Below are 72089 nucleotides of genomic sequence, written 5' to 3'. Positions count from 1 at the left end.
TATTCCTTATAGTTTACAAATTTTTTACATTTTTAAGTGAATATTTGCTTTCTATATTTATAGTTTATCACTATTATTTTCTAATGAAAGAATTGCATATAATTGTACATATGTGTCCAGTTGTACCTTGTTTATTTCCATCCAGAAAGTATTCTCTGCCAAAAATGAAATTCTCTAGATTAGATTGACTTACCTAAGTGTCACTATCCATCAAAATAACATGTGCACTTATGTGCGCCGTCAATTTTTGTACATAGTTGTACCTAATTGTACTAGTTGTCCTCCTCTGCAGATTTGGAGATGAACTCAGATATAATTATACTTTACCTAAGAATCACTACGATTCAACGACTATATTTAAGAAAGTATTCATGCAAATACCTAATCGTCATATAAAACTAGGTTACCAACCCGATTTTCAATTATAATAAAAGAATTTTCAATCAACAATTATTTAAGTTGTCTTAGTTATACCTATTTGTACCAGTTGTCCTCTATCTCATAGTTGTACCAGTTGTACTAGTAGTCCTCTTATCTCTTAGTTGTACCATTCGTACCAGTTGTCCTCTTCTGCAGATTTGGTGATGAACTCGGATTTTCTACCTAAGAGTCACTACGATTCAACAACTATATTTGATAAATTATCTATGCAAAGACCTAATCATCACATAAACTAGGTTACCAACCCGATTTACATACCAAACAAGCAATTTTGACAAATTCAATCCCTAAATTCTAAAATCCCCAAATTTCCAAACAAAAACCTAAATGGGTTTGAAACTTCAACAATGGTGGTGGAGAGAAGAGATAAAAACAATAAAGTGATTACAGAGGATGAAGAAGAGGAGGAGAGGCGAGGGTTTGACGGCGAGAATGAGATTTGGTGGTTTTCAGAATCCATCGACAAAAAGGTGACGAAGAAGAAGAAACAGAAAAAAAAAATCTGAAATTATTTTTGAAATTAATTTCGTTTTAAATTATTAATTTCAATTTAAATAAAATCAATCACTTTTTTATTAAATTCAGGAATGCCACAAAAAATTTCATTAAGGGTAAAATAGGAATTATATGTGTATTATGGCACACAGACTTGTTTATGGCACAGCAGATTAACTTTTTTCAATTTATGGCATTTTAGCCATTTAATCCCGAGGTGCCTGGCAACGAGAAAGAACAAAAACAAGAATACTTGGGACACTTAAGTTAAAGAAGAAGGTTTACGCGGTCAATGGAAACGACTTGAGGGCCACAAAAATTTATGTGTTAGCATGAGCTCTAAGTCCTCGGTCTGGTGCCCTCGGGGTGAAACACACCAAGGCCGCTTGTGTTAACACAAGAAAAAAATGAGTCAAGACCGTACAGCCCTTGTCTTATCTATACCGCTGTCGTTTAAAAGCCTTGCGCGGCAAAACAGATTTAAACGCTGGTCAACACAATTTTGAGCGGGGTCAATAGCTGGAAAGTAAGAGAAGGGGGGGGGGACCAGTGTTGCTACCGTCCAAAAGACAGCTGGAAAGCAACCCCCAGCCAATGTCTACCTCATTACCACGCCAAAACGCAGAGTTTGCCTTCTCTACTCTTTTCTCTGCATTTCACGCACATAGGTCTCTCGTTTCTCATTAGTTTCTCACGATTCCAAAGGTACTGAACTCATTAGAGTGTCGTCTATCCTGCATAAGAATCTCACTGAGATTGAATCCTGTGTTCCCAAATGTATTTGCATTCTAAAGAACTCACATTTTTCCATTACCATTTGCGAACTTTATTGTTTGTAAAATGTGGAATCGATTGTTTTAGGCTGTTAAAAACCTTGGGAACAATTTTAGAAATTCCATCAGGATATAAAACACATAAAAACCCGGTTCTTGCACTAAAAATCGTTTGTTCTTGAGTTTCTAAAATTCATTAGAAATTGTGCTTTATATCGGCGTTAATGGTGAAATGGGTTTCTCGCCTGAGTTGTTTGCTTTTCTCTGTGTCTAGCAACTGTACCAACTCATTTCTTGATCACTTTGAGCCTGAGAAACCGTTGAACCATTCTTTTTAACAGAAAGCTCTGTTCTTGCTTGTTCTCTTGCACTTGAGCTTATCGCAAAACTCGATGCTCACACTTTCTTTGAGGATTTCTCTTGCAGATGACTGAGAGAACAGCCGCTTTAGCCCAAGGAAAAGAAGTTCAGAGGAGATCCAGCAAGGGCAAGGCTGTGGCCTCAGCAAGAACTGGAGGAACAAGCAAGAAACCCTCTGCAAGCACCAAAGGAGCCGAGGGCGAGCCAGCTGCAAAGCGTGCAAAGAACAGCGAGCTCACGCTTGCACCTGTGCCTGAGCCAAAAAGGAAAGAAAAGCTAGTGTCTTTAAAATCTGAGGAGGAAGAAGTTGGGGCCGCGGTAGAAAAAGAAGCTGCACCAGAGCATGAGGCCGAGTGTGATGAAGGAACAAAGCGAGAGCCAAAAGCCGAGCCTGAAGGGGAGCATTTTCCAACCACTGGGGTATACTTGGATCATTTTACCACAGTGAGAGTGGCTCAGGGTCGGTTCCCCGATATTGAGTTGCTGAAGAAGCTTGAGATACTTGATGATGTTACGCTCATTTTCCAAAACATGGGCTTAGCATCGTTCTTCGAGATGAGTGATGTTGCTTATGAAGGGATAACTCAGCAGTTCCTGGCCACTCTGGAGGTGTTCATGTGCCCAAAAGAGATCCCAAGCGCTTACATGGGAGAGGTTTCGGTCACATAGAGTTTGAAATGGATGGGGTCAGCTACAAAGTGAGTTTCAAAGAGCTAGATGAGATTTTTGGCTTTGTAAGAAATGAAAGCTCTTAGGAAAAAATTGTGTATCCGAAGGAGGAGATAGCTGCTCTATGGGAGACCATTGCCTTTGAACCGTATGTGGGAGGAAAGAGCAAGACAAGCTGCATCAGGAACCCGGCGATCAGATATGCCAACCGAGTCTTGGCAAGCATGTTATTTTCAACCTACAACCCTGGGGTCATTTACCTGAACGAGCTAGAAATGCTAGGTCTTGGCCTGAAGCCACTCATCTCTCACACGAAGAACAAGAAAGAGTTTGAAGGGCCAATACATGTGCCTTCTCTAGGCGCGTTCTTTGCAATTCAAATGCTCACTTACAGGCACAATGTGTGGTGTGACCGAAAGAAGAGAGGCACCAGGCGGCTTCAGAACGGTTGGGTGGTGACAAAGATCTTGAGAGCAAGAGGGTTTGTATTCCCTGATACCAAAGCCAAGCCGAGCCTCACTGATGAACAATACTTAAGCAAAAGTGGTTTCTTCGAAGGCAAGGTAGGGAACAGATGGGCTTATAACTTCACGCTGCTACACAGAGATGGCACACAAGTTCTTTTGCCTAACCGAGCCCTCACAAAAATACAAGAAAGACGCAATGTCTTATTCTACTTGCTTAAGGATCAGATATACAACCCCCCTCATCGATCCACCATTGCGCAAGAGCATGAAAGAAGAGCAGGCCGAGTCTAGTAGGCCTCAGAACGAAGCCAGAGCCGATGGATGTGAGAACGAGGGGCCAAGAGTCTCTGAAAGACGAATGGGAGCAGGCGGATACCACTTTGATCCCTATGTTTGGGGAGAGCCTGAGTATCACACGAGGAAGCTCTATTCGAGAGTTAATGGTCTTCAAAAATGGTGCAAGTGGCAAGATAAGACAATTCACAAGCTGGTGGATTGTGTGAGGCAGCTTAAGAAGAAAGTAAGGCAGCTCACGGCGCCTGCATCACCTGATAACTGCACCGGTCACACAAGAAGAAGTCGGTGAGAGCTCAAATGCACGTAATCCCGAGTTTCCACCAGGCAAAGAGGACTGGATCGATCTGGCCACGGCTTTTCCACCTGACTCATCGGAGAGCAGTCCACCAAGGGAGCCTACACCTTCCTGCTCAACCTCAAATCGTACTACGTGGGATCAGACCTGAGCGACTGAGGTAAAGACTTCAAACCCTTGTAAATATGCATTCTGTCTATATCATCTTGCATTAGTCTTGTTTTCTTTTTACTCCTCTCACACGCTTTTATAACACAGGGGACTGTCTAAAAAGAAAGTGTCTAACCTCTGAGCTCGTCTAAGTTGTGAATGAGTGAAAAGGAGAGGCATTCTTGAGTGATGTTCGAGAGAATTCATCTTTGTGAGGAAAGAAAGAGTGTGCCAAAATGAGAGCGTGAGGAATGAGGGTTTTTGAAAAGAAAAAGAATTCGGTCTTGGATCTTGTGTTTTTGAAAAGAAAGAATAGCTCTAACTGTCTAAAAAGAAAGTGTCTAACCTCTGAGTGAAAATAAAAGAAAAGAAGCCAAAACGGCTCAAGAGTTTAAAAAGAGAAAAATGAGAGGTTAGATGTCCAAAGTTGTAAAGAAAGAGCTAAGCGTGCAAAGAAGATTCCAAGCCGAAAGTCTTAAAAGAAGAAGCCCTTTTTGAGAGATGAGAGCGAGTGAAAAGAGAGTTGTAAGGTTCATTTTGAGGGTGTGTGAGCTAGAGTGTCTTTGGGTAAGGGAAGTGAGTCGAGACTTGCTTTTGTATGCGCCCATTGCTCTTTACCTCTAACATTCTGCCGAAGCTTTGATCATTCATAGAGAGTTCCTTGATTGCTTTGAACCTTGCTTGTGAATTTGCATCTGAATGAGATCATCTTCATCTCATAGCCTCACTCTTAGCCAAACATTACTCGCTTGAACTTGCATCACTTGATTCATTTGGTAAACGCTTAATGAATGTCAAAGAGCCGTGTGATAAGAAGGGTTTGTGGAGATCGTTTGTTGAATTTTGAGAATTAAAGTAGCGTCCTGCATTGCAGATAAAACTGGCAACTTGAAATCTAAGTCTCTTTGTGATTGTATCTCTCTCCCATAAGGAATATGAACTCCCGTTGCATCCAACTTCTTTCTCTCATTTGCTCTTTTTGCTTGAGGACAAGCAAATGACAAGTGTGGGGGAGTTGATATGTCTATAATTTGCATCATTTAGGCTGCATTTTAGAGTCCAAATCATGTGTTTTCTCGTTCATTTTAAGTCTTTAGGCATCAAATTAGGCTTTAGGGTTTGCATTAGGTCCCAAAGAGTTTTGCATGGTTTGGAGTCTTTATCAGGTGCTTTGGAGGTTATTTGGAGTTCAAGAGGTGTGATTATGAGTTGAAATGGTGAAGAAAAGGGTTAAAAATAGTGAAAACCGCTTAAAAGAATTTCTCGGCTAAAGCATGTACTGACTGGATCAGTTTATCGGCTAAATATGCCATCGGAAATTTTTATCGGCTAAAAAGCTTACCGCGGTACACGTTTCTCGGATATTTTCTTTACCGCGGGAGCATTTCTCGGCTAAAATCTATTTTCACCCGCGCGCATCAAAGATTGCAAATCCGGGGAATCTTCTGGTCCGAATCAGTTAACGGGGTCTTCATCAAAGTTGGAGATAATCAAGTCAAGATTCCAGAACAGTTAGAATCACAGAATTAGGAGCACTGAGTAGAGAGATATCGCCACTGGGAGACACACCTATCTCGCATGCATTCAAGAGCCGATCCGATGAATTTCAAAGATTACGTGGGACAATGCCTTTCCAGCTCGAATCAGTTTACTGGGCCTTCATAAATATTTGGGATCTCTGAGTTCTCTTTCCAGAACACCTGAGTTCATCCAATTTAGAGCTGTGGCCTGAAAGATATTGTCTCCAGAATACACGTCGGTCTAAAAACTGTTTTCCTGCCGTTTTGATGCGTTGCAAAGATGAGCAATCTAGGGAGCCTTCCACTTCCCAATCTCCGACGGTTTCTTCACCAAAGTTTGAGCTGAATGAGTAATATTGGTCGTGGATTTGGTTTCAAGTCATTTGGAGTCGTGTGCTGAAAGTTATTACAACTGGGAGACAAGTTGATTGGTAAAACTTTAAGGAGTTGCGATATGCGCTAAGTGTTTCTGCGAGCCTCGGCATCATTACCTCGATATTGCTTAGGCCGAGGCTCGTCCCTTGGACCTCTTTGGACTAGACCGCATGCTAACTCCTCGGTATATCAAGACCGAGGCATGCATGCTGAAAAAGCGAAGCTGAAAACGACTAAGTGTTGGACATGAACCTCGGCTTCAAGACCCCGGCATTGCATGTCGGACTTCATCTGCCTTGATCCCTCGACTACTAAGCCCCTAGGTATTGCATGCCGAATCTCCTTGTCACAAACCCAGATTCAAGAACAAGTTGACTCAGAGAATGCACGTGAAGATGGATTGAAGACTAGGGTTCATGCATATTCTTGACGTGTTCTTCATGGGATCTTCATCCTGATCTTTGCTCACGTGCAACCCTCGACATCAAGACCTCGGCTTCACTCTCTCACAAACCGAGGTGCTCACCCGACGACCCAAGAAGAGCGCTCAGTACCCGGTTTGTTCCGGGCTGACCCGCAACACTTAGCCTTCACTATAAATAGTTTTTAGGACCAAAAACCTAATCATCTTTGGATCTTATCTTATCTCCTATCTGGTTTTAGCTTCGAGAACTTGCCTCTTTTGTGAAACTTAATTATTCTAATCCGATATCTCGTTTTCACGTAAAGATCTTGTTCTCTTTCATCTCTTTTATTCACCAACATCAAAGCTTCTAATGATGACTAGCTTCACGACTTGCAAAGGATTATCTCCAACTTTGATCACGTACCTCTCTTTCCCAACTCATGAATCTTTTAAACTTAATTTCCATTTTCTTATATTTTGGATATGTAAGGTGATTAATGTTCTTCACTTTTTCTTGACATTGTTATTTTTTTCTAACTAAACAGTTACTTTATTGTTACATTTTATTTTTTTTTGTTATTAGGATTTATAAAATCTTTTAATTGGATCAAAATATCTCTATACAGAACAGAAACGTTATGTATAGAAAATACATTATAATATTAACGAATAGTTTTTATAAGAAAAAATACCTAGATCATATTATTGGCGATAATCAGATTTCAAATAAAATCCGAGGTTGCATATAAAACTTCTCATAGGTTAATCCAAGTGCGATATGTAATTAGGATGAAAACTGAAAACAATATTAATTACTAATATAATAGAATTTAATTCTGAAATATTAATCAATGTATTCGATCAGTGCCATTAGAGATCAGCTGCATCCAAACAATTTTATCTTGTTCCAAATCCTGAAATATTAGTTATAACAGTATATGTTTATTAGTATTATTGCTATTGTTTTAATTCAAATCTAAATAGTATCGATAAAACTACTTACTTGGTGCTTAAAACTGAACCTTGTTGATTGGTGGAGAAGAAATAAAACGGGACAATTCTTGTTTTTCATGATCTTTGATAATCACATTCTCTAAACACATACATCATTAAATTCATTTTAGATTATAAAACATTCTTTCTAAAACAAAATATTATATAATTAGAACACATACCATCGTTAACTGTCACACACCAATCCGTCAAAACACATATAGCAAAAGGCCCTTCATACTCCATACACTGTGCTTTTATTTCAGATGCTAACGCACCGTGTGCGATATACTCAAGCATTACATTTCTATGTTTTGTCAGAATACTTCATTATTAGCTAATTAAATACATTAACTATTGATAATTGAAAATTGACTTACCCATCATCTTTGATACGGAAACGAATTGATGCTCCCTTCGTACCATCTGGATATGTAATAGTAGCATCTTCGACCACCCCAATCAAATATGAGTTTACAATTAAACAGACTTAAATCATGAATTAAAATTGAATATTGAATCGAAATCCAATAATTTTCAAAATAAATTAATATTGAAGTTATTCTCACCAATCAAATAATAATGCGCACATGTGTATTCATAGAAGTTACGGAATGAATTGTTTGTTAATGATAGAGCCGGTGAAAGGATAGTTTCTTTTGTCAGAGTAATAATGTAATCATGTTTTGTAATATTTACGACATTCGTCCAGTTGTAAGGATTTAAAATGAATCCAGATAACATGATCCACTGTTCTTCCTGATTGAAATAATCCATCATTTGGTTATAAGCTCGAGCATATATTCTACAACCTTAAAAAAATAACAACTAAAACAGAATCTCTTAAATAGAATAACGTATCCTAAAACACGAATATAAATATATATATATATATATATATACAATCACAAAAACATTATAGAATTCCTAAAAATGCATGATAAGTAATTAAAATACCTTTTCGTCGACCATGATAAAATTTTAATTTCTCTTGGTATAGGAATAATTCACCTCCCATTTTTTCAATATTTTGCACAACAATTTTACAATCAGATATCTGTGAGCTCAATGCTCGAACAAAGTTATAATCTGCCATCACTCGATGTTAATCTTTCTCAAAACCTTTCTCGAAGGTCATGGATAAATTATATATATATATATATATAAGTTAATATAAAACCTACAAGATAATGTATAATGTAAATCATAAAGAATATATTCTCAAATAATGTAAATATTCCGAACCTCGCACACTAAATATTAGTAAGTGTCTTCAAGCAACTTACCACAATCCAAACTATAATGTAAATTTTAAAAAAATGTATGTCATAAGATAAATTTCAATATACATAGAAGAAACTCGTTTTAACTCATAAAGTAAAACGAATAAAATCAACTGGAATGACAATTGGCGTTTTATTATTTCATATCATTTTGCTGGATTTCCTGAAATTAGTTTCTATGGAATCCATTAACAATATCATCTTGTTAGAGATAATTATTCATAACCGCTAATTTATGAACGTGATGAAGAGTTTCTTTTGATATTTCTTAGAAAACAGGATGTCTTTTTTTTTTTTAAAGGATAGAGTTATATTATGAGAAACTGTGTTTTTTAGGTATCAATATCTTATTGGAAAAGATAATTGTAGGTAAACGTTTATCATACTTTATGAGTATAGTGAGTAACTTTTACTTTATGAGAATACATAGTCGGTAACTTTTATACATAAATACTGAGGTGAGATTCTCTATGCTAGAATAAAGTCTGATTTAGAAAGCAAGTTATTTATATAAATTTTACTTTGTTTGTATTATATAGAGATCACAATAAATTCAATTGTTTATAACTTTGTCTGCATTAACTTATATAATATAGCAAGCAGTTATATGAAATGTGGAATTAAACAGTCAAAGTCATAGGTGTAAATAGTATTCTCCCCAAAAAGCATTGAAAATTGGGAAAATTAAATATTATTAAAAACAAAAAAATACTAAACGAAATTATTCTTCTTCAAAAGTTATTCAAAACGTCTCTGGTACACCATTCTTCATTGATAAAACAATCAACTCAAAAAAATAAAAATAAAATGGAGAACCCAGATCAAAGAAAATATGATGAAAATTGACTTCTCATAATCAGACCACCACCACTGATAATGAGATTTGGTGTGGAGGAACCTAAATCATCACCTATGCCATCCAATTGGGAGATCGAGGAAAATATGATGTGGGACGAAATGGAATTCCACAGCAAACCAAACAAAAACGCCACACATATTCCTTCAGAGGTAAGTTATTGCTTCATCCAAATGTCTTTAAAAATATATTTTAGATTAGAGAGCCGTGAATTTAGTTTATATAACTGTAACATTTGTTTTTAATCCCTTTCCATAGGCTGATAAAGAGATATCAACCGATGAAAGTCCAAAATCACACTGTAAAAAGGGGAAGCATGAATTGTGTTTAGATATCGAAATATGTTTAAAATGTATAAATTGCGGATTTGTTGAGAGAGAGGTCAGGCACATGGACTCAGAGTGGGTAAGCAATTAAATATATTTTTCTTAAATGATCGAGAACATTTACGAACTTGCTTGATGTATATTGCTGTCACAAAACATGTAAAAACAGAAAAGGTAAATTAACGGAAAAAACCATATGTAAATACTATCAATATAGACTCACATCTAGATGGACCGTACACAGCGTTCACAACTCCCAAGATGTGTATTTTTGTTAACTCGTACATGAGATCATCAAGTTTCATTTTGAATACTCAATCACATATATCTGGTCTATCCTCGACTTTCAAATTATGTCTTTGTAGATGCCTAGTAATCTCAGGCCATTTTGGATTACACGTGAGCGTGATGAACAAATCGGGAAAGCCAAAATGCTTGCATGTGGCCATAGCGTCTAGATAATACTGCAGCATATATCTTGTACCCCCAGTAAAAGAAGCATGTATGAAAATTCTTCTACCTTTCTCGAAAAGATCAGAATTTTATTTATCAGCGGCATCTTTTATCTCATTGAATGTCTCGGAACGAAGCTTCTTTTGATTCATTGATATGTAGCGAAGTATATTAGTCTCGATCATCGTGAACGAATCAACCAAAAACTGCTGATACAATCTTCCCGACATTACAATTGTTGGAGATTCTCCAAAACTATCTTGAACCCGAAAAGTAAAGAACTCTCTGATGGTAATATGCAAACGCTTCCTCCCCTTCTTATTTATATATCCAATATCTATACCGAGTCTAAACCCATATTCACCATATGGAAACAACAATGGATACCGCAAAGGCAAATAAGCAGGATGGAATTCACTGATTCTCTTCAGTTTTCCAGACATACTTTCAATAACTATATCTCGTGTTTCAACTCCAACATCGAAATCATTAGGTATCAAAGCAGCGACTTCGTTTGCAGTTGGTAGATTAGTAGTACGTCCATCTGTTTTTCTATCATGTATCAGTGTTAACCGTAAACCACTTGTATCACCAAGAGTTCTAAATATGTTTCGTAGCATACTTTTAAGTGTCTGAACAACCGATTCTCTTAGTCCAGAAGTGGAACCAACAGTCCTGTATCACCAAAACAGATGAATGAAATTAACAACCCATTACAACTTATTATAACTTAAAAACTAAAAAACAGCATTAGAATACAAAGGAAAATTATCCTACCCATATGCGGCTATTCTATTGGATGTCTCATTTGTGCTTTCATGTATGTAAAGTTGCAGAAATGCATGATTCGTACCAGGTGCTGGTATAATATCACCTATTGAGTGGTAGTTCTCACCACATAAGTGGAAAACATATGGACCTTTTCCATCATTGATTAACTTTTCCTCTAATGAGTCCTTTTTGTATCATGTTATATGCCCGAATATGTCTGGATATGATCACAAAAATGAGTCCTTTCTTCACCAACATTGAATAAATACGCTAATACTGAATTAGGTGGAGGTCTGAGCAACAGAAGAACAACTTTGCATTGCATGCAACATGATGAAAACTTGGGCTTAGATGGTGTAGTCCTTTTTGCCAATCTTTCTCCATACCACATATAAGCTTTGCAATACTCACATAATATAAATAGGATCACTGTCATCATAATATCCGAACAAAAAAATATTTTATTATCTAATAATAATGTTTTAGAGTCAAAAACCGAAAACTAACGCAAAAAACTATTAATATGTTTCAAATAGTACCCTTATCATCTAAACCGCGTTTTACAATTGCGTTTATATCGGTCTGCACAACTGGTTCATCTGCATTGCCAACAACATCATTGGTTGCCCTAATACTTTTTCTCGACGTAGAACCTTTTTTATTACGAGAAGAGACACCGGCTACTTCTTGATGTGTTACGGTATCATCATCATCTTTTTTTGGAGTCAGAATCAGTTGCTATAAAGCAAGAAAATTCCTCGGTGTTTAAAGAATCAATCAAGAAATCTATAAACAAGATCATAGATAACAAAAAGTTAATAGAACTATTAATTTGTTGATATATATATATATATATATATCTAACAGATAACAAATTTAAAATCAAATCAATATCTTGTTTTAAGGCCCTCTTATCTCTCATAATAATCTTTCTTCTCTTTCTCGCAGCCCGACAACCTTCCTTAGACAAATCTCGATCATCAATGTAACACTGTCCAATTCCACGTCCAGTTTGGTAAGTATCACCAGCTTTTCTAGGAGCTTATCTTTCATTTCTTGCACTCAAATCTACATTGATTAAATAATTATAATTATAAGTATTTTTTCATAACAATAAACACATAATATCGATCACTACTCACTTTCTTTAGGTACAGATGAAGAAGCCAAGGTTCCAACATCCGTAGACCTATTTTTGCGCTTCATATTAGTTTTTGATAATAAAATTCCACAATATTCATGTATACATATATATATATATATATATTTATAATAAAAATTAAGATTTTAGGGCTAACGCATAATCTACCCTTTTAGGATTTCTTCGTAGTTTTTACTCTTCGTAATTTCCTTTTTTTATTATCAATTTCCTTTTTTTTTGGTATTTGTATTATTCGACCAAATCTTTTACTTAAATCGTGGTATAATCCGAGACACGAACCAAAGAAAGCTCCAATTATTTCGAAGACATAAAATTCCTTCTGGGTCACCACAAATCAAAGTATTATAGATTTCCATTTATATTTAGAATACAATACAACGTTTACATTTACAGATTTCGTATATACCTAAATATAAATGTGTGTTTGGAGAATATATTGCTCGTTTTAAAGTCTGTTATATTTTTTTCAGACTTTACATCTTTCTGATAAACAACGGCAGCTAGAGTAAATAAGACCATTCATTGTAAAAGTATAACTGTTTCACATACATGTTAAGGGATATGAGGAAAAATCCCAAAAAATAAAACAAAAACAAAAACAAAAACAAAAAGAGAAGAAAATATATGCATACCCGATCTCTGATCCAAGAACGGCAACCAAAAATAGGTAATAGCATCATTTAGTACCCAAGATGTACTATGTCTCCCCTACACAGTCTCTTGTGTGGATATCTACAGTCATCAAAAAAAAAAAACAAAGTCATCAGACTAAATAAAATTCGTTTTTTAACGTGCACCAACTAAAAACATTTAATTCAACGAAATAAGAAAATAAGTACATAAATTAGCGATTATAAATAACTAAAATCAGCAAAAAAACTAACTGTACCAAAATCATAATCATAGCCACTAAAAAAAACTTATTGCTCCAAAAAATCATCAACCTCTGGAATAGAAGGATTGAGCTCAAACGTAGTAGGATAAGTGGATGATATAGTGACCTTGCCTGTTTATATAAGCACATACATAGAATAAAGTCAACCAATATAGCAAACATGAAGACAATGATAATTTGTTTTATCAAAATAATACCTCCAAAATAATAAGTGACTGTCCATCTAAGCACACACACACAATAATATCTTATTCACAGCAACTCAAAGATGTGTAAAAATCTTTAGCCATCGCTCCAAATAGCTCACAACTCAGATCAAAACCACTAAATAAAAACAAAAAAAAAGTTAATCAACATAATTAATAGAGGTAATTAAATTATATATGATTTTAGAATATTGAAGAAGCAATACCATTTGTCCCTTAAACAAAAAGTTATGGTTAAATATGCGCCCCAGTTATCGTGATCAACGACATCATGACCAGAGAACAACCCACCCAAACTCACACACCATTTTACCTCCAAGACACAACATATCAAATCTTAGGAATACAATAAAAGTTATAACAAAACCAACATAGCCAATACCACAGTAATCAAAACTCAACATTTAGATAAAAAATAAACACACCGACTAAGTAATCATCATCGACATGATCCAATATACTTCGGAAGTCCATGAAGTCAAACTAATTGTTTTCACATCGACGCGATGTCTTGTTAATGGTATTGGATGGTAGAAACACTATCTTCTAGCAAGACAAGTGAATTTTTGGTTCTAAACTAGTAAAAAGACAAGCAAATGATCTAAAAACAAAGTTTAAGCAAGATAAAGATGCAACTAAATAAGCAAATCAAGATAAGCGATTATGAATATGATATGATGATGCAAATGCCTTAGACACGATATTCAATTAGGGTGCTTCAACACTAGACTAGAAAGTTAATGAACAAATAATCAACCAAATCATTTAGTATAAACTCATCAAGCTAGATAATCCTCTCATGAAGGCATTAAACTTCTATGCAAATCCGCTTTCATACCAAATTTCCATTTGAGAAGCATGAATTAGCAAGCATTAAGAATCAGTTTAATAAGTCATTTAAGTGATCAAACTATCATTATAATGATGAAAGACACTTCAACCTCTAGCAAACTTGGTTCAGGCATTTTAACAAAATTTTTTGGTGCATGAAAGTGCCCTTGATCTAGACCACAAGTGATGTGCAAAGATCTAGCATAGAGAACATTTTGTAGAGAATGGATGATGCAAGATATAGCCCCTATACTCGCTAATCTAACATTTCAGCAGCCTAATCTTCCTATCTAAGACCTTATAAGGGAACTACTCACTAATCATGGATAACACACTTGATCTTTTGCAAGAAGTGATGTTAAACATGATTAGAAGCTTGATTTGATGAAAAGAAATGATGAGAACAAGACTTTTATGATGCAAAACGAGATATCTCTTATAAAGCAGCAAATTTTTCACAAAAGAGGCAAGTTCTCTAAAAGGATAAAGGATAAGTAGGGTTTTTAGTCCTTAAAACTATTTATAGTGAAGCTAAGTGATGCGGGTCAGCCCTGAACAAACCGGGTAGTGAACCTGTCTTCTTGGTCAGTTGGGTCAGCACCTTGGTGTGTGAGAGTCCAAGGCCGAGGTGTTGAAGCCGAGGGGTGCATGTAAACTTGGGATGAAATGAAGAACTCACCAAGAACATGCATGAACCCTAGTATTTGATCCATATTAACGTATGACCGTTAGAGTATCTTATTCTTGATTTGGGCTCATGACAAGGTACCCTCGGTATTGCTATGTCGAGGACTCAGGTCGAGGTTTGGCACATTTAATTCGGTAAACTTGCACCTCGGTGTACACAAGCCGTGGAGTTTGCTCGAGGTTTTGAGCATTTTATTTCGGCAAGAAATCACCTCTCTTTGGTCGAGGGGGTAAAGTAGGAGGAGTTTGAGGTGCAATGTCAAGGGGTTGAAGCCGAGGTCCAGTTTCACACTTAGACAGAATTCAAACCAAACCGCATAGATACTCAGCTCAACACTTAGTCGTTTTCAGACTAGTTTCTTCAACAAGCATGCCTCAATGTTGCATGATGTGTGCTGTGGTGAGGGTGTCAAGTTTTACCCTAAATGAAATCAATAGCCGCAAGTGCACAGCTGATCGATTTTAGTACTTGTGGATCGAATCCACATGGAAGGAGGATTTTTCCTGCAAAAGCCTTCGAAAGAAATATAAAGTAAGGAAGTCTAGAACCAGACGATTTTTGTAAGGGTTTTGGTTTCTTTAAAAACATAAAAACTAATCTTAACGAGAAAAATACTGGAATTAAAATGACCTACTAACTAAACTTAATTAAATCGACTAAAAACGAGAAAAACGACTTAACCTAATTGCTTAAATAAAAATCGATTAAGATAATGAAAATCGATTAAGAGAACTAAAACTTGAAATAAAATCTATATAAATCTATAGAAAAGAAGGCACTGGGTTTCAGAGAAGTTTTCTTTGGGGTATGAACGATTCAAAACATTGCTAAAGAGTAAATTTGATAAGATCTTAGCTAAAACTTTTCAAACTAGAGTCACGGACGTATGAATACGCCACTGTCGTGATCATAAACAACTATCTCTGTCAACCCTGACCAGTAGGTTTCCACTCTGGCCCTGTAAGAGAAAAGATGCATTATGTTTAAGACTCGTCAGCATTCATAAATCGCCCAGAGGTAGGTTTCCACTCCTATGTTTGTTTTGCTCTCCCAAACTAGCTCTGACACTGGATTAACACTTTTGTGTTACCAAGCATCTGGATCAGATTGTAGTTCATGACGCTATTCTCATGCATTAAAAGTAAATTCAGAAGAAAAATTTCTAAGATTCGGCTTTAATAGCTCATGGAATCTTCATCAAACACATGTATCCCCATCAAAATCCTTGACCCAACAACAAAACTAATCAGACATGATGAACGAAATCAAAAACATAGTATTAAAAAGTAGAGCAATAATCGAAAATTGAAAAAGAAAGAACAAGGGTTCAAGAGATAGATCTCTCTCTCCCTAAAAGCTCAAACTTAAAAAGTATTCTAAAACAATAAGAGCATATGAGGTCATACGAATTAGGGTTCCTAAAACATGTATTTATAGTGCTCAAGACATCTCTGGGCGTTTTCCACTTAATTTTTTTTTCTCCAAATGAGGGAATAATTTTGGGCTTAAGAAATGGGCCTTCTAGTTCAGAGATTGCTGGGCGTGGTCGGGAAGTGCGTGGCCGCGGGGAATGGATGCTTGGCCGTGGTCGGGTAGTCTCTGACCGTGGTGAAATGGCTGTTGGCCACGGGTGAAAATGCTTGCCGGCTGGTTTACTAGACATCTTGCTTTTCGCGTAACTTTTGATTGAACAGTTGGATTGTCAAGCTATAAAGTGTGCGGGAAAGCTGATAGTTCCATGTTTGAGATCTCCAAATTTGAGATGGATCAGACGGTGAGAAGACCTTCAATTGGGGGTGAACTTCTGACGGTTTGAATATGAGCTGAAAAATCTGGTATTCTATCTTTTTTTAAGCTTTTCCCTAAGGTGCCTGAAAAGTATCTTGGAACTACAAATACTAGAAAACCATAATAAAAGTACTTGAAATCAATAAAAAACATAGAAAAAGTATTTCAAAACGATCCATAAAAGTGGTCAAAATATGGTGTTATCAACTCCCCAGACTTAAACCTTTGTTTGTCCCCAAACAAAGCAAAAGTCTAAACTGGTTAAGTGAAAACAAAAATAGGAAATGCACAAATCTCAGAGATATGAACTCCTAAACTAGGACCAAAGATCGTGCATCCATCCACAACTTAGTCTAGAAAATTCTCACCATGACACAAAAGATACTAATCCACTTTTTCCGTCATGCAAAACTTAAACAATCTAAATCTTGATTCCAGTCAACTAACTCTCTATATTCATTAAGTGCAATAATGAATTCTCATTAAAGACATCACCAGGGTAGACGGCGTTTGGCATTAAGGACTGTTTAAGTGGTGGAGTTAAAGTGTTTCGGGTTACATGATGAATCTGGAGGATGCAAGATATTATGCAAAACCACAAGAGAGATAAAGACCTGTTGATGACCGCAATTTTCAGTCACTTCTTCTTGCCAAATGTTGTTGCATAATCCTTCCTCCTTTGTATATGAACAGTTATTCCCCCAGACTTAGATTCTTTCCGGAAATCAGAAAAATGATCACAAAAACTCCATAAAATCGAACTCTAGCTTGCCTTGGGACTTAAAATTCGACCTGTCTAGACTCTCTAAGGCTTTTATTTCATTTTCTTTCCTATTTTCAGAAATATTTATTTATTTATTTTTATTGAAAAGGGAAAATGCCTTTTAAAGAGAGAGAGACTAGAAGACGAGATTGTACCAAAATTTGAGATTTTTCTAAGGCAAACTGATCTTCCTCATATGTTGAATCCTTCGGGGAAGTTTTCCAGCAAAATAGCTGGTCTCTGTCTTAGGTGACTGAAAACTGCTTCGTTCCTCTTTCTCTCCAACGTTTTTACACATATCTGCATATAAGACAATATAAAACAAGAGTGCATGTGGTTTGAAAGAGGGTTGGTTAAGGTGGGGAACTATCTAAAGATGAACTAGCCATTCAGGATCAACAGAGAGTGATAAAAGGGTAAAGGAGTCCGGAATGTATGATTCATTTTCCTGGTATAATGCTTCAATGAATGAATTAAGTCCAAGTTAAGTCCAAATAAAACAGAGCTAGTGTATTCCTTCATCTAAATCAAAATCATTCAAATTCTTTTGGGGTACTTCGTTTCAAATGTGCTTAGCTAATGCCTAGTCTAGTCCTAAATCATGAATGAGCATGTCACTAGGAACAGTATAAAAGCGCACAGTCAACTATCATTGATTCATGTTCCCCATTCCCTTTAAAACGTATTTTGTTTTGAAAATCGATTTTGAAAAGCTTTAAGGAAAATGCAAAAAGTGTAGATAATGCAAGACGCATGAAAGAAAAGTGGTTAGAAAGGGATGAAATCCTCCCCCAGACTAAAATCACACTGTCCTCAGTGTGAAACAAGTTGAGATTGGATGAGAAAAATGCATAGATAATCCAATTTGGTAAGGCCAAAGAGAACTAACCTGGATCTGGGATGCTGGTGGAGATGGACCGGATCCATTCGTAAAAGGTTGGGAAGGTGATAGGTGGTAATGGAAGGTGGTGGGAAGTGATGAATGAGGTGGAGTGGGGCTTGGTGAGGTGGAATGAGGTGAAGTGGGTAGTTTGGGGTCGGGTATCAACTGAACGACCATTTACCGCGGTCAGGAGTCATACACCCGCAGTAAACTGGTGCTCGGCCGCGGTCAGAAAGACGCAGCTGCGGTCGAAGTGGTGTTTGACGCAGTCCGAGCTCTCGCAACCGCGGGGGCTTAACTGCTGGGCCGAGCAGTCAGGGACCATCCTTCTTTTTGATTTTTTTGGTTTTTTGACTTTTTTGGGTTTTTTTGTTTTATAAGAAACATCTGAAACTAAGAAAAAGAAAAAGATTAATAGAAAAAGAAAGAAAACTCCTAAAGAAAACAATACCTAAATGGATTTACTCCCATTAAGCGCTTCTGTTTTAAGTCGTTTAGCTCGACTTTGGTGTAGGACGTGGCTTAGTCTAATGAAGAAAACTTTGTCCTAAGACAAGTATTTTTCAAAATCTCCTTGCTTTGCCTAGCAGGTTCTTCGTCACTCTAAAGTTCTTCTTCAAACTCTTTTGCTGCATAACGTTTTCCTGCTTTGTTGTTGTATGTTACAGCTTCTGTGAAGACATCTTGGTCGATATTAGCAAATGAAATCCTCCGGTTTTGCCAGTCCATTATAACTCTGGAAGTTGCTAGAAAAGACCATCTGAGAATCACTGGATGTGCTGCTTTTCTTGTTTCGACAATGTAGAAATCGACAGGCACAATGCAATCTCCTATTCTTAAAGGAATGTCATGAGCTATCCTTTTAGGTGTTGCATTGGAATCATCAGCTAGATTTATCCTTGCTCTAGTCTTGCGCAGGTGCTTAATACCAAGTCTCAAAGAAATTGCCTTGGACGTCATGTTAAGACAAGCTCCAAAATTACAAAGTATGTTTTTAAACATTTCACCTCTAATAGAACAAGAGATGAGAAACTTACCTATACCTTTGATTTTGTGAAGTCTTCGAACAGGTTTACCTTTTCTTGCATGATTGATATAGTCTTCTATTTCAGTGATTGATTCCTTGCTCTCACAGAAGTAATGGCCTATCATGAAGTCTTTGCAAGCTTTGGAAAAGGTGATCCCTTCAGGCAAGTTTCGAACTACATCATTGAACTCATCAAGCTTTTCTTTGCTGATTTTTGTTGGTGTAGTAGCTGCATTCCTCAGGTCTATGAAGGTGAATTGAACAAACAGCAGCATCAGATGATGTCCTGGGAAAGGAAAGACGTCTAGCTCTCCCAAAGTAGGTTCGGATATCCTCCTTTGTCTCCTTACTGTACCTAAAGAAAACTTGCAAGCAACCAAGATCCCATATATCATCGAAACCTGTATAAAGAGGGAACGTCTTCACAAACTTGTTGAATTCAATGAGTCTTTCTCTGGAGATTGGTGCTCTTAGTTCCACCTATATGAACAGACGATAGTATTCGTCCTCAAGGTATTGTCCTTCATATTCTTCGTCATATGCTAAAACTATGTTGCAGGGAAGTACCTCATCTTCTTCTTGAGATGTTTTGGAGCTGATGGCGTACACTGTTTGCTCAAGAAAAGGACATTCAGTAGGTGCATCTAATGAACATTGACCTGTGAGAATTGAAAAAGGTTGATGCGAATTTGACCGATGGTTTGCCGCGGGTGGAGGACACACGACTGTGGGAGAGGTGCTATTTACCGCGGGTAGAAGACTCACGACCCCGGCCGGAGGGTTGTTGGCCGCGGTCATGGGAGTTGCGATCGTGGGTGAGAGACTCCGAGATGGCTCAGTTGTTTCATCCTCTCCTTTGCCACCTAGACTGGTTTTTGGATCTTCCAACTCTATTTCCTCCTTTTTTAGGTCAAGATCTTTGATGTGAAGCTTTGAACCATATGTTTCACGCCCTTGCATAAGATTTTCTACCTTCTCTTCGAATTCATCAAGAGCATAGACTACTTTGTCCACGGTTGAGTCGATCTCTTCTGCTTTGTCTCGAACCTTGTGTATGCCATCCCAAATCTCTTCCACGTAGGAGTAGGTCTGGTTGCTATTATCATTGATAGTTTCTTTTGCTTCACCGAGTTTGATCTCTAAGGTGGATGGTTTTAACTTGAGCAGAAAGATCTTCAAGCTTTTTGTTTGCTTGAGTCTCGATGGTTTTAACTTGAGCAGAAAGATCTTCAAGCTTTTTGTTAAAGTGAGTCGACATGTTGTCAATTTTCTCGTGAAGGGGGGTTCTTGATACAGCTTGAACTGCGATAAATTTCATAATTACCGCTTCAAGCTGACTCAATCAATTACTGAGCTGGGTGTTCTCATCTTGCTGGAGCATTTGGTGAGGCAGACGACGAACATGAGGTCTAGGGTCCGACATGTGCTTCGCGTAGGGGGCGCACATCTTTTCCCAAAACTCGAGATCGGTCCTTCTAGTGTATTCGTTGAGGTCGTCCATATATTGGTCCTCTCTGCGTCTGGTTTCTCTAGGGGTGTTGTAAAAACCTCCCTCGTAGTAGAGATCTTGATTTATAGGGTTCATTGCTTTAGGAATGGAAACAAAAGAACCCAAAAATGGAAATATGCAGAAAAAGGGTTCTAAAGTCGATTTACCAACCTTTCTTAGGGTTTTTCGGAAAAGAAAACGCATGCCTTCCCCGACAACGGCGCCAAAAAATTGATGTGTGCTGTGGTGAAGGTGTCAAGTTTTACCCTAAATCTGTTCTACACGCTGCCCACGTTTTTAGTGAAGCAGTTTGCAAAGATTTTAGCCATTTGCGGGCATTGTCTCTCAAAGAGAATGGGAAAAGACTACACTTGTGGTAATCCCCATTTGCTGTAATGGTTGCACATAATTCTTCGAACGTCTCGATATGGTCTATCGGGTTTTCGAATGAAGAACCATAGAATTGATTTTGTTGAACTAAATGGATATAGGGTACTTTAATTTCGGTTTTGCCATCCTCTGGTAAGGCTGGTTGAATAGCTCTTCGTTCTCCCATGAACTTTTCGAGTGAATCAAAACTTCCAATCAGTTCATCACCATCTTCATGTTTTGCCGATCAGACTAGCTCATTGTCATCATAGATCGGTACTTCAAACTCATCATCAGTCAGGTCATCGTCGCTTGGATCACCATCCACATGATATGGTGGATCACCAAGAGTCCCGGGAACATGTTCCAGTCTCTCATTGCAGAAACCTGAAAAATTCAAAAGAAAAAGTAAAAGTAAACAAGTGTTCTAATGGATTTAAGCTGGGATTCGCAACGAAACAAATCAAAGTCGCCGGCAACGGCGCCGAAAACTTGATGCGATTATAAACGGGGTATTGGTTCGTTCTACTAAGCTTCAGGTTTTAAATTTATAACCCCTAAATGTCTGCAAATGCATAGATGTGCGCTGTAGTAGTTAGGGTATCGATCCACAGAGACTTATTTGTGAATTGACGACAATTCTTAAATCAGATTAGAACTAAACAAGTTGGGTTTTAGTTTTGGGTTTTGGTTGTCACTAACTCTAAACTAGAAAGCAAAACAAGTAAAAGCAATTGAAAACGAAAGGCAAATAAAAGCAAGTAAAAATCGAATAGATCAAAGGCAAATGGAAGCAAGTAAATAGCAAATGAAAAGCAAAGGAATTCGAAGTTTGTAAGCAATGAAAAACAAACGTTGGGCATCAAGGGTAATTCGCAGGGGTTCATGGACTAAGCTATGTCGATTTTAAACAAGTGATGAAGGTAATCAACTACGTATGTTCTAGAACTCGAGGCACGAAAGTATGAATAGCCTACTTTCGCAGCACTAAACAACAATCTCTCGCAACCCTGATCAGTAGGTTTCCACTCTGATCCTGGAAGGTAGAAGATGCAATAGCAGAACAAGACTCATCAACATTCACAACTCAACTACAAGTAGGTTTCCACTCCTATAGAAGAACTTCTTGTTTCACCCTAGTTCAGACAATCAATGAAAACTTTCGCAACATATCATATCAGATCGGCTTCTAAGTGGCCAGCAAAGAATCACACAGTAAGATTAAAGAGGCAAACGAAGAACATCTAGAAGATTATAAATCCTAAATCTATCGATTCATAAGCAAAGACACACAAAATTTCCTTTGAAAAATCCCTTTAAACTCAACTGGGTAACTACTCAAACATATTGTAAACAATCATCACAGAGTATTGAAAGTTGCAGGAAATTAAAGAAAAGAGGGAAGAAAAACAAAGAACAGAATCGCATATGGAGGCGCGATGATGCTCTCCTCGACGGCTCCACCTTCAAGGGCGGCGGCTCCTAGGGTTCGTGAAGCACACAAACTCTCTCTCTCTCTAAGTATGTCATCTCTAGTGGTCTCCTCTCTTTAGAATGACATAAAGAGGGTATTTATAGATTCTGGAGTTGTCCTGGACACTTAGGGCTTTAAAAATAACAAAAGGAATTGATATGGGCTTTAATTAAGTCGTCTGGAAAGTGAACGACTAATGTCCGCTGTCGCAATGGCTCTACCCGTGGGAAAACAGGTGTTGGCCGCGGTCCCGCCTCATGCTCTCTTCCGGAACTGCATTTTCTGTCATTCTTGCATCGGGAGTATCTGAAGATCTAACCGTTGATTGTTTCCAAACCAAGTGCATTAGAAAGCTGGTTGGATCCTCTATGGTGTCTCAAATGTTGGAGGTGATCGGACGGTGAGAAGGTCTTCATCGCTTGTCATACTTATGACGGTCTACATTTATCCAAACTTGCTTATTTGTTCCAAATTGCATATATTTTGCCCAAGTTTCCTGATCTAATGCTTTAATGAGAAAGTTAAGTCAAGATTAAGTCCAAATAAAATGAGCTAGTATATCCTGTCAGAAAGAATCTCCATGAATAGAAGTTCTCTGGTGGGAGTTCGTAGTGCAAGTATTCTAACTACCGCCTAGTCTAGGCCTAAATCACAAAAGAGCAAAAACGAGGAAATAGCGTAGAAGCACACTGGTCCAAATCATCATAGTAATGTTTATTGTGTTCCTGGTTTGAAAACATTTTGAAAAATTTTTGAAAAGTTTTCGAAAACTTTTTGAAATTTTTTTTTTATGTCCAAAACAAACTCAAAACAAATCAAATTTCGTTAGTAACGGATGAACATCCTCCCCCAGACTTATTTCACACTGTCCTCAGTGTGATAAAATCTAATAATGGATGGATAAGGAAATAGAAATTTGAAGTGTTTAGATGTACTTACCTTGCCGGAAGAATGAGTCGCGGTTGGAAGGATGGCACCGCAGATCGAAGTTTCAACGGGCCAGAGTGATAGCCGTTTTACGGTTTATGATTTCTGCTCATCTTTTATTCGTTCTTCTTTGTAAAATCTGAAATTAAATGAAACAAAAACAAAGCAACGAAATAGAAAATAAAGATCAAAGGGAAATAAGTAAAATACCAAGTGGGTTGCCTCCCACTAAGGCGTCTGCAAGATATGGCTTAAGACGTCTGCAAGATATGGCTTAAGACGTTGTCCATTGACAGTGAAATCACCTCCTTGGCGGTTCCATAAAACCACAGCACCATAGGGTAAAACCTGAAAGGTCTAAACCATCGAGATTTAAGCTTTCCGGGAAACAATTTTAGACGTGAGTTATAAAGTAGAACCTGGTCATTAGGTGAGAACGTCTTATAAACTATTTTCCTGTCATAAAACTCCTTTGTCTTCTCCTTATAGATCTTAGAATTCTCATAGGTGTTATGGCGAATCTCGTCTAACTCATTTGGCTGAATCAAACGTTTTGCACCTGCTGTCTGGATGTCGTAATTCAGCTTTCTTATTGCCCATTCTGCCCTGAGCTCTAACTCCCATGGAAGATGACAAGCCTTACCATAAACGAGATGAAAAGGTGTAGTGCCCAATGGGGTTTTGAACGCAGTTCTATATGCCCAAAGACCATCATCAAGCTTTGCTGACCAATCTTTTCTTGTTGGTCCAATTGTTTTTTCCAAAATTTCTTTGAGTTCTCTGTTTGATACCTCCACTTGGCCACTCGTCTGTGGTGATAAGGTGTAGCTACCTTATGTTTCACTCCATTTTTCTTCAAGAGATTCTCAAACACTTTGTCGATGAAGTGAGAACCACCATCACTGATGACGAGTTGCGGAACACCAAATCTTGGAAATATGATCGACTTGAACATCTTCATTACTACGTTTTTGTCATTTGTGGGGCTGGCTATGGCTTCTACCCACTTAGACACGTAGTCAACAACAACAAGGATGTACTTGTTTCCAAAAGACGAAGGAAAAGGATCCATAAAGTCGATTCCCCAAACATCAAAAACTTTGACTTCTTGAATGAAGTTTTGTGGCATCTCTTTTCCTTTGCTGATGTTCTCTTGTCTTTGGCAAGCATCACACTCAGATACGAATTTATGGGCGTCCTTGAACATGGTAGGCCACCAATAACCAGCTTGTAAAACCTTCGCTACAGTCTTATCAGTAGCAAAGTGTCCAGCATAGTTAGATCCATGACAATGAAAAAGGATTTCTGGAACTTCTTCTTCAGAGATGCAACTGCGAAACATGTTATCTGCACACTGCTTATAAAGATATGGTTCATACCAAAAGTACCTTCTTATATCACGCAAGAACTTCTTTTTGTTGTAGCCGAAGAATCGTGGCGGTTCGACCTCTGCTGCTAGGTAATTCGCAATATGCATAAACCAAGGAAGCTCGGAAGGTTTTGCTTTTGGAGGCGGGGCTGGACGTGTCTCTGGGGTGATTACTTTAGCATTACCATCTTTCTCTACGTCTCAAATAGGGTCTTGAGAGGTCGATGTCGAGCTTGCACCAGGTGAGGTAACTTTGCCCTTAGATTGCTTTGATTTGCGCTTAGACTTCCTTGCTTTGTGCTTTGATTTTCTCGACTCGACAACTCTCTTAGGCTCGACTAAAGGGGCTTGTATAGAAACGTGTTGGCACCTTCCCTTGTTATCTTCAGGGTCTAGAATCAACTTCTCTTCCTTGTAGATGGTTATACAGTAAGAGCCTTCCACCACTACAGACTGCAGGATAGAAGATTCTCTTTTGACTTTAGAAAAACAAACTCTTCGGTTGGGATAATCAACAACTGCCCCCACTGTTGCAAGGAATGAACTTCCAAATATTAACGTCCTGGGAGAGTCATTTTCCATCTCAAGAATGTGAAAATCAACAGGAACAAGACACCCTCCTACTTGCACCATCAAATCTGTTACAAAACCATACGGAATCGTGCTTGAATTGTCTCCAAACTTAACAGAACCATGAGGAGGTTTGATGTCACGCATCCCCAGCTCGGTTGCAATTGCTTTAGATATCACATTCACATTTGCTCCTGTGTCACATAGAGAGTCAAGAAATTCCATACCTTCAATTATGCAGGGGAAGACAAACTTCACCGAATCATTTATCTTATGAAGCTTCCTTTGGTGTGGAACTTTTCCTATAGCATCATACTCTTCAGGACATGCTGGAGATTCAACTTCAGTGTCCTGATTGCCAGGAATAGGCGTGACTTCTCTCTCACCATCAGTGTCTATGACATTGCAACGCCACATCGGATTGTCTATGGTTTTTCCCGGAAGATGATCATCTTGTCTCTTCACACTTTCTCCAATTTTTCCGATTTGTTTCTCGAGCATCTTGACATGAGTTGAGAGGTTAGTGAACTTCTGAAATGACTCCTCATTGTTCTTGTTGAGGTGATCATTCATGATGTCTAACTTGTACCCAATCATTCATGTTGTCTAACTTAAGCTCAAGGTTGCGGATGTCTTGGGCGATTTCTTCATGTACCTCAGCGATTCGTCTCTCCATAGCTTTGGTGCTTTTTGAACTATATATGATTTGCGATAGCTGCACGTCCATGCTATCAACATGAGTGGAAAGAGCTTCAAATTTACCATTAAGGTCAGTGTATAAGCAGTCCACTCTTATATCCACATCGTCTGCTAATCTTTGCAGCTTCATAAGAAGTGGTTGCACCATAAGCTCGAGTTTGTCGTCTTGAGAGGTTGGGGGTGATTTTGGAGCAGATTGGAGATTCATATGGGTGTGATCTTATGCTCCAAGTTGATGATTAATCTCAGCTGCATTAACTGCTTTGCAGACATTAACAGAACGCTGCTTGTTTTGGAGAAACAATTTCACCATCGCTTTAAGTTCTTCAATCTCCTTATGATCATGGGAAGTAGAACGTGATGTTCTTCCTTGATCATGACAATTGTTTTGCTGCTTGCAGCAAGATTATTAATCAAGATGTAAGCTTCTTCTACAGTCCTTGTCATGAAGTTTCCATCGCTTGCTACATTTAGAGGCGCCTTAGATGTCCATTCAAGACCTTCGTAGAAGGTATTCAAGACGCATGTCTCTGTAAAACCGTGGTGAGGTCATTCTCTTGTGTAGCCTTTATAACAATCCCAAGCTTCATGAAAAGGTTCGCCTCCTTTTTGTTGGAACCTATAAATCTTGTCTCTAAAGAAGTTTGATCTATAGATGGTGTAGAAATGGTTAAGGAAGGCAGCCTTGCATTCGTCCCATGATCCGAGTGAACCAGGAGACAAAGATTTAAACCATGCACGTGCCTTATCACAAAGAGAAAATGGAAAAAACTTGCACTTTATGAAATCTGCAGGAACTCCGATCGATTGCTTAGTGCTGCAGATTTCTTCCAAATCTTCGAGATTGTCCATAGGATTCTCCGATGCATCGCCATGGAACCGGTTCTGCTTGACCAATTTTATGAGCTTCGGGCTAATCTCATAGTCTACATTGATGGGTTGTAGACTAATGGGAGAACGGTTCTCATAGAAAGCATACGGAGTGTTATAATCTCTTAGAGTTAAGCGAGGAGCGTTTTGAAACCTAACGTGCTCATCAACGTTTTGCTGGACGTGGTGGTTATCTCTAAGTCTATCTAAACCTTGCAAGTGTCTATTGTTATCGCCCATCTCTAATTTTTGTGTGTGTGTGTGTGTGTTTTTTTTAAATTAATTAATTATTTAATTTATGTATATATATAAATATATATTTATATATTTTTTTTTTTTTTAGTTTATATATATATATAATTTTTTTTAAAAAGAATTTAATGTTAATATATATATATATAGATATATATATTTTATATATAATAATAAATATTTTTTTTAGTTATATATATATATCTATATATTTATATTTTTCCGTTTTTTTATATTAATTTCTATATATGTATATATATTTTTTATATAAAATAATAAATAATTTTTTTTTTTTAATGAATAAGAGAACGTACCTTAGACTCGATTCTGACCTGAAACTCGTATGCAACGTTAAAGGTCCCTGGCAACGGCGCCAAAAACTTGATGTGCTCAGGTTTTAACCCTAGTTTTCTGCAAGCGCACAGATGTACGTTGTAGTACTTAGGGGTCGATCCACTGAAGACCAAGTAATTGCAATACGAGTTTACTAGAGATGAGAACTGAGCTAAGATGAAAATATGGGTGTTTGTTTTGGGGTTGTGAACAGTGACGAAAATAGAAAATAATAAACTTAAAAACTAGTAAACAATAAGATCAAATCAATACGAGAAGGTGTTGGGCATTAGGGAATTCGCCGGGAATCATAGACTAGCTAACAAGAGAATCAAACATAGAGTTTTCTATAGATGTGTTCCTGAAATCAAACCCAGACTAACCTACTCACGTAGTATTAATCACAAATCAATTCACTCAGATTTACTAAACTCCCATTCAGTTCGCTAAGTATCTAGACAAATTAGTTTGATAATTTCACAAAACGCTTTAGATCGACCCACACCGTCTAAGAGAATTTGTTCATCTAAATAGGGTTAATCGATTCAACAACACTTTCGATGAGTAAATCAACCTAATCGCAGTAGCTAGATGATCGATCCAAGCCACATAAACGAAACGCAAATTTAGATGAAGAACTCTAAAGATAAACCCTAATCTAACAAACCAGAAATCAATCCATGAATCCCTTTGAAAAATCCCTTAAAACCCAACAAGGGAATTACTTAATCATAGTGAATAAAAACATCACAGAAGTATTGTAGTTTGCTGGAAATTAAATAAGAGAAAGGTAAAGAACAAAGAACGAGCGAGGATGAAGATGGAGATCGATGGTAGCTCCTTCAGCGACTCCTTCTTCTCCCGAAGACAGCAACTCCGAGGCGTGCGGCTCTTCTCTCCTCTCTCTCCACGACTTGGTCATTAGAATGACCTAAAACGAGTATATATAGCCTTCTAATTCGTTGGAAACATCTAGGGTTTGAAGAATGAGTAGTGAGCTGGACTTGGGCTTGAATTAGGTCACTTTCGGACGTCAACGTTGTCTGGCCGCGGTCGCGGTGGTCCTGACCACGGGGAATCATGGTCTGGCCGCGGTCGCGGCCTATGCTCTCCTTCGAGACTGCGTTTTCTGTCTTTAGTGCATCAGGAATATCTGGAGATCCAACCGTTGGATTATCTCCAAACAAATTGCATTAGAAATCTGATTGTCTCCTCTATGTTTTCTCACAGATTGGGGATGATCAGACGGTGAGAAGGCCTCCATCGAGTGCAATACTTCTGACGGTCTGCATTTATCCAAAATTGCTCATTTGTTCCAAATTGCACATCTTTAGTCCAAGTTTCCTGAAAAGTCTTTTTAATAATCTAAAACATAGAAATCACTTAAAAACCACTGAAAACAGAGTTAAAACACCTGCATAAGACATTAAAACGATCCATAAAAATGGTCAAAATCCGGTGTTATCATTCGCCAAAGTCATTCAGTCACAAGCTTGCATTGGTAAGAATCGAATTTCTGATGTCATCATGGATTCATGTAACTCTGCTATTCTGTACCACTTTTTAAGTTTAGATATGATTAAAAAAATATACTCAATGGTTAATATAGGCCTGTCAGCCAAAAAACAATATGCTTCAGAATTTTTTTAAAGGAAGTCATAAGGACTTAATCTTATACTTGGTGATATCATATCTTTAGAAGAAACACGATCCAATGGAACGTATACAATATTGCAGCTGAGGCAGAAAGTGAGCTTATTGTTATTCGCAGATGTCAACGGATGTAAGTCAGTTCAACTTATTTCTTACTCTCTTCTCTTTATTATTTTCAGTTTGATAACTTGAAAGGAACATTTAGACACTTCAGTCTTATTCCACCTGGTGGCGGAGGAACCTATTGGCTAAAGGTTTGCTACATACTAAACAAAAATCTGTTCTCTAGAACTTTGAAATTTAACTGCTTCCTTGTATTTATTTTTTAGTTACAGTAAAAGTAAGTGGATAAAGCTAATGGAGGCATTGAATCTGTAATTAAAAGGGTTTATAATGCCCAGGGAAAAATAGCAGAAGCATTAGCTGCACCTGAAGAGGGTGTTAAAGGAAGTAAAGCCAAGAAAATAGCCAGTGATGGGTGAGGCGTGCAAGAAACAGAGCCATTACAGACAAAGCTTTAACTCTTCTCCCATCTAATGCAATGTGTGCCAGCCTCATTTGATCATCCCTCGGATCAGATCTTCCATTAAAAGATAAATTCTATAAAAAAAAATTGATATTCACAATCCTCGAGTTCATTGATTTAGCAGGAAGTAGTACCAAACCTTCTTTTTGGTCAAAGGAAGAATCAATGGTTGTTAAGATTGTTGTAGTTTGCATGATGTAATTTTTTTTTCATGTCTTTGCAAGATAAATGTGATAATCTTTACTTAGACTCACAGACTTTAACACAGCTTCATGTTAGAGATTTGAATATGTGGTCTTTCCAACTTCGTTGGGAGTTTAAAGTTGCATAGCATTAGAGAACTTTTTTCTGGTAAACACAAGAACACAAGATGAAGTTTAAAAGACTAATGCATTACTTAAATGGACATTTAAAAGAACAAAGGACAAAAACTAAAAGACGTTAGTCAAAACATTGCGATCTTGTGATCTTTGTGTCAGTCGATATTTATGTTAATAATAAGACACTGATATGTTTTTAAAAATCTTTTTTTTTATTGTGTTTTAGATGTATAAAAGCAAATGGTTTCAGCTGAATATTTATGTGTTTTAAATATTTATGTTAATAATAAGACACTGATATGTTTTTTAAAATATATTTTTATTGTGTTTTAGATGTATAAAAGCAAATGATTTCAGCTGAAAGCTTAACCTGATGTGGTAAATCTTTGTTTCTGTTAAGTTGTACGATGTAATTATTTGTATAGAAGGGGATAAGATGCATGCACAAAATAACTCCTTGTGGCACTGATCAGCATTGGGCTCAGGGGATTAGAACAATAAGATAAATATGAAGAAAAATCAATGGGAGAAGACAAAGATGATGAAGAAGAAGAATATAAAAAAATATATTTTATATTGCTTTTCTTTTCTTTTTGTTTTATGACTACCTTGGTAATACTTTGGATTTTATTCGATACAATCAATTCAATTGGCCAGTTGTCATCTTCAAATTAGTGTTCCAGTGATAAAAAAATCTATAGAACTTTCCAAAGTTCATTACACGAGTTCAGTGAGAGGAAGAAGAGAAAAGAAAGATAAGAAGAAATATTTAAGAATAATGAAATAGGAATAAAACGAAGATGAGAAGCTCAACCATAGCAAATATTTAGAACATTGACTATCAAGACAAGAAGCCAAAAGTAAATTTACCTATGGTATAATTTAAATTATATATAAACCGTATACTTGAGATCTCTTTTAAAAGAGAAAAGTAATAGCATTATGTTGGTGATTCTCAAGGAAGTAGTACCTAAGGTGAAATGGGAAAATATCCAATATTGGTAAAATCATACAAAAAGAAAAGACAAAAGATAGCTTCAAGAAGTAAATATATGAGGCTAAAGACCGTGATGAATAGTCCATGAGAGAAATATATGCAATAGAACCCTTACGGTGGAGTGATGGACCAAATTTGAGAGGCATTTTTAAACTACAGAGACATTGATATTAGAACTTGGAAATAAATCGAGTGGAAAGATTGACGGATGTTAAAACGAAGTTCCATATTGATATATTCTTCAGATACGAGCATAGTATTCCTTTTGTTTTTGCATTCTAACTCTTTATATCTTTTATGGAATTTTTCAATTTGAAAAGTTATGTGAGCATGTATAAGCTCATGTAATTTAAATAATTACCATATTTGCCCTACTTACATTAGGATTTTCTGCAATGGTTAACAAAAAAATTGGGATGAGTTATGTTAAATTTATATAAAAACCAGCATAATACATTAGTTAGTTTGTGTAGATACTGTCAAAATATTAGTTTGTGTAGATACTGTCAAAATATAGTTCTCTTCAGAAATACGCTTTATTTAAAAAAAATATCATTTTTATCTATGATATCATCAACCATTGTACATTGCTCTCAAACTGACAATGGTCGATATAAATTAGTTTTCTAAAAATATAATATTTTTGTTTCTTGTTTTTATCGGATGCTTGCTTAATCTCAAAATAGTAACTCTTAACATTGTCTAGGGTGGTATCTGAATTGCTGCAACTTTTTTTTATTTTATTTTTTAAAAATAAATGTTAAATTTATTCACACAAAAAAAATGTTTTTGTTTACATCAAATGTAGCATTGTTTTCAACAAGAAACAGAGCTATTCTACCACACTATTTTAGCCTTAGTGTTACAACTTCTTTGATATTATTAACTAATTATTTTTATCATATAATATTCAATTTTATTTGTCATTTTTGCATTTTGTTTTATATTTTATGTTTGTCTAAGAATCGATTTGTTCTATATTTTAACATTAATAATCATGTTAACTATTACTTGTGTTTTATAAAGTTTTTGTGCCTGCACATGGCGCAGGCCCTACCTAGTTTACCTTATAATTATGTGAATATTTTGTTTTATTTTCTTATAATCTGCTCAATAAGATATATAATTTTCTTAATATCTTTTGTAATTTTGCAAATTTTGCAAACTTGAAATATTTAACAGAGCAACCATTTATAAATAGTCGTATATGGTATAGTGGTATCATAGCTTGACTCTTAGAGGTACACGATTCGAATCCGTTAATAATTTAACACAAAACGACATCGCATCATATACCTTTAGTGAGGATTCCAGCATGGCAGATGATTCAAATTCGTTAATAATTTATCAAAGTTGACTAACATGTAAAAAGTCAATGCATGTCGACATGGCATCATATACCTGTTTTAATGAAGATTCCAGCATGACAGATGATTCAAATCCGTTAATAATTTATTAAAGTTGACTACCATGTAAAAAGTTAATGCATGTTTTGATAAAAAAAATTGAGTTCGAATACGAATTTTCAAATTATTAATAGTTCACGCATATGTGGGCATAGTAAGAATGTACATGCATTAATCGGTACTATTTTATGCAGTTGAAGTACGAATAAACCGCTTTCCCGTCATTTCATCAATGGTGTTTGACTCATGCAATGTGTCCTCATTATGGCTCACGGCTCCAAGTCATATTGCCCACAGCGAATGATTCAGGCATTGTACCCTTCATCAAAAAGGTGTCATGCAGCCTCAAATTGAAAAAGTAAACTCAGAAAATGCGTCATTCAATGAAAAAGCGTTACACACTTCAGGCGGATGTCCAGTCAGGTACCGGTAATGAAGCGAGATGTCCAGTCAGGTATGGCTAATGTTAGAGATAAATTCGATCTTTCCTACGTGGATGAACCACATGCTTCCACGTGGCGTTAATAGTTTTTTTTGCAGGTATAGCCCACTGGGCCAAATTAGATTTCGTCTTGGGCTAAGCTCAATACGATCTAAGCATATAGCACCGGGCCTCAAATACTTTGGATTCGGGAGATCCAGCACAAACGATCACCTGTTCTCAGGTTCCTCGTATTTGACATTGCAGGCTACGCTGTTAGAGATAAGGAGGTCGAGAACTGAGTGGTCATCAGGAAGAAGAGAGGTTACTTTCTCTATGTCCTAAACATAAGCTCAATGGTCTGAAAGGGTCAGGACATAAGGAAATGTAACCTGCACAGGTACCCGAAGGAAGGAGTCGACCAGCAAGGCAATCCTGATAGCCTGATCCCAGTATCATGGGCTCCGGGTCAGGTATGAATAATCCATTAAGCGGAAAACACTGTTCAAATTTCCCTCTATTCTGCAATCGGAATATAACTTAGACTGATTCGACTGCCCATACCTTTGTAAATCCACGAGATTAGCATATGTGCTATGCTTACGCGTGAGAGGGACGTGCCAATGAACGGTCTAACAGCAAGAAGAACTTTCCAAAAAAAGTTGGTGAGAACGTCAGGACCATGACGCAAGCATAAGATTCAAGCTCAACCAAGTCGGATCACAGACCAACCCGCAAGACCCATGACTCGAGGACCGACCTGGTAGAATAATCGGGGTCAGATAAAATTCTATAAATATTTAACCAATTCCTATAGGAAAAGGGCTCAATTCTTTTGATATCTTAAGGCTCATGATATCTCTCTAGATACTAGTGAACCTTAAGTTGCACTACTCTCACTTTTTCGGTCACTATTCCGACCATCTAATCACATCCACTCTACGGTGGCTCCTAAACCGTGGAGCATTTCCACCCCTAAACTCTTACATTTTTCAGGCCCGAGTAGACTGTAGCTCTTTTCAAAGGCTCTCAGCCTGCTTTCATTTCCCTCGTTTTCCAATATCTTTCCTCTCTCCGATTTGCCACGTCATGGTCTTTTATTATTTTTTTCTGATATAAGCGTCATAGAGCCATCAGAAAACATTTTTCCATCGTGTTCTATGAGTTTTCATATGTTTGCTAGTTTTGCAGGAGATGTGCCCCCATAGAAGACTAAAAATCTCCTAAACACTAACTAAGAATTTAAACGATGGGAATTTTGCAAAATCAGACAAAATGAGAAATTGGTTGACTAATAAAATAGACTAAATTTTTTTAGTTGGATAAATGGAAATAGTAGTGAAATAAATAAAAATAATAATAAAAATATTTTATGGTTAAACTAGTTATATATCAATAAAATAAATTGTAAATATATTAAGAAATTAAATAATTAAAAATAAAGTTTAGTTTAATATAAAATCTCTGATTTTTATTGCTGTTACAACAAAACTAATAGATATTTCATCATCAAACTCAATTTCTTATTACAAAAAAAAAAAAACATAAAAAGAGCTCATGACCAAAAAAAAGGGACCATTAATGAGTTTTTCAAATGACTATGTTTCTTTTCTTTATTGGACCCTTTCTTTATTCTACTTCAGTCATCCTGTCATCAATTTCCTCTTTTTTGGCTTTTCTTCAAGCTACGAAACTTTCCACTGATTATATCATCTCTTGACCAAGAAATATATAATCCACATCGAATTTTTTCTTCTTTTTTGATCTTTCTGAGCCCCTTTTCCCAATTTTATTACTCCAATCATCGTTATACGTCTCCGCTTGTTGTAGTTTGGCTTAGACGGTGTAGTGTTGGTTAAGATTGTCAATGTCAAGGCCCTTGAGCTTTACAACTGACTCAACGTGGCCTTTGAGAGTGTGCACTTCTCTTAGCCTGCATGCACGTCAGGTCCACAACACACGACAACTCTCACCAACCTTGTTAAAAAGCGTAAACATATGGATCTTTCGAGTGATCGCTTACATACCTGGCAACTTCTGCACGTTTTTTAGCCTGTTCAGCGATCTCAGAGAGCTCGGTGTAGGTTGCCGTGTCTTCAAACATTGACTCCGGCGGTTTAAGTCCATGAAGTGTACGTTGAGCTAGAGCCCATTGGGCCTCTCTTTCTCCCCTACCGTAGTCTTTCTTGGTTGTGAATGCGGTCTTACATTAAAAAAAGGGCAAGAATGTTAATCTCTGTATATATATAATGTAGTCCAAGAATCAAAAACTCATACATACCCTATTTTCAATCATGTTATTCCAAGCTTTGCCACTAAGAGTGTAGCGGGTGATAAACTTGAGGATGTCAAGAGGAATGTATGTGATGATACTGTAAATCCAGACAACTCCACACCATCCCCATCCGCACCCTTTGATTCTTGCAAATTCCCAATGAGCGTAAGCAGCTAGGAGGGTTGCAATCTGTTTTTTTTTTTTAAAAAAAAAGAAGAAAATTATAAGAGATATATATATATATAATAATCGATGGATCCAAATCACATACCAGTTGGGCAGAGAGGAAGGCAATAAGAAGAAGAACTCCAGGACGTTCCACAAAAGACCAGCTTCTTGATCGTGTGACAAAGATAAGAGCTTGACTAATTATACTGACTTGCAAATACAAAACTGCTATTAATTCCTCGTTTTTCCCTTGTAATGATCTTACTCCAAATTTATCCTACACACACCAACACCAAGATGATAAGATTAAATATTTTTTTACTGTAACCTATCGCTTATGGAGCGTTTTCTTGCCATTTAAGATCTACATAATGACCAATCATGATTAAACCACAGTAGTAGTTAAATATTTACGAAGTAGTAGTACTGTATAAATTACCGAAAAAAAGTTAGTGTCATGAGCTAGCCAGAAGAAAACAACGGTAATGAGAGCCATGTATGTTCCAAGAACAACCCCAGTTGCAAAGATCTCTTTAAGCTTCCATGAATCAGGGATTGGGGAAGGCTTGACTCTGTCTTTTGAAATCGTCATGATGGTCCCGTCGTTTAGGATTGCAATAATGAGGACCATAAAGGGAGAAAAGTCAAACTCCCAAATGAGAGCCACAAGCATGAAACCTAGGACTATACGTATGGTGATGGAAACTGCATAGATTGTGTAGTTCTTCATTCGTTGAAAAATAGCTCGACTCGTGAGCACCGCGCTGATTATGACGCTAAGACCTGGCTCAGTCAAGACTATATCTGAAGCGCTTCTTGCCGCATCAGTTGCATCATCCACTGCTATACCGATGTCTGCTTTTTTTAGTGCTGGAGCGTCATTCACACCATCCCCGGTCATACCAACGATATGTTTCTTTTCTTGGAGTCTTCTTACAATCTCGTACTTGTGCTCTACACAAGATCATTCAACTTTAGAATATTATTGGTGAGAAAGAAGGGTATTTAAATAAATCGGAGGGTTAATTACCAGGAAAGACTCCAGCAAATCCATCAGCCTTCTCAATAAGCTCATCTACTGGAACTCCACCAGTAGTGTCATCTTTATTTTCAAGTAAAGAAGAGGAAGGATACATGTTAGTTCCCATTCCAAGCCTACGACCAGTTTCTTTACCAATAGCCAATTGGTCTCCAGTGATCATCTTAACATTTACACCAAGATCAAGGGCTCGTCTAATGGTCTCTGCACTATCATGTCGTGGAGGGTCAAATAGTGGCAAAAGGCCAACAAACTCCCATGGCAGTCCTGCGCCTTCTTTGTCCTTCTCAGGAACTTTCTGGCGTCCAACGCCCAGTGAACGAAGGCCGCGCTCAGCAAATTTTCCAATGATGTCATGTGCTCGTTTCTCCGTCTCTCCTTTGAGTTCACATAAAGTAATAATTTGTTCAGGAGCACCTTTGCTGCATCTATGCCACTCTCCGTTGCTATCAATGTACGTGATTGCAGTTCGTTTTTCTACTGGATTAAATGGCAAGAAATGCACTTCGGTTATTCCAGCCCTAGCCTCTTTTGGATCACCCAACATATTAACGATGCAAGCATCAATAGCATCTTGATTCTCTGTTCTTGAAGCCCTAGCTGAAAGTAGTATCACAGTATCCTTGTCTACGTTTTTAGGGAACACCTAATAAACACAAGATTTTTAATTTTCTGCATATACAAGAACGAATGTGATGAGCTAAAGAGAATCTACATCAAACCTCAATCAAGTTCTTATCAACAGTAAGTTTGTTGAGAGTTAGGGTTCCGGTTTTGTCGCTGCAAAGAACATCCATACCAGCCATTTCTTCAATGGCGGTCATTCTTTTGGTTATGGCACCTTGCTGAGACAACCTATGAGATCCAATAGCCATTGTCACAGACAACACAGTGGGCATTGCAATTGGAATTCCTCCAATGAGAAGCACAAGAAGATTGTCGATTCCATCTCTATATTTCCTATGTTGGATGGGATACATTACAATTATCTCAATCAACATTCCTATTCCGATTGAACAAATACAGAAATTTCCAATCGCTGTTAGGACCTGAAACATTCAAATGCCACACACAACAGAATCATATTAAATGGTTACAGTACGTCAGAGGTAATATACTAAATTAGTTTCAAGGGTTTCTTGCACTACAAGAAAAATATTTGGAGATTGTACCTTTTGAAAATGACCAACATTGTTAGTACTGTCAACAAGGTGAGCTGCCTTGCCAAAGAAGGTATGCACACCAGTGGCAATGACAACAGCCTCGATCTCACCTTGTTTACAAGTAGAACCAGAGAATACCTCGTCTCCGGTATATTTAGTGGCAGGAAGAGATTCACCGGTAAGAGCTGATTGATCGATCTTAAGAGGATCACCTTCTAAGAGACGAGCATCCGCTGGAACAATATCACCTAGCTTGATGCTGATTAAATCACCTGGTACCAGAATCGCAGCTTCTTGCTCCCCCCATTTCCCATCTCTCAAGACCTTTGTTTTAGGGGCAAGATTGGCCATGAGAGCAGCTGCTGCATTACCTGCATTGTTCTCCTCAATGAAACTGATAGTCGAGTTTATTATAAGCAAACATGTGATCCCAACAAAGTCTTGCCAATCCGGTGGTCTTCCATCACCGTTTGCCAACACAATTGCCATGATTGCTGCCGCTTCCATAACCCATGAAAGAGGGTTCCACATAAACCCTAAAAACTTCAAAACTTTGTTTTCTTTTTTCTCTTCCAGTTTGTTTGCCCCAAATATTTGAAGTCTATTTCTTCCTTCCTCTGATGATAGACCTTCTCTTGAACATTTTAGCTGCTGGAAAACTTCGTCCACCGGAATCTTTTCCTGTAATTCATAAATTCATGTTTTAGTTTTAAAATGATATTCCATCAAATGGTATGTGTTAAGGAAACAAAAACCAAAAAAACTAACAAGATCAACATTCTCCTTTTTTATTTCTTCCCATGAAATATCAGCAGCCATAGTGACTCAGTATTTTTTCTTATAACCACGTTCACGTTCTGTAAAGCAAGAGCACAAAAATGAAAATAAAACTTTTTTCTTCTTTTTCGAGCTGTCCTGGAGAACAACAAAGGGTAAAAGTCACAAAAGATGGGCTTTTTAGTTAGTTTTGTGATGTTGTGTTAAAACAGAGAAGTGGTATATATACACTTACACAGATGGCTTGTGTGTTTATTTGGTTGTGGCAGCCCTTATTCTGAGGTGTTTTGACAACGTGTGTGTCCAGTTTGAACTGTTTTCATGCCTTTTCTTTTGCAAACACTTTTTTTTTGTTTTTGTTATTGTACCTGAAAAGAAGAGAAAAAAATAGATTCAGTTGTCTTTCCACAAATAGATAACTAATATTTATTAATCGTAAACCATTTGGAATAGTAATTTATCAAATAATATAAATTTTATTTTGGTGAGTTATTTTATAATACTAGTCGCAATCGCAAACGAACAAAAGGTAATAGAATAAAGAGAAATTTACAGTTTTTGACATTTATTCAAGGGGGTTTATGCTAAAAATAACCCAAAACTTGACTTTGAATACAAAAGTAGACCCCTGAAAAAACATTTGGCAGAAATAATCTAAAGGGGTAGTGAAAAAACCATTTAATCATGTATGAATAAACAAAAAACGGATGTCCTAATTACCGTTTACTCCCTGACGAAGTTTACTAAAGTGAAAATGAAGTCTATTAGTAGACTTCATTTTATCGAAATGAAGTCTACTAAGTAATTAAATCTGTAAATTTAATTTTAAAATTTTTAAAAAATTATTTTGGTATCAAATTTACCATCATAAATTTCGTAATCGTAACCCAAATGTACAAAAATTATTTTTTCATATTGGTAAATGGAAATGTATGTTTTTAAATTAAGTAGAAGTAAATTTATTATTTAGGTTTTAAAAGTTGTAGACTTCAATATAGAAGTCTACTAAACCGAATAAATTAATCTAACTGAAATTTAAACCAAAATTACACCGGGAATAACTTCCCTTAACCAAGAAAAACTGCCTTTAACCGGGTAAATTTACCTAAACCCCGGAAAATTAGTAACCTTAACCGAAAAAAACTTACCTGAACCGTACGGAATTACCAGACTATATATACGAATTTAACAGATCCCGTTAAAAAAAAAACCGTCGAAAGTTCGTGTAAAAAAAAAAAGTCGAAGGCGATTTCTGTTTCTCTGCTCCGGCACTGCCGACATACAGAACCGCCGCCGATAAACTCGTTCAGGCAAGTTTTCTTTCTCCAACCACACCCCCATGCTTCCCTACTCCTCTGTATTCATCACCTTTCCGTTTTCGTAACCCCCAGTTTCCAGATCTGAAATTAGGGTTTTGTTTTTTTTTTTGCAGATCTGCTTTCGCCGTTGGAGGTTAACGTCATTTCCTGCCTCAAAACGGTTAGTAGATGTTGTTCCGAAGTTATATACTTAGCAATTCTTAAATTTCTTCTATCTTCCCGTAATTTTTTCCGTCGGGTTTGACTTAGGTTTTTTTCCCAGATCTGGTTGTATTTTCTCGACGCCAGCTTCATCTAATAAAGGCGGTTAAGACTATAAACTTTGTAGATTCCATTTCGATGATTTGTTTTAGTAGACTTCATATACAGTATTTATCATGTATTGATTGCTTCGGTTGGGTTCTGTAGACTTCATATGCAGTATTTATGATGTTTTGATTGCTTCATATACTGTTTTTTTATGTTAAGATTGCTTCGGTTGGCTTCAGTAGACTTCTCGACTCAGATTGTACTTAGAATGTGAAAGTAGACTTCATTTTGTGAAAGTAGACTTCTTTTTGTGAAAGTAGACTTCATTTTGGGAAAGTAGACTTCATTTTGATAAAGTAGACTTCATTTTGATAAAGTAGACTTCACTTTGATAAAGTAGACTTCATTTTGATAAAGTAGACTTCATTTTGAAAATGTAGACTTCATTCGTGCATAGTTTCAAACCGTTTTTCTCATTAGAGCTTTGTTACCGTTGATGCAAGAATCTTTGTTAGATAATGGTGACCTCTGAATTCCCCAGAAGACTTTACACCAAAGGGTTTGAGCCAGCCCCGGATAAAAGCATCGGCTATTACGCTGATGATTATAGGCTGGTCCCTGCACTAAAGTCAGCTCTAGAAGAGGATGAATGGGAAGAGATTTATGAGTCACCGTTGGGTGTCTTTTTAAAGTTCCACGAGTTGGATTTTGGTTGGGCTTCTAGGCTGGTGCACCACATGCTGACCTTTCAGATAGTTTGCAAGCAGAGGTACGAGATATGTAGCCTGATTGGTACCACTCCAGTTCGGTTTTCATTGCATGAGTTTGAGGAGATCACCGGACTCAACTGCGGGTACGTGGATGACTTGGCTTGAACTGATCTTGCGCTTGTCGATGACATGCGTGCATTTTGGGAGCTAATGGGGGTCGATGCCGAGTCGAGCCCAAGCACTACCGAAATTATCGAAGCCTGTTCCAACTGCTCATCATGGTCTCGTGATGATAGGCTGCGGTTGGGTTATCTTGGGATCTACGCTGGTTTCATAGTGGCAACGAGACCCGGCTCATCCACAAATGTCAACCATGCCAGACTAGTGATGGATCTCGAAGGTTTTAAGGAGTTTCCATGGGGAAGAATTGCTTTTCAGCATTTGATCAAGTCTGTTAAGGAGAAAGATCTCAGCAAAAACATTCATATAGAAGGATTTGTGCAAGCTCTTCAAGTGTGGGTGTACTATGCTCTACCGGATTTTGCTGCTAAATTTGGCGAACCATTGCCAAATGTTACTGAAGAACCTCTTTTGCTGGCTTACAAAGGATCCAGAGGACGAAATAACGTCAAAGCCAACATGCTAAAACAAGTACTGTATTAGTGTAGTAGACTTATATGTAGTAATGAGTTTTCAATGTAGACTTCAGAAGTAGACTTCATGTGTAGACTTCTATATGTATCATTAATAGTGTTTGACATTCAGGAGTAGACTTCTGTGTTAGACTTCAGGAGTAGACTTCTATGTTAGACTTCAGGAGTAGACTTCATACGTAGTTTTCCGAGGCTTCATATGGCTCTAAATCCATTTTTTAATTGTGTTTTTCCAGGCGTGCATACAGTCCTGCATGGCTAAGGACTTGGCGGATATGTTTCCCGTGTGGGATGATGACAAACAGGATCCAGATATTGTCAAGATTGTCAATGCACTCCATGACCCCAATTTCAAGTTCTCAAAAAACCATTGGCCTTTGGGAGGTGTTTTGGGTGCACACATCGTCAAGTCAGAAGCTGGAAAGAGGAGCCTTCCCTCAGATGAATAAAGCCGCAAGAGACCCTGCACAGCCTCTGCATCTGCCGCATCATTCGTTGGTGATGAAGGGGTCGGAGTTGTCGCTACTATGAAAGCGCACTTCGACCAATGCTTCAAAAGCTTTTCAACCAAGATGCTGAATGGTCTTGGTAGCTGTGAAAAGCAGATCAAACGTCTCACCGAGAAGGTTGAATCTGTAGAGCGTGCGGTAGAAGAGTTGACTACAGGGTCGGCGAAGCACACTGAGGAAGAGCCAACCCAGCAGCAGGGCACTGGATCCAAGAAGCATGAAGGGGTTAGTACCAAAAACCCTCCGCCTATACGAAAACATTACATGCGAACAAGATCACACAAAGTTAGGAACACTTAATACTAATGTCATTTGAATTCGAACATGTTTACTACTGTTATGTACCATGTGAGATTATTTATTTATGTTTTCAAAACTAGTTGTTTACAATTTTCAGACTATGATAAAACATGTTACTAAATTACAGCATTGGTGTGCTCATTTGTATATTCATGCCTGTTTCTGACAATAAACTGCAGAGTAATTCAGAGAAAGATGATGCTCCGATGAAAGATAATGTCAACATTGGTGCATGTGAGAGTGTTAACGCCCCCGGGGATGCAAAAGGAAAGAAGGCTGCCGTGAAGGAAGAAGAGGCCCCAGAGATGAAGGAAGAAGAGGCCCCAGAGCCTAGTTTTTGTGAAATTGATCCAAAGACGTGTGATGTTGACTTCGACGCGGTTGCACTAGCCAAAAATGCCAAAGCCAGAGAAGCGGCTCAGATAGTTGCCCGAGCAACGAGTGCCAGTCACCGCCAGCTGGCTGCGACACAGAAGAGTCCATTCTTAGGAAACAGCACCGCAAAGGCCATCATTCCATCGTCGGCATCTCACTCCGGCCGTGTCCGTGGATATGATCCTTTTGATCAAACCGGTGTCAAGGCGAAGCATATCGCTCTAATGAACTTTATCAAATCAAACCCGTAAGTAGACTTCTATACGTATGTTAGTAGACTTCCTCATAGTATTATTTCCTATCTAACTCTTTCACTTATACAGTGCCTATCCAAAACGCCCAAGACACTCTTCGACCGAGTGGTATTACATTCTCCGGACACCGACGAAATGGCTAGCTGATACGGTTAGTGTTTTACTTTCTCATATTAGACTTCATTTTTAGACTTCATACGTAGACTTCTATAATAGGCTTCGTTTACAGGATATAGACTTTGTTTGCAGACTTCACTCATGTCTTATTTTCACCAATGTGCAGCACATGGAAGCTTACATCACCTACTCATGCTGCGATTATCCAAGCATCCAGAGTGGTTTGTATCCGACTGCTTCCTCAACTCCATGTTTGCTACTGTTTGGAGGCGTGACTAGAAAGACTTCAAAAAGTCTGAGCCGAATGCAGATGGGTCTGGCAAACTTCTGCCGCCTGGAGCATATTCGTACTACACTGGCGAATTACCTATCTACTGCCAGACTAAGAAGACGTGGGCATATGATGTCGACTATTTGTACTCCATGTTGCACATTAGGGAGGACCATTGGGTAGCAATATGGGTCTCATTTGTGACGAAGCATATCACGATATGGGATAGCCATGCGGCTACCAAATATGCATCTGACGAGCAAATTGCCGAAGCTGTGGAGCCTCTTGCGGTTATGATACCCTACCTTCTTCAGACTTGTGCACCTGACGATGACAAGTGGAGATTCCCCTACACGCCGTTCACCCATTCGCGAGTACCAGGTACAGAGATACCTCAAAACATTCAGAGTGGTGATTGCGGAGTGTACTGTCTGTAAAATATCATTGAGCATGCGGAAAAGAGTATACGGAAAAGTGTATACGGAAAAAGTGTACACCGATAGTGGACACGGAAAAAGATTTACAAACGAAGTGTACACGGAAAAGTGTACACAGAAAAAGATTTATTAAAATAAGAATTATTAGTCTACAAACGAAGTCTACAAACGAAGTCTACCATAGTCATGTAAACATATAAGTAAACCCAAAAAACATAAAACATGGAGTCAAATAATTTCACCGCGGCCATTCATTTGCAAATCCAGGAATTGTTTTCCAGAATAAGGCACATTCCAACTTCCAGAAGCAAGGACTGCAGAGTTTGTCACCACATGAGTCCACGAGGCGTTCATCATCCATCCAGTGCTGGTTTGGCAGATTCATACAGGCACAACTCCTTGATTGTGCCTTATCAAAAACATGGAAGACCGGTTCGTGAAACACGTCAGGCTTCTTATAAGTGGTCGGACACCTGTTTATGTGCTGCATAGTCTTCCTCATCTTCGTTGCCTCTGCCGGAACTATACCTCGAATGTGGTTAAATACATCATGGCTACCATCCATGGTTAAAGAGAACATAACCATGCAGTAAGTAGCCATGAGGCATCCTCCATTTGATGACACCTTTATTAACTCAATTCCTTCTTGGATGCTATCTTCATAGAAGATTAGAGAAATGGCTAGTAGGTATTGCGCTGTAGGATTTCTACACTCCAAACAGCGCCAAAAGAAAGCGTCAACCCTCCCATGTTGATCCCAGACCCATGGATTTGCAAAGTTATTAGATCAACGGCTCTTAAAAAACCCTCTTCATTAGAAATCTCATTTAGATGTTTGGAGGAAACCCTTGCTCTACAGAGCCCACCGTAGGAACGAGAAGTGATTTTTACGAGGATATCCCACAGAATGTCGGAAGGGAGAGAGTTGAAGTTTATCTGGTTCGACATCATCAAGGGGTCTGGAATGAAACTGTAATTCGTCTAAACCCGAGAATTTATAAGCAAAAATACAGTACACAAACAGGTAAAACGGTTATAGGCACCGTTAAAGTCGTTAAAGCAGTTACATATATGAAGTCGTTTCAAACATAACCATCGACAAAATATCACATACACAGTAGACTTCGACAGTAGACTTCCCCAATAGACTTCTATAGTTGACTTCCTTGGCAGACTTCGTTGAAAACAATAGATGCTTTGTCTTCCTATTCCGGAGCCTTCTTGTTATTTTCCTGGTGAATCTTCGACGGCTAAGTATATTAAAAAAAAATTTCAACATTGTTAGATGAGTTTAGCTCAACTTATACAATTCGGTAGGGTATGACCAGGTTGCTTGCATTGGGAGCAGCTGTATACTTTGTGCAGCTTCCTTGGCGTCTTGCTTTTCCTCCTAGAAATTTCTAGCCATGATTGCCACCGAGACTTCTTCCGTCTGCCTGGTGCACGGCGAATGTTTGGTGGCAGACATATTGATGTTGGGCCTCCTTGGACCTCTGCAATTTGGGGATATATGTTGGCAGAGTATGCGGCAAACAAGTAGTTTTTTGAGTAAGTCGGACATACTAGGGAATCCACAGCTATCCCACCGGCTAATGCAGCTGCAATAGCATGTGAACATGGGATCTTCTCGATATAAAACACACCACATTCACACATTCCATGTTCCAAATCAACAATACAATTCCTGGTTCCTCCTTTCACATAGTATCTCCAAGTGTCAATTCGGTCCACCTCCATTGCATCTGCATAATGTCCACGAATCGCCAGCAAATACTCCACTCCCCGAGTATTATGTGTTGTGAGACTCAAAGCATCCTCTCTGCGTTTTAAAAACCACCGACCGAGCTTCTCTCGTATGAAATCCAAGAGGAATGAAATGGGATAGCCACGGGCCTTCTTAAGTGCAGCATTTATAGACTCTGCAACATTGCTAGTATTAATATTGTATCTGTCTCCAACAAAATGAACTCGGGACCAAAGAGAGACATCGGCTTCTTCCAAATAGTCAGCAAGGTCAGGCTTGATCTGTCTCAGCTCCGCCATGTACCGGTTGTAGTCATAGAGGTTGTAAGCATAAGCCACACGTTTAACCAAGTACATCAACTGCTTCCCCCTAAACTTTGTTACTATGTTATGTTGTAGATGGTAGTAGCAGATCCCTCGTTTTGCCCATAGGAAAATAGTTTCAGAAGCTTTCTTAATAGAAATATGTCTGTCAGAAACTATCACCAAAGGATAACCATCTGGGACACATTCACGCAGTTTAGAAAAAAACCATTTCCATGAAGCATCATCTTCACCATCAACAACTCCAAATGCCAAAGGAAAAATCTGAAAATTTCCATCTTGTGCGGTGGCAACCAACAAAGTACCCTCGTATTTCCCTATTAGATGACATCCATCAACCACAATAACTCTTCTCATGTACTGAAAACCAGCAATCGATGCTCCAAACGCGAGAAATAGATATTTGAATTTGTTATTCGAATCTACATGAAGAGCTGATACAGTTCCCGGATTGGCTTTGTTCACTGAATGTAGGTAAGCTGGGAGACTCGCATATCCATCTTCAGCTGTTCCCCTGACCAATTGTTGGGCATATATCAAAGATCTGTAAGAGGTAGTGTAATCCATCTTGATGCCAAACATATGCTTCATTGAAACCCTGACATGTTCTGGTGTAAGTCCATCAATGATGCCGAAATGGCTTATAAACAGCTTGCCAATATACTTAGGAGTAGACTTCCCACGGTGAGCCATTCGATGGGCTATTGAACATGTGTGGTCTTTCACATATTTTGTCACCCAAAAAGTGGATGCATCATTCTTCACGCTCGCTCTAACCATCCATGCACATCCTTCCACTCGACATTTAGCCACAAACAGGGTCTTGGTAGACTTTTGTGTTTTGAAAGCAGATTTTAACATTATGGCAGTCAGTCTAACCTCTGATAACAGCTTCTCTTTTGTAGGGAAACTTGCCCTAACATATATATTATCAGACCATGACATGGGCGTGCTCCCTGTTTCACCATATCGATTTCTGACCTCTTCAATACAGACTTCATCTTCATCATGATCTTCATCTTTCACTTTACCGTAGACACTGTAATCTTCTCCGTCAGAGTAAGCTGCATCGTCGACATCTTCTCCATCCTCGTTCACATCAGAACTGTCTGCCTCATCATCGGTAGAATGTTCTGAATTTTCCTCAGACTCCTCACCTAAATCTTCATCTGATCCTTCCTGGTTCTCCTCAGTATCCATCTCCACTCGACAAGACACACAAAGGCGTAACATATGTACTCTGCTTAACGAAATCAAGCTTGAAACTTGTCTATCATTGGTGACATGCATTGGAGGTGTATTTGGAGCCATAGATTGCAACATTGAGACTGGTAGTGCGTAGGTTAACTCGATGATCTCAGTCTTCTTGCCCAAGTTATAATCATCTCGCGCCATTTCAGTAAGCTGCCCAAAGGTGCAACCATCGTTCAAAAACCACATTCTTCCACCTTTGCCCATGTCAACAACAAAATGCCATGAATTCTCCTTAATCGTCCACTCACCGTACACAACTGCAATTTGAGCCATTCTCTGAAAAAATAACCACATAAACCGTATTAGCAAACACTGCATAGAGACTTTTTGTATCAAAGTAGACTTCACGCCGATGTCTACTTTGATAAGCTAAGCACCTTAAAAATCTAAACTTCTGATTCAACAATAAATATCCAATGAAACGGAATAAAAATCTGATGAGGCCATCGAGCCATCACTAGACCCAAAGGTCGTTCCCGAGCTCAAAGAAGCACCAATGACCCGTTCCAAAGCAAGGAGGCTTAGAGAAGGGTTTAACTTGGCCGTGGAATCATTACTAAGTACCATGGAACTAGGAGATGCAATCAAAACCGAGCCTCAAGAACAATACACGCGAGACAGCCCCAAAGAACCCGATTTAGACTTACTAGAGGGTTTCGCGCGTCTGAGCCTCAAAGAGAACCAGCCTCAACGGGTATACATGTTTACTTGGCAGGAAATGGAGCACAGAACACCAAGAATCTCAAAGAGGCCGCATTGGACCCTCAAGATACAACCATTTCAAGACTCGGAACCGCTAGCGAGCCAACGAGACCCAAGGAGGAACATGAAGCGGGACGCATGAAGAGACTTGAAGAACTCGCAGGACACGACGTGGACAGGACCCTAGATGAACTAAACAACAAGACTAAGGAAAACTAAAGGCTAACGAGCGAATCAACGAGATGACAAGCAAGCCCACAGCCGGCCGTAACCAGGTATTTTCCATTTATACGATTTGTGCAGGTAACATGGGAGTGTCCTAGTGGTGCCTAACACCCTAGATGGCTCAGAGGTGCACGGAACAAGTCCAGAAAAGGTTGCACACGATTAGTTTCTTTTCCTTTTTATTTTTAAGTAAACTTTCCATTTTTGTGTCCAAATGAGACGCTTTGCCATTTTACTTTATTTCTTTTTACAAGTCCTGTTGCTTTGAGTCCTTAGTGTCATTTTATTCTTTGATTCGAACCCTAGAAGGTTCAAAGCTGACGGACTGTTTATAAAGTCCCACATGCAGCTCTTGTACTTCAACCTTTTTTCCCGATATCAATAAAATAACGCCGTTTTCCTCTTAGCTTGTGCTTGAGAGACTTTGTTTGTGTTCTTGCGTGTGAGATTCACCAAGAGGCAAGCCGCAGTATCAGAGATCCTCCATCATCTCTGTGGTGCCTTCGATCCACTTCCAAACCCCTTACCGATCCCTCAAGAGAGAGCGTTAAAGCCTGCTTGACAGATCCCATCTCGATTCAAGTCTTGTGGAAGCAAGCCTTGTCTTACCATCCTCATCCACTGAACTACACGAGAGAGCGTCATAGCCAGCGTGTTGTTCCCACCAAGTCATCGATTCCGCAATCATATAAGCCTCACCCGAGTCTTATATCATTTTGGTATCAGAGCCAAAGGTTCCTGCCATTGGTTTTCTATCCCTTACACTCTTTCATTTTTATTCATACTCGTTTAGCTTATTTTGATTCATAAAACCGAAAACCCTAGAAAAATTTAATTGCTTGCTTTCGTATTCAATAGTCCCAAAAAAAAAAAAAGAAAGGAATCCGTTGCATTGCTAGATTTTTTAGATCGTTAATCCTTGTTCTTTGCATACTAAAAAATTTGAAAACCATATCAAAAGTTATTTAGTTTCATTTAAGTAGCGAGTCAAATAGTCTAGCGTTTTGATTTGGTGGTACTTGTGACTAGTTGTTGTTTTTGTTGAGTACAAGGACACCAAGAGAGGTTAACTAGTATCATGGCCGAAGGAGAACCTGTTCCAAACGATGCTCTTGTCCAAATGATGACCGCAATGAGAGAGGAGTTGAGGAACATGACTCAACAAATGGGAAACATTCGGCAAGAACTTGGAGCCAGAATAGACCGAGTTGAGGCACAACCAAGGACAGCCCCAGTTCGAGGAGCACAAGTGCAAGCCGGTGACGCGAGTGATGATGAAGAGATGCCCGAACTAGAGGATGAATTTCCACCTGATCCTCTTCAGCATCGACAGCAGAGGAGGCCGGATCCTCTAAGGAGAAATCCAGCTAGGGTAGTAGATACCCGAGAGCAAACTCATGATCTCAAGCTAACACCTCCTACTTTTGCAGGAAAGTCGGACCCCGAGGCATACTTGGATTGGGAGAGGCGACTAGAGCACATCTTTGAGTGCTATGGCTACGCTGAACGCAAGAAGGTGGCTGTTGCGGCTGCACAGCTCACTGACAATGCCTTAGCGTGGTGGGACAGAAACGTAGCCGAGAGAAGGAGGCAACGCTTTGGACCAGTCGTCACTTGGAGCGACATGAAATTCCTCCTACGACTTAGGTATGTACCTGAACACTATCATAGAGACTTACAAAAGCGTTTTCGCAAATTTTCTCAGGGAAACAGAAGCGTAGATGAATATTTTGAGGAGTTTGAGAAGCTGATGAACTCGTTGGAGTTAGAAGAATCGGAGGAAGCCTTGATGGTTCAGTTCATCGACGGTTTACAAGAGAGAATAGCAAGAAAGGTGGAGAGAGCTCAATATAGTGGGTTACACGAGCTATTGCATCTTGCCGTTCAAGTGGAGCAGCAAATCAAGCGCAAGACCACTCTTACTAGCCGCAACCGCACGAGCCAACCATGGAACGCCAGCAGCTCTAAGCCGGTACACAAAGGCAAAGCCGTGGAGATTGAATCAAGATTCAAAGGCAAAGGCACCGAGGCTCCCAAATTCAACAGAGCCGAACAAGGTAAGCCCTCTAATCCCACATCAAGGACTCGTGATATAACTTGTTTTAGATGTCAAGGCAGGGGTCACATGTCAAGGGAGTGCCCAAATCAGCGAGTCATGATCATTACCCCCAGTGGTGACTATGAATCGCAAGATGAACAAGAAGATGACTCTAACAACTTGGAGGAGGAAGTTGAATATCCAGATACTGGCGAACTCTTAGTGACTCGCCGAGTGCTAAGCGTCCTAGTTCACCCTGAGGAAACAGCCCAAAGAGAGAACATATTTCATACTAGATGCACCGTCAAGAACAAGATATGTAACCTTATCATAGATGGTGGTTCATGTACTAACGTGGCTAGCAAGTATATGGTGGACAGGTTAGGTCTTGAGAAGACAAAGCATCCTCGTCCTTATAAGTTAAGGTGGTTAAACAACCAGACCGAGCTCAAGATCTCCGAGCAAGTGTCCATACCGTTTAGTATCAGCAAATACCATGATCAAGTCACTTGTGATGTGGTGCCCATGCAAGCCGGACATATATTACTCGGTAGACCGTGGCAATTTGACCGAGCCACGACCCACAATGGCCGCACCAACCATTACTCTTTCATGTACAAGGAGCGTAAGTACAATCTTGCGCCTCTAAGCCCCACCGAGGTTCATGAGATGCAAGTACACATGAATAAAGAATCCGAGCTAAGTAAAAGCAGTCTTTATTTATCATCTAGTGATGTTTACAAAACCATGAGTGCCAAAGGCACCGTGCTACTAATGATGTTTAAAGAGTGTCTAAGCGCAGGTCTAGGTGACTCTGAGATACCACCAGAAGTGCAAGCTATTCTGAACAAGTTTAAGGATGTATTTCCCGAAGAGAAACCACCAGGATTGCCACCACTTCGTGACATAGAGCACCAAATTGAATTAGTTCCCGGTTCAGCCTTGCCCAACAAGCCAGCTTATAGGATGAACCCCGAGGAGACTAAGGAGCTAGAGAGACAAGTACGAGACCTAATGGACAAGGGTTATATCCGTGAGAGTCTCAGTCCTTGTGCTGTGCCGGTTCTCTTAGTACCCAAGAAAGATGGTACATGGAGAATGTGTGTGGATTGCCATGCCATCAACAATATCACCATCAAATATAGGCACCCCATCCCACGCCTAGATGACATGTTGGACGAGCTAAGCGGATCCACAATCTTTTCAAAGGTGGACTTAAAGAGTGGATACCACCAGGTTCGAATGCGTGAAGGAGACGAGTGGAAGACCGCATTTAAGACCAAGCAAGGCTTGTATGAGTGGTTAGTTATGCCTTTTGGCTTGACTAATGCACCAAGCACCTTCATGCGCCTTATGAACCAGGTTCTTTGAGCTTATATAAGTAAATTCGTAGTTGTTTATTTCGATGATATACTTATTTATAGTAAGAACCTTAATGATCATCTTCAACACCTCGAACTAGTGCTTAAAACACTTCGCAAGGAAGGCCTATATGCTAACCTTAAGAAGTGCACATTTTGTACTAACAAGCTTGTTTTCTTAGGCTTTGTAGTAAGTGAACAGGGATTACAAGTAGACGAGGAGAAGATCAAGGCAATACGCGAGTGGCCTACACCAACTACAATCGGTCATGTTAGAAGCTTTCATGGCCTGGCCAGCTTCTACAGGCGTTTTGTACGATATTTCAGCACGGTGGCCGCCCCACTCACCGCGGTGATCAAGAAGAACGCGCCCTTCTCATGGGGGCCAGCCCAAGATGCAGCTTTTGAAGCCATGAAAAGCCGATTAACACAAGCACCTGTCTTAGCCCTACCAGACTTTGACGAGATGTTTGAGGTGGAGTGTGATGCTTCAGGGGTGGGAATTGGAGCTGTACTACACCAAAGAAAGAGACCAGTGGCATTCTTCAGTGAAAAGCTCAGTGGAGCCACACTAAATTATCCGACCTACGACAAGGAGTTATATGCCTTAGTCCGAGCATTGGAGACCTGGCAGCATTACTTGTTGTCCAAGGAGTTCATCATTCATACTGATCACGAGACTTTAAAGAACTTAAGAGGACAAACCGCACTTAAGAGACGCCATGCTAATTGGTTGGAGTTTATAGAGACTTTTCCTTATGTGATCAAGTACAAGAAGGGACAAGAGAATGTGGTGGCCGATGCACTCTCAAGAAGGCATACATTGATATCTACTATGGAGGCCAAGGTACTCGGCTTTGAGCATATCAAGGAGCTATACAAAGATGATCCCGAGTTCGGAGAAGCTTATCAAGGACATGGCACGGGAGCTTATACCACGTATCACTTACACGATGGGTTTCTTTTCCGAGACAAGAGGCTATGCGTTCCTCAAGGGTCTTTGAGGGAGCTGTTGCTGAAAGAAGCACACGGTGGAGGCCTCATGGGTCACTTTGGGTAGACAAGACATTGGCTGTAATCGTAGACCATTTCTTTTGGCCGCATCTCAAGAGAGACGTGGAGAGGCATTGCTCACGCTGTGTTACATGCCATAAAACCAAGTCCAGGTTACATCCTCATGGTCTATATTTACCTTTACCTATCCCTAACGCACCATGGGTGGATGTCTCTATGGATTTTGTATTAGGCTTACCCAAGATCAGGCACAAAGACTCGATCTTTGTTATTGTCGATCGTTTTTCAAAAATGGCGCACTTCATACCATGTGACAAGACTAATGATGCCACACAAACCGCGGATTTTTTCTTTAAAGAGGTGGTGAGATTACATGGAGTGCCTAGAACGATTGTCTCTGACCGAAACTCTAAGTTCTTAAGCCACTTTTGGAGGACCCTTTGGAGAAAGCTTGGAACCAAGCTTCTATTCTCTACAACTTGTCATCCTCAAACGGATGGGCAAACTGAAGTGGTAAACCGTACATTATCTACTTTACTTAGGGTCACTCTCGGTCGAAATTTGAAAACATGGTTAGATTGTTTGCCTTTCATTGAATTTGCTTATAATCATGCTACTCACTCGGCTACTAAGATGTCTCCTTTTGAAGTTGTGTATGGATTTAATCCACTGACGCCTTTAGATCTCTCGCCAATACCCCAAGCTGAACAAGTTAATCTAGACGGCCTCAAGAAAGGAGAGTTTGTGAAAAAGATACATGAAAAGGCCCGAGATAACATAGTGAAGAAAACGGAGGAGTATAAAAGGAGAGCTGACAAAGGACGCAAGAAACTTGTTTTTGAACCAGGAGAATGGGTCTGGCTGCATATGAGACCCGAAAGGTTCCCACAGCAAAGGAGTTTCAAACTTGCACCTCGCGGAGATGGACCTTTCAAAGTGCTTGAGAAGATCAATGACAACGCCTACCGATTAGAGCTCCCAGGTGAGTTAAACATTTCACATAGCTTTAATGTTGCTGATTTGTCTCCTTATGATGCAGGTGAAAAAGTTTTGAGGACAAAACCTCTTGAAGAGGGAGGGAATGATGAGGCCATCGAGCCATCACCAGACCCAAAGGTCGTTCCCGAGCTCAAAGAAGCACCAATGACCCGTTCCAAAGCAAGGAGGCTTAGAGAAGGGTTTAACTTGGCCGTGGAATCATTACTAAGTACCATGGAACTTGGAGATGCAATCAAAACCGAGCCTCAAGAACAATACACGCGAGACAGCCCCAAAGGACCCGATTTAGACTTACTAGAGGGTTTTACGCGTCTGAGCCTCAAAGAGAACCAGCCTCAACTAGAATCGGGTATACATGTTTACTTGGCAGGAAATTGAGCACAGAACACCAAGAATCTCGAAGAGGCCGCATTGGACCCTCAAGATACAACCGTTTCAAGACTCGGAGCCGTTAGCGAGCCAACGAGACCCAAGGACGAACATGAAGCGGGATGCATGAAGAGACTTCAAGAACTCGCAGGACACGACGTGGACAGGACCCTAGATGAACTAAACAACAAGACTAACGAAGGAAAACTCACGGCTAACGAGAGAATCAACGAGATGACAAGCAAGCCCACAGCTGGCCGTAACCAGGTATTTTCCATTTATACGATTTGTGCAGGTAACATGGGAGTGTCCTAGTGGTGCCTAACACCCTAGATGGCATCAGAGGTGCACGGAACAAGTCCAGAAAAGGTTGCACACGATTAGTTTCTTTTCCTTTTTATTTTTAAGTAAACTTTCCATTTTTGTGTCCAAATGAGACGCTTTGCCATTTTACTTTATTTCTTTTTACAAGTCCTGTTGTTTTGAGTCCTTAGTGTCGTTTTATTCTTTGAGTCGAACCCTAGAAGGTTCAAAGCTGACGGACTGTTTATAAAGTCCCACATGCAGCTCTTGTACTTCAACCTTTTTCCCCGATATCAATAAAATAACGTCGTTTTCCTCTTAGCTTGTGCTTGAGAGACTTTGTTTGTGTTCTTGCGTGTGAGATTCACCAAGAGGCAAGCCGCAGTATCAAAGATCCTCCATCATCTCTGTGGTGCCTTCGATCCACTTCCAAACCCCTTACCAATCCCTCAAGAGAGAGCCTTAAAGCCAGCTTGACAGATCCCATCTCGATTCAAGTCTTGTGGAAGCAAGCCTTGTCTTACCATCCTCATCCACTGAACTACACGAGAGAGCGTCATAGCCAGCGTGTTGTTCCCACCAAGTCATCGATTTCGCAATCATATAAGCCTCACCCGAGTCTTATATCAAAATCACTAGGTAGTTCAATGACTAACTAAGAAACAAATATAAACCAAAAAAATTGAAAAATATTTTACAAATTTCCTTAAAACGCGTTTTTACAAAAACGTCAAAACGTAGACTTCTAATGCAGACGTTGAATGTAGACTTCACGACGAAGTCTACTTTTATAAGCTAAGTACCTTAAAAATCGAAACCTCTGATTCAACAATAAATATCCAATGAAATGAGATAAAATTCACTAGGTAGTTCAATCACTTACTAAGAAGCAATTCTGAACCAAAAAATTTGAAAAATAGTTAATACATTTGCTTAAAACGCGTTTTTAATAAAACAAAGTAAAGTAGACTTCTAAATTAGACTTCAAATATAGACTGGAGGAGAAGTCTACTTTTTCATTGAGAAGTCTACTAATGAAGTCTACTAAAAAAAAGGTCATTTTTGCAATTGACCAATCTGTTGACTTCTCCTTCTGTAGACATCAGGAGTAGACTTCAGGCAAAAAATGTTACTTTAGCATTTGACCAATGCATTGACTAACATAGTAGACTTCTATTGTAGACTTCATGTAAGAGTAGACTTCTCTGACAGTCTACTTTTGAAGTCTACTTTTTAAATAGAAGTCTACGGATCAAAATAGGTTATTTTTGCAATTGAATTTTTTTAGTAGACTTCACAATGAAGTCTACTCAAAAAAAGATTCCTTCTAAGTTTGACCGAACACAATAAGTAGACTTCACAAAGAAGTCTACCAACTGTAGACTTCTTTGTGAAGTCTACTGAAGCTTTTTGGTATTTTTTAAATTTCTTAATTTTTGAAAAACAGAAGTCAAACACAAAAATGACCTATACGTTTTTGGTCAAACTACAAAAGTAACTTGAAAGTAGACTTCGTATGCAGACGTAAACAGTAGACTTCAGACGGAAGTCTAAATTCAAAAGTCAAAATACGGTCAACTACAAAAATAGCCTCTTTTTTCGTAGACTTCTTAAGCTTTCAAATGAAGTCTACTATGCTTTTTTTTTGTTTTCAAAGGATATCGAGTAGACTTCTCGTGAGGTTTAATGAAGTCTACTTTTTAAAAGTCAATTGCAAAAATAACCTTATGTTGACTCATAGACTTCAGTATAGTTCACGAGAAGTCTACTTTCGCGATATAAAAACTGAAATGTGGAGAAATTGAAGTGCAAGGATTACCTTTAACAAAATTGAACTCCCTTAAGTTTCTCTTATCCACCCAGAACTTAGGATTTCACCGAAATTAAATAACCCAGGTGTCGAGTAACCAGAATTCACTGAAAAAGCATGGCGCGAAGCATTGTAACTGTGCCCAGATGTTTTGGAGAAGAATTATGGTAGAATGAGCAAGGTTATGAGTGAATGAGCTCAGATATTTGTTTTATTACAGCTTTAAAATTGGTTGATAAGCATTTACTCCATTTTCATGGTTGTTCATGGTGGTTGAAGGTATTGAAGACGATGGCATTCTCGTAATTAAAAAGTCTTTAGAAGGTCCAAGAAGACTTTAACCAATTAAAGAAAAATCGAATTATTAGATGTATAATGGCATTTTCGTTAATAGTTTAAGTGGGAAGGATAAAATTGTAAGAAAATGACAAAAGTTGGAGAGAGAAAAAAAAGAGGTTAGTTTGGTGTTTGACTTTGAAATATGGGTTAAATCTGAAACTCTCCCTTTTTTCAATTTATATTTACAGATTTTAACACGTACGTTTCTCGTAATACTTTTTCAACACTTCAGCTAGCAAAAAGACATCATGGCCCTCTTCTTCATCATCTGTCTCTAAAGGTAATCATCAAACCACATTAAATCAACATTACCACAACAACAGCTTCCTGCATCATGGCCCTCTCTTCTTCAGCATTATCCCTCATCTATCTCATGTTTCCTGCTTCACCAGTTCTCATATTATATTGCGTATGTGTACTTGTTAATTCTCTCTTCTTCCTTCTCAAGTCCTGACTCGTCTCATTCCATTGTCTGCAAAGCTTGGTGAGGCCAATCAAGCTATGATATTCCCCGTTCTCCTTCAACACTAACAAGCTCTGTGTATCCAAAATTTTTATAATTTGGTTTATTTTCTTACTGCCTGAAGCTCATCGGCGCGGTTGCGTAACAGCCACACCAAAAGTTACAGTAAATCTGGGTCCGTTTCTGTACCTGAACAATAACGATTTTGTGTACTTGTCCTCAATATTTCACGACATGGTCATTATTAACTGAGCATCACCTTAGTTGTCATGGCATTATCTACATAACTTGTCCAATGAACTTGTATACTTAACTTGTCCGACCATAGATGGTCGGATCCACAAGGGTCTTAAACAATATTCCTATGGTAATAGCTCAACCATCTAGTTGGTTTGGGTAAGTCCACAGTTCCATATATGGCAATACCCATACTTTTGCCTGGTTTCATCCACTAAAAACGATGATGCCCTGGTTCAAGAAACGCTTTCAATTTATGGTTTTTATGGACATAATATGGTATACTCTATAGTTCTGAAAAAACCCACCCACATTTGTTAGGTCACCGCCACAAAAATATGTCCTATGCCGAGGTAATTAAAAAAAGGTAATTGGTAAAGGCTACGAAAAAAAACAACCATAAATGGTGGCATTGTCCAATTCACATTTCCAATTCCAATTAACTTGTCCACTAATCTGCATGAACCGTAGATGGTCGCATCCACAGGGTCTTTAATAATATTCCTAAGTATATAGCCCAACCATCTAGCCGGTTTAGGGTAAATCTACAGTTATATCTATGGAAATACCACCACAATTTGTTAATATGATATACTCTACAGTTCTAGCCAAGTCCATTCCTATTTGTTAGGTCCTAGCCATCAAAATAGACCCTATGCCGATTAAAAAGGTCACGAAAAATGCTTTTAAGTGGTGGTATTGTCCAATTCCAAATCCCAATGGTGGTGGTATTTTTGTCTTACCATAGATGGTCGCATCCATAGTGGTATTCAATAAAACGATAGTGGCCCTGTCCATATGCGACATCTCTTCAAGAAACCCTTTAAATTTATGTTCATGTCCATGGGCTTATTATGGTATACTCCAGAGTTCCGGATAAGTCCAGCCCCATCGTTAGGTTACGACCATAAAATTATATCTTACGCCGATGGACTGGGCCAAGAGACCACCTCCCTTTAAATTTCTACAATACGGTCCACATTATGGTTGCATACATCTTACTAATATGGCTTTTTTATGTACATAGTCAAACCCATTCACGTCTCTGTAGTACGTGGTAATATCCATAGACGGTCCATTAGTTTCTTTCAACTGAGAAGTGCACTATTCAGTTCAAACGTAACATTTATTTTATACAAGCGTCCACATCGTGTAAGGATACAACTTCAACATCTAACTAAGTACCCATTCGATCCATTACCAATGTTTCAGTTATGTCTAACCTTGTACAACTTCAACTTCAATAATTACAAAATCATGATATTAATTTTTTTTATCCTGGTCATTTTACACCCTACAATAAATTACCACAAACGAATATCTATATACTTTTGTCCACGCGTTTTTTCCTGGTTTTAAACGTTAAGCGCATATTCTCTTCAACGTCGTCATCATTTCGTGGTAATGATCCCCACGAAAAAAATACAAATTTACCCTAACCATACACATAAGCGTCTTCATATCACACCAGCTGGTACGCAAAAATTATATGTTTGTCCACACGTTGTTTATCTGGTTTTCACCTCTTGTAGTAAACTCCCCTTACTGTGGTCGTCATTTACTTATTACGAAAACAACATTAACGCTTACCCTACTCTATGGACATTTCCAGCGTCACATTCAAAAATAACATACTCTATGGACGTTCACAACAATTTCTGTAGATCCTTACTTAAGCTTTTTGTTTTCAAAATTCTCGTTTCTAATACTTTCACGGCAAACTCCTGTGTGAATCGAAACTCGCACAATCAAAATTAAAAGAGGGATCTAAAGCTTCTAAGTGAAAATCTCAAGAACAAGGATCGAAAAGTGGTTTTATTGCTTAGGGTTTCTGCGATTGCGTAAAGTTACATAATGGAAGAATTACATCGATTATTTATACTAAGTCTACAAACTCTCTAGCCGAGATTCTCTCCCGAGATTCTTGGAAATTTTCCTTTTCTTTTGTGCGGCTGACGACTTCGATCTTTCTTAGAGTAAAATTCCTTGGACTTGTTCATCGGGCCTCCTCGACTATTCAGCTCGGCCCATTAACACTTTCGACTCTCCAGCTCGGCCAATTCTCTTCCTTGTTTATGGGTGGCTTCTCGGCTCAGGTACACGGAGAATCTCTCAAACCGGATCGGTTCGGCTTGGTTTTTCTTGTCCTTCACACGGTTTGGCTCGGTCCAACCGAGATCTGATAACACCATATTTTGACCACTTTTATGGATCATAATAATGTCTTGTGCAGGTTTTTTAACTCTGTTTTCAATGTTTTAAAGTGTTTTCAATGTTTTAGAGTTTCAAAAGACTTTACAGGAAACTTGGGCAAAAGATATGCAATTTGGAACAAATGAGCAATTTTGGATAAATGCAGACCGTCAGAAGTATGACAAGAGATGAAGACCTGCTCACCGTCCGATCACCCCCAAAATTTGAGACAACATAGAGGATCCAACCAGCTTTCTAATGCACTTGGTTTGGAGACAATCCAACGGTTAGATCTTCAGATACTCCCGATGCAAGAATGACAGAAAATACAGTTCCGGAAGAGAGCAAGTGCCGAGACCGCGGCCAACACCCATTTTCCCGCGGGAAGAGCCACCGTGACCGCGGAACTTGGTTGTTCACTTTCCCGACGACTTAATTAAAGCCCAGATCAATTATTTTCGTTATTTTTGAAGCCCTAAGTGTCCAGAACCACCCAGAAGCTATAAATACCCCCTTTAGGTCATTCTAAAGAAGGGAGACCAATAGAGACCGAAACTTAGACAACTTAGAGAGACAGAGAGGGATTTCGGCTGGAACCCAAGAGGAGGCCGCCACATCAGAAGAAGGAGCCGCCGCTGGAGGAAGACATCGCGCCTCCATCTGCTTCTCCGTTCTTCGTTCTTCTTCCTTCTTTTCTTAAATTTCCTGCACTTTCAATACTCTGTGATGATTGTTTACAATATGTTTGAGTAGTTACCCAGTTGGGTTTAAAGAGATTTTTCAAAGGGAATTTCATGTGTCTTTGCTTATGAATCGATAGATTTAGGATTTATAATCTTCTAGATGTTCTTCGTTTGACTTTAATCTTACTGCGTGATTCTTTGCCGGCCACTTAGAAGCCGATCTGATATGATATGTTGCGAAAGCTTTCATTGATTGTCTGAACTAGGGTGAAACGAGCAATTCTTCTATAGGAGTGGAAACCTACCTGTAGTTGAGTTGTGAATATTGATGAGTCTTGTCCTGCTATTGCATCTTCTCCCTTCCAGGATCAGAGTGGAAACCTACTGATCAGGGTTGCGAGAGATAGTTGTTTAGTGCTGCAAAAGTAGGCTATTCATACTTCCGTGCCTCGAGTTATAGAACATACGTAGTTGATTACCGTTATCACTTGTTTAAAATCGACATAGCTTAGTCCATGAACCCCTGTGAAACCCCTTGAGCCCCTACGTTTGTTTTTTTATTGCTTACAACCTTCAATTTAGTTTGCTTTTCATTTGCTTGTTCTTTGCTTTCAATCGCCTAGTTTAATCGCCATTTAGTTGCCTTCATTCACTTTTGTTTAATCGATTTTACTTGCTTTTATTTGCTTTCGTTTTCAATTGCTCTTTAGTTTTTACTTGCTTTCTAGTTTAGATTTAGTGACAACCAAAAACCAAAACCAAAACCTTTCAGTTCTAATCTGATTTAAGCATTGCAGTGAATTCGTACTGAAACAACTAAGTCTCTGTGGATCGATACCCTAAGTACTACAGCGCACATCTGTGCACTTGCAGACATTTAGGGGTTATAACTTTAAAACCTGAAGCTTAGTAAAACGAAAACAACAACCCCGTTTACAAACCCGCAATCAAGTTTTTGGCGCCGTTGCCGGGGACTTAAATTTGTTTCGTTGCGAATCCCAGCTTAAATCCATTAGAACACTTGTTTATTTTTACTTTTTCTTTTGAATTTTTCAGGTTTCTCTGCAATGAGAGACCGGGAACATGTTCCCGGAACTCTTGGTGATCCACCAAATCGTGTGGATGGTGATCCAAGCGATGATGACCTGACTGATGATAAGTTTGAAGAACCGATCTATGATGACAATGAGCTGATCGGATCGGTCAAACTCAAAGATGATGATGAACTGATTGGAAGTTTCGATTCACTCGAAAAGTTGATGGGAGATCGAAGAGCTATTCAACCAGCCTTACCAGAGGATGTCAAAACCGAAATTAAGGTACCCCATATCCATTTAGTTCAACAAAATCAATTCTCTGGTTATTCATTCGAAAACCCGATAGAACATATCGAGACTTTTGAAGAATTATGTGCAACCATTACAACAAATGGGGATTACCACAAGTGTAGTCTTTTCCCATTCTCTCTTAGAGACAAGGCCAGCAAATGGCTAAAATCTTTGCCACCTGCTTCACTAAAAACGTGGGCAGCGTGTAGAACTGCTTTCCTAAATCGTTTTTACACTAGAAATCTTGCAAATCTCTTAAGAAAGAAGATAAGAACTTTTAAACAAAAAGAAGATGAAGATCTTTTAGATACTTGGGAAAGATTTAGGGAATACCAAAGAGATTGTCCACACCATGGATATGCCGAGGAATACCTGCTAAGTATCTTCTATCGCGGTATAACTCCAGAATTACGACACTCTTTTGATATAGCAAGTAATGGAGATTTCACAACTAGATCTGTAGAAGATGCTCACGTTTTCATTAAAAATTTAGGAAACAGCATCCGAAATCAAGTAACCTTTGGTAATTCTGCACTTCCTGAGAAGAAAGAAGAAATTTCAGAAGTTATAAAGTGTCTCCGTCACATAATGAGTCATCTTGGATTGCAACAACCAAATAGGGTACACAATACGTGTAACTTTGATGGTTGGGACAACCCAATGGATTCTTATGGTCAAGGGATGGTTAACACTGCAGAAGTCTATCAAATTCAAGATTTTCCATTCGTTTTCTGATCACCGCGGGTCCATTCGTCCGGACCGCGGCCAAGCAAGGTTTCACCGCGGTCGTGGCTGTTCTGACCGCGGCCAAGACGTGTTTCACCGCGGTCGTGAGCCACCTGACCGCGGGAAAACGTCTTCCGAGCCTGGTTGGACACCACCTTCCGAACTAATCTCAGCTATTCAATCTAATCCTAGTTTTCCCTCTTCTGAAGCTGAAAACCTAAACAAAAAGAATTTAGAGCTTGAAAAATCTATGTCTCAAGAGATTAGTGATCTTAGATCTGAACTAAAAGAGATGCAAAAGGATTTCGATGAAAGATTTTTCACCCTCCTTAGCATAATGACCAAAACTAATTCTAAAAACTTAGAAAATTCTGAAGAGGAGCCAAGTGAAAATTCTTTCGAAAGCTCTAGTGAAGCAGATCCCTCCGATCATGTGAAAGCTATCACACTTAGGAGTGGATTAGCTTACAAAGAGCCAGAATTTCCTAAAGATCCCGAAGTTGAGGAAAAGGGTAAGGAAAAGGAGAAAGAAAAAGAAAGAATCACGAATGAAGATGTTGAAAAAAAAGTGGTAGGAGAAAAGGATGGAGAAGAAGTAAGAGAAGACTCATCCCGGGAAATCCTTGGAGAAGACCCAATTCCTCCTCCACCAACTAGTGTCTACAAACCTAAACCTCCATATCCTAGAGCCTTAAGAGCCCCTAAGAAAGAGAAAGAAAAAGCTAAGCTGAAAGAGTTAATTGATCAATTAGATATGAGATTACCTTTCGTAGAAGCTTGTGCTATGATTCCTGCTTTAAGAAAATACATGAAGGGTATTCTAACAAATTCTTTAACTCTTGAAGAAGGCGTTATGATGATAACCTATGAATGTAGTTCTATCCTGCAAAGCCGAATCCCTGAAAAGAAAAACGATCCTGGAAGCTTTGTACTTTCATGCACCATCAAAGATGTAGCTTTTGATCGTGCTCTCTGTGATTTAGGTTCTAGCATAAAAATGATGCCTCTTTCAGTAGCAAAACGTTTAGGACATCACACTTTCAAGCCCACTAAAATTTCTTTAGTACTAGCTGATCGTTCCGTTAGAAAACCAGTAGGTATCCTAGTAGATGTTCCTGTAGAAATCGAAAAATGTTCCATACCAACCGATTTCGTAGTTCTAGAACTAGAAAAATAACCTAAGGATCCCCTTATTCTTGGAAGACCATTCTTATCTACAGCCGGAGCCATAATCAATGTTCCTGAAGGAAAAATCGACCTTCATCTAGCCGGCCTAGTTATGCAGTTTGACATGAACAAAAGTTTCGATAAACCAACTTTGGATGGCAAAATTTGTTGGGTTGATGAGTTAGACGGAATTATAGAGGAAGTCTATGAAGATCTGCTTCTAGAAGACCCTTTAAGTGTCACGCTTTCACCCGCAAAAGATGAACGCAATTTCCTTGAAGAAATTTCAAGTGAGTGCACACGTATGCTTGATAAATCCGAAACTTATAGAAAACCTCTACACTATCTAGATCTTAAGGACCAAACAAACATTCCTACACCTCCTAAAGACACTGCTGCAGCAATTAATGATCCTTGGAGCGATCTTAAAGCCCCTAAAGTCGAGCTTAAACCTCTTCCCGTCGGACTTAAGTACGCTTTCCTTGGACCAAATTCTACTTATCCTGTCAAAATAAACTCTGGCTTGACGGAAGAAGAAACCACAATGCTGTTGACTGAGCGGAGAAAGCATAGAAAAGCCTTAGAATATCTCCAGATCTTTGTATGCACAAGATAAATCTAGAGGATAATGCTAAAAACTCAATCGAAAGTCAAAGGAGACTGAACCCTAATCTCATGGATGTTGTCAAGAAGGAGATTATGAAGCTTTTAGAAGCTTGAATAATCTTTCCTATCTCAGATAGCACTTGGGTTAGCCCAGTTCATGTTGTTCCGAAGAAAGGAGGAGTCACTATCATTAAAAATGATAAGGATGAAATGATCGCTACAAGAACAGTAACTGGACATCGTATGTGCATCGATTACCGGAAACTGAATGCAGCAACTAGGAAAGATCATTTTCCACTTCCCTTCATAGATCAAATGCTAGAAAGATTAGCTAATCACCCCTACTATTGCTTCCTTGATGGATACTCCGGATTTTTCCAAATTCTTATTGCCCGGAGGATCAAGAAAAAACGACATTCACTTGTCCATATGGCACGTTCGCTTACCGACGTATGCCTTTTGGATTGTGTAATGCACCTGCTACCTTCCAGCGGTTCATGATGTCGATCTTCACAGACTTTATTGAGGATTTCATGGAAGTGTTCATGGACGACTTCTCTGTCTATGGATCTTCTTTTGAAAAATGCTTAGGCAACCTTGGTAAAGTTCTGCAAAGATGTGAAGATAAGCATTTAGTATTAAATTGGGAAAAATGTCACTTCATGGTACAAGACGGAATCGTGCTTGGGCACAAGATTTCCGGAAAAGGTATTGAAGTTGACAAAGCTAAAATCGAAGTCATGACCAGCCTACAACCTCCCACAAACGTAAAAGGAATTCGTAGTTTCTTAGGACATGCAGGATTCTATAGGCGCTTCATTAAAGATTTTTCTCAAATAGCTAGACCTCTTACGCGTTTGCTTTGCAAGGAAACGAACTTCGAGTTCGATGATGAGTGCTTAGCCGCGTTTCATAAGATCAAACAAGCTCTTGTCTCCGCTCCTGTCGTGCAAGCACCTGATTGGGAACTCCCATTCGAATTCATGTGTGATGCAAGTGACTATGCAGTCGGAGCAGTGCTTGGCCAACGAAAAGATAAGAAACTGCACGTAATCTACTACGCAAGCAGAACTCTAGACGAAGCTCAATGCAATTATGCTACAACAGAGAAAGAACTTCTAGCTGTCGTATTTGCATTTGAGAAATTCCGTTCTTATCTCGTAGGATCTAAGGTCATAGTTCATACTGATCATGCTGCAATCAAGTATCTAATGTCTAAGAAAGACGCTAAACCTCGGTTGATAAGATGGATCCTCCTACTGCAAGAATTCGATATCGAAATTCGAGATCGGAAAGGAGCAGATAATGGAGTTGCAGACCATCTTTCACGAATTCATGTTGAAGAAAGATTGCCTTTAAATGACAGTTTGCCTGAAGAAAACGTCTATGCAATAGATACTACCCCCAATGCTAATACCGCACCACCACGTCCTCTAATGAGACGAGCAGATGCTTTCAACACCCCATGGTTTAGGCACATAGCGAATTACCTAGCAGCTGATGTAGAACCACCACAATTCTTTGGTTATAGGAAGAAAAAGTTTCTGAAAGACGTAAGATATTATTTTTGGGATGAACCCTATCTCTATAAGAGATGTGCTGATGGATTATTCCGAAGATGCGTGGCTGAAGAAGAGATGGAAGGAATTTTATTCGGATGCCATAGCTCGTCTTACGCAGGACATTTCGCAACCTTCAAAACTGCTTCAAAAATCTTACAAGCAGGTTTCTGGTGGCCTACTTTGTTCAAAGATACTCAAGCTTATATATCGCGATGCGATAAATGCCAACGAATGGGCAACATAAGTAAAAGGAATGAGATGCCTCAAAATTTTATTCTCGAAGTCAAAATTTTCGATGTCTGGGGAATAGATTTTATGGGACCCTTTCCTACTTCTTTTGGAAACCAATACATCTTAGTAGCAGTAGACTACGTCTCTAAGTGGGTAGAAGCAGTCGCTAGTCCCACCAATGATGCAAAAGTCGTCATGAAGCTGTTTAAATCTGTTATATTCCCGCGTTTTGGAGTTCCTAGAATTGTGATAAGCGACGGAGGATCGCACTTCATCAACAGAGTTTTCGAGAACCTTCTTAGAAAGAATGGAGTTACACATAAAGTTGCTTCTCCATACCATCCCCAAACCAGCGGTCAAGTATATATCTCAAACAGAGAAATCAAGTCGATTTTGCAGAAAACTACTGCAGTTCATCGCAAGGATTGGTCTACCAAGCTTGACGATGCATTATGGGCGTATCGAACAGCATTCAAGACACCATTAGGCACAAGACCATTCAACCTAGTTTATGGAAAAGCATGTCACCTTCCAGTAGAACTCGAGTATAAGGCACAATGGGCTATCAAGCAGATGAACATGAATCTGAAAACAGCTGGAGAAAGAAGACTACTTCAACTTCACGAGTTAGAAGAAATCCGACACAATGCTTACGAAAACTCAAAGATCTACAAGGAGAAGACTAAAGCATATCATGATAAGAAGATTATTCATAGAACTTTTGCTCCTAACGATAAAGTTCTTCTTTTCAATTCTCGTCTTAAGCTTTTTCCAGAGAAATTACGTTCAAGATGGTCAGGACCGTTCACGATAAAGGAGGTCAAGCCATACGGATCCATCGTCCTGTGGGACAGAACCGGAAACTCATTTACAGTGAATGGACAGCGTGTAAAGCCATATCTGGCTGAAGAAACCGAAGACGAAAGAGAATTGATGTTTTGATTGATCCATCATCGGCCAATGATGAGACCAAGGAGTGTCACGACCCCGGTTAAGTCTAATCGAGCAACAATGTCAAGCTAACGACTTGAAACAAGCGCTTAGTGGGAGGCAACCCACTTGGTATTTTATCTATTTCCCTTTAACCTTTATTTTCTATTTCTATTGCTTTGTTTCTGTTTCATTTAATTTCAGGTTTTCAATAAGGAAGAATAAATAAAAAAGACGAGCAGCATTCTCCAGCACGATAAGTTCACTTAAACATTTCAACATTTCTATTTTCTTTACCATTCTTTCCAAGATTTATCACACTGAGGACAGTGTGAAATAAGTCTGGGGGAGGATGTTCATCCGTTACTAATGAAATTTGATTTGTTTTGAGTTTGTTTTGGACACATAAAATTTGTCAAAATGTTTTTTTCAAAATGTTTTTCAAAAATTGTTTTCAAAAATGTTTTTCAAAAAGTTTTCAAACCAGGAACACAATAAACATTACTATGATCAATTAGACCAGTGGACTTCTATTCATGGAGATTCTTTCTGACAGGATATACTAGCTCATTTTATCTGGACTTAATTTTGACTTAATTTTCTCATTAAACCATTAGATCAGGGAAACGAATCATACATTCAGGACTCCTTTACCCTTTTACCACTCTTTGTTGATCCTGAATGGCTAGTTTATCTTTAGCTAGTTCCCCACCGAACCTAACCTCTTTCAAACCACATGCATTCTTGTTTTTCATTGTTCTATATGCAGATATGTGCAAAAACGTCGGAGAGAAAGAGGATTAACGCGGTTTTCAGTCACTGAAGACGGAGACCTGCGATTTCATTGGAATGATTCAACAAAAGGAGATAATTAAGTTTGCCTTGGAAAAACTTCAAAATCTTGGTACAATTTCGTCCCTTAGACTCCCTCTCTATAAAAGGTGTTTCCTCTTTCCTCTTTCCAAAAAAAGAAAAAAAAAAAAACCGAAAAAGAAAAGAAAAATATGAAGGGAGAGGAAATTTAAAACCTTGGAGAGTCTAGGAGGATCGAATTTTATACATGAGGCAAGCTTGAGTTCGATTATATAGAGTTTTGGAGATTATCTTTATGATTCCCGGAAAAGATCTAAGTCTGGGGGAACAGCTGTTTACAATAAAGGAGGAAGCTTATGCAACAACATTTGGCAAAGGAGAAGTGACTGAAAATCTGCGGTCATCAACAGGTCCTTCTCTCTCTTGCGGTTTTGCATAATATCTTGCATCCTCCATATTCTTCAGGTAACTCTAAACACTTAAACTCCACCACTTAAATAGCCTTTAATACCAAACGCCTTCTACCCTGAATAATATCTTTGATGAGAACTCACAATATATTTAATGAATGTAGAGAGCTAGTTGACTGGAAGTTAGATCTAAGTGTGTAGATTTTCGCATGACGGATTAACGGACTAGTTTGCTTGTATTTTGGTGAGAATTTTCTAGACTAGATCCAAATAGATGTTTCACGATAAGTTATGGTTTAGAAGGACGGTCACTGAGATATTGTTTAGTTCCTGCGATTTTTAAAATTCTTTCCTGACTTAAGTTTGTTTGAGGACAAACAAAAAGGTAAGTCTGGGGGAGTTGATAACACCGTATTTTGACCACTTTTATGGATCATAATAATGTCTTATGCATGTGTTTTAACTCTGTTTTCAATGTTTTTAAAGTGTTTTCAATGTTTTAGAGTTTCAAAAGACTTTACAGGAAACTTGGGCAAAAGATATGCAATTTGGAACAAATGAGCAATTTTGGATAAATGCAGACCGTCAGAAGTATGACAAGCGATGAAGACCTTCTCACCGTCTGATAAGCCCCCAAAATTTGAGACAACATAGAGGATCCAACCAGCTTTCTAATGCACTTGGTTTAGAGACAATCCAACGGTTAGATCTTCAGATACTCCCGATGCAAGAATGGCAGAAAATGCAGTTCCAGAAGAGAGCAAATGTCGGGACCACGGCCAACATCCATTTTCCCGCGGGAAGAGCCACCGCGACCGCAGAACTTAGTCGTTCACTTTCCCGACGACTTAATTAAAGCCCAGATCAATTCCTTTCGTTATTTTTGAAGCCCTAAATGTCCAGAACCACCCCAGAAGCTATAAATACCTCCTTTAGGTCATTCTAAAGAGGAGAGACCAATAGAGACCGAAACTTAGACAACTTAGAGAGAGAGAGAGAGGGATTTCGGCTGGAACCCTAGAGGAGGCCGCCGCATCAGAATAAGGAGCCGCCGCTGGAGGAAGTCATCGCGCCTCCATCTGCTTCTCCGTTCTTCGTTCTTCTTCCTTCTTTTCTTTAATTTCCTGCACTTTCAATACTCTGTGATGATTGTTTACAATATGTTTGAGTAGTTACTCAGTTGGGTTTAAAGGGATTTTTCAAAGGGAATTTCATGTGTCTTTGCTTATGAATCGATAGATTTAGGATTTATAATCTTCTAGATGTTCTTCGTTTGCCTTTAATCTTACTGCGTGATTCTTTGCTGGCCACTTAGAAGCCGATCTGATATGATATGTTGCGAAAGCTTTCATTGATTGTCTGAACTAGGGTGAAACGAGCAATTCTTCTATAGGAGTGGAAACCTACCTGTAGTTGAGTTGTGAATATTGATGATTCTTGTCCTGCTATTGCATCTTCTCCCTTCCAGGATCAGAGTGGAAACCTACTGATCAGGGTTGCGAGAGATAGTTGTTTAGTGCTGCGAAAGTAGGCTATTCATACTTCCGTGCCTCGAGTTCTAGAACATACGTAGTTGATTACCTTTATCACTTGTTTAAAATCGACATAGCTTAGTCCATGAACCCCTGTGAAACCCCTTGAGCCCCAACGTTTGTTTTTTTATTGCTTACAACCTTCAATTTAGTTGGCTTTTCATTTGCTTGTTCTTTGCTTTCAATCGCCTAGTTTAATCGCCATTTAGTTGCCTTCATTCGCTTTTGTTTAATCGATTTTACTTGCTTTTATTTGCTTTCGTTTTCAATTGCTCTTTAGTTTTTACTTGCTTTCTAGTTTAGATTTAGTGACAACCAAAAACCAAAACCAAAACCTTTCAGTTCTAATCTGATTTAAGCATTGCAGTGAATTCGTACTGAAACAACTAAGTCTCTGTGGATCGATACCCTAAGTACTACAGCGCACATCTGTGCACTTGCAGACATTTAGGGGTTATAACTTTAAAACCTGAAGCTTAGTAAAACGAAAACAACAACCCCGTTTACAAACCCGCAATCAAGATCTTCCTCAATTTAGCTCGGTTTTGCCGAACCACCTCTTGGTTCGTCTCGGTCCAAGATGACATTTGGTTCGGTTCGGGTTAATCGAACTGATCGCTCGGTCTATCGGAATTTGGGTCGGTTTACGGTATCAGGTCATTTCGGTTCGGCCCCTTCTGCAATAAATCGTAGAATTGGGCTTTCTAAAGCCCAATTTCGACACTTAGTCTTTTTTAGGCAGTTAAACTCGTGGAGGTGAAAACCGACCCCAACTGTTTGCCCCCCAGCTCGTCAGTTTTGTATACGAAGATGTCGAGGTTAAATTCGCAAGACCGAGATTAACTGCCGAATCATGCGATAAGTCCCCTTGTCGAGGCTTTTGGCTCGGCTTGGTTCTTTGTTTCGTTTTTTTATTTTTTATTTTATTTTTTTATGCTTTTGCCGAGCCAAAGGGATGCACCCAATGGATTTTTGACGAGCCGAGATGAAATGTTGCTTCTGCTTTTACCGAGCCGAGAATTAGTTGACTCGATGCGATGCCATCGAATTGCCGAAGTGAATTAATCGACTGCTTTATTGCCGAGCCGAAGCGAAGAGAAAATTAGAACGGGTTGTCTTGTCGAATCGAGACGACGAGCGATGCAGCAAATGTTGCCGAGCCGAGGCAAAGAAGAGCGATGCAACTAAAGTTTCTGAGCCAAGGCAACGAAGATATCGATGCCGCTAAAGTTGCCGAGCCGAGGCAAAGAAGATATCGATGCCACTAAAGGTTCTAAGCCGAGGCAAAGGGAAGATCGACGCAGCTAAAGTTGCCGAGGTATTAGTGTTGGCTTGGGGAGCTGTTCTCGACGAACAAAGCTGCGACTTATTTTGCCGAAAAATTTTATACGAATAGACAAAATGACGAATTTTATCGAGATGAAGATCTTCCGAGATGAGAAAAGTTCCGAGCTACTTTCGAATAGGAAGATGCCAAGGGTTTGCCAATTTTTTTTGTTTTTTAAGGCTCAGGTTTGGGCCTTAGAGTTTGCTTTTGCTTCGCTGAGCCCATTATAATTCGTGATTTTCCTATGTAGAGCAGACCCTACGCCTAGATCTCTATATATACTCGAGCTCCATTCCTTCACTCTCACAATTTCACTTCTCCAAGGTAGTTCTCTCCTCTCTCCTCTCTGATTTCTCTTGATTTGTTTTTTTAGCTCTCTTTTTTTTTTGGCCGCCGCACCACCTAAGGTTTTTCTCGCGGCGAGTTTTTTGATGTTTACTATTTCCTCGAAAGTTTTCCGATCCATCGTCAAACTTCCCGATCCTCCTCCGACATTCTCCAGATTCCGACTATCTTCCGTAATTTGAGGACTTCTGCCGATTCCATCGATTTTTGTGAGTTCCGTTTTGCGCCGAGATCCGTCGAGTCTCGTGCCGAGCCTGCTTTTGAGTTTGCCTTCTCGAGATGCCAAAGCGAAGAACTTTTCTGATGACATCAAACCCGAGCCCGAGGATTTCGACTTCGATCCTACCGTGGCTAGACTGGAACTTGAAATCACGATGGCGAAGTTCATAGTAGGTTCCTCGAAGCCTCAAAGCTCCCGAAGGAATAAAAAGGAGAAACGAACCCTCCTGGTTCCTCTCTCTCGACCAAAGAATCAAAACAAAGGCTAAGGCAGCGTTGCAGGATTTCCGAGCTGGTCGAATTTGTTGCGCCCGAGCCCTTCAACCGTGCCAGCGATCCCCCGTGAACCACTTTACAGCCTATGAATGCTTTTTTTCGATCTGTGTTATCTGTGGTTCCCTTTGCCCGAGCCAATTTTGCGATATCTTTGGTTTATTGGGATCTCACTGGGACTGATCATGCCGCGACGTCTTCGGCATATAATCAGAATTTTGGTTCGAGGTTATGAGTGCGGCATCGACATCAGAGTTGACCATTTTCATAACTATTTGGAATTCGACGATCCTCCAAACCAGGAAGATATTATATCTTAAATAAGAGGTCTTGGAGAATAATCGGGGGTTTTCCGAGCAAGGATAATTCCTGGGATGATTATTTCTTCTATATTTTCATGGACGAAGCTTCCATCGGGAACAACTTCCTTAATTTAACCAAGACAGATTAGGGACCACTTGGTAGTTTGCTCGTAGTTCTTAGCTCGTTTGCTTTTATTTTTCGATATTGACGTTTGTTTTCTATCTTTTTATGTTTACAGTTCGTGATCCGTTCCCGCCAATTCCCGAGGATATTGATAAGACCAATGAAATCCGTGCCGCTCGTAAGGTTAATTGGATGAAGCATTTTTTCGTTTGGGAGAGTTGAGAAAGCAAGAGCCTCGTTTGCCGGAGCCCCTGTTAGTTCGGATTCTTCTACTTCTTCAGACAATACGATTGGAAAGATGGTGAAATTATCTTTTCGCGACAAAAAGGAGAAAGCTGACAGAGAAAAGGCTAGCCGAGCCCAAGGAGCACAGACATCGGCTGCTCAAGCCGAGCCGACCCTTCATGCGCTCAATGAAATGAACGCCGAGGCTGGGGGCAATACCGAAGAAATTCCTAAGGCCGTTGAAATGAACCCAGCTGACATTCGTGTGTTTCAGAGAAGGCTCCCGAGATCGTATTGGGAAAGGATGTCACCGGATCGTTCGAGGTTCCCGCATCCGGTGGTGAGGATCACGTCATCGTCTTAGGTTTGCCGAGCCGATCAAGACCTTCTGCTTCTGTTCCGACAAAGCACAAAGGTGGCTTGAATCAGAAGCGTTCTGCTTCAGAAG

At 39.0% G+C, this 72089-nt stretch overlaps 1 protein-coding gene and 2 non-coding genes across 3 annotated transcripts; 1 reads left to right on the top strand and 2 right to left on the bottom strand.

Annotated features, from left to right (window-relative positions):
- Positions 1-26605: 26605 nt before the first annotated feature.
- On the top strand, positions 26606-26716 carry LOC112084872. The gene has a single exon (XR_002898529.1). It is a non-coding gene; the product is annotated as a small nucleolar RNA R71 (small nucleolar RNA).
- Positions 26717-34684: 7968 nt separating this feature from the next.
- LOC18014002 (ATPase 6, plasma membrane-type) lies at positions 34685-38312 on the bottom strand. Its single transcript, XM_006396025.2, has 9 exons — positions 38262-38312; positions 37503-38174; positions 37053-37379; positions 36322-36976; positions 35731-36245; positions 35395-35568; positions 35130-35312; positions 34876-35051; positions 34685-34781 (listed from the first exon to the last, which is right to left on the bottom strand). The coding sequence occupies exons 1-9, from the start codon at positions 38310-38312 to the stop codon at positions 34685-34687; spliced, it is 2850 nt and encodes a 949-aa protein (XP_006396088.1).
- A 22788-nt stretch (positions 38313-61100) lies between these two features.
- On the bottom strand, positions 61101-61208 carry LOC112084921. The gene has a single exon (XR_002898575.1). It is a non-coding gene; the product is annotated as a small nucleolar RNA R71 (small nucleolar RNA).
- Positions 61209-72089: the final 10881 nt, after the last annotated feature.

The sequence above is a fragment of the Eutrema salsugineum genome, unplaced genomic scaffold, assembly GCF_000478725.1.
Source record: "Eutrema salsugineum unplaced genomic scaffold, Eutsalg1_0 scaffold_4, whole genome shotgun sequence".
Lineage (NCBI taxonomy): Eukaryota > Viridiplantae > Streptophyta > Magnoliopsida > Brassicales > Brassicaceae > Eutrema > Eutrema salsugineum.
Note: the sequence above shows the minus strand (reverse complement) of the source record. Positions and strands in the feature narration are given on the sequence as shown.

Excerpts from the sequence above, each read along its gene's own strand:
- LOC18014002 (XM_006396025.2), bottom strand. The coding sequence starts at position 38,312 with ATGGCTGCTGATATTTCATGGGAAGAAATAAAAAAGGAGAATGTTGAT. Across the intron at positions 36,246-36,321 it reads ATTTGCTGGAGTCTTTCCTG|AGCACAAGTACGAGATTGTA; the intron begins GTAATTAACCCT and ends GATCTTGTGTAG. Across the intron at positions 35,569-35,730 it reads ATGACACTAACTTTTTTTCG|GATAAATTTGGAGTAAGATC; the intron begins GTAATTTATACA and ends TGGTGTGTGTAG.